Source organism: Leptinotarsa decemlineata, unplaced genomic scaffold (genome assembly GCF_025532065.1).
Source record: "Leptinotarsa decemlineata unplaced genomic scaffold, Ldec_3_MD MMD2_tig00078422_RagTag_RagTag, whole genome shotgun sequence".
In the NCBI taxonomy this organism is placed as follows: Eukaryota; Metazoa; Arthropoda; class Insecta; order Coleoptera; family Chrysomelidae; genus Leptinotarsa; species Leptinotarsa decemlineata.
In genome coordinates, this window is record NW_027412747.1 from 17,278,830 (window position 1) to 17,337,999 (window position 59,170).

Genomic DNA, 59,170 nt, shown 5'->3' on the forward strand with positions numbered 1-59,170 from the left:
TTCTCCCAACTGAGCCACGGTTTTAATTGTACTTTTGTCTCGGGTGTAAAGTGATGGACCCATGTTTCATCCATGGTTATGAAACGACGCAAGAAATCTGCTTTGTTGCTGTGAAACTTCGCTTTAGTCTAGTTCACATGTACTTTTTTTGTAAAATTTTTCAGCCCTGTCCAAAAATTACGACCAAGGTGTCATTCGATTCGTATTTTTGCCTAGAAAGTTTAAGGAAAGGTCCGAAAACGCGCCGATAAAAATTACAAAAGTTATAAACAATTAAGTAAAAAAAAATGGGGCTTTAGTTTTTTCTTAATATCTCGGAAAATTTTCTAAATTTTGGAAATTTGAAAAAAGATTTGAAAAGATCAATGAATTCTCGTAAAAAAATTCCGATTCCCGAAACTGTATCTCGATTATTTATAATTTTTACAGAGCCCTGAAAATAGAGCCAAAAGCGGGTAGTCTGGCTTCCGCGCGCCTTTCGTCACTCTGACATAAAAACAAAAAAAACTATTTAAACATATTAAATGTAAATATTAAGGAATGAAAAAATTCATGTTATATTGGGATACATCAATAAACAATAATCCGCAGTCAAAAAATTTTTATCCCAATTTTAGCGTTAATTATAAATTTGTTAATTAATAACTTCTTCTGAATTGAAAGTTAATATAAAAATCCCTATAATTATTAATCTAAAACCCTGGCATTTTTTCCTTTGGTGAAGTTATCCTTAATAGGCAAAAAAATAGATTACCGTTGCCAAAATAAAAAAATTGATATTTTCTATTTTTTTAATAACAATTGAAAATTATAATTTTATAAAAAATACATTACAATTCAAACTCATTAGTAGAATCCAAGTTCAGCATTTATATTGGTTCGGCTGAGGGCTTCCAAAGAAAGTTCGCTATTGATGGCTGCAAAACAAATAGTAAACAACACAGCGTCTTCATACTTGAAACATGCTTTATATATTGTGTACTTTCTAATATAGTGATATTTTTCAAAGAACTACCGCCATCTCTAGGTCAGGCTGGGTACTTCTGGAACCACCCTTGTATGCAGAATAGGCCTTTTCATCACAATTTTTGTGCGCATGCGTCAGTATCAGCTATCTTTTTCGTACTGTTTTTTGTAAACAACCATATTAAAAAGCCCGCAACTCATGTTTTAAAAATTAAAATATAAATTGAAGTTTATTAATTGTAAAAAAACTGAAAAAAAAATGAATAAAAGTAGTCAGTCAAAATAATCATAAAAATATTTTTATCCGAAATGAAACAACAAAACGGTGTTGTTATGGAGTAAGTAATAGTGATATACGATACAAATCATTCAAAACCAACACATACTATTTTATAAATTTTCCAAAGCCTCGAATATCGCAAAAAAAATAATCAAATCATCAAGCAAATTACATATTAAAGCATGTGCAAAATGTGAGAAATGTGAATTATTTATGAAAAAATGTGGAAGGAGTGACCGAGGCTTTAAATCTATTGATGATGTTACCAAGGATACTTGCTCACTACATTTCATTGGAGAAAGAGGTCCAGCTGAACAAAACCCTGATCCTTTAAGCTATCAGGAATTTCAACATACTTACATTATTCCTTATTGCATTTTTGACTGTAAATTTCATATATATAATGTTGTATTAAATATTTCCCTCTGATAAAAATTACTAAACATATTCAATTCAGAATTTACATATTTGTCTAATTAATAATGTCATATGTACAGCTTCAAAATATTAATGGGTTGATTTATTTATTAGTTCCATAAGTAATACTCTTGTCAACTGAAATATATTTTCAATTACATCAAATAAATTGACATTATTAATAAGAATAAAACTGTAAATACTAGTTTTTAGATAGTAAACAAATGCTGATACCTAACCTCTCAATCAGCTCACTTTTTTTCCTTTTTGCGGACGCCCATGATGTTTTAACCACCTTTTTAATTGTTCACAATTATGAGCCTTAATTGAATTATAAGCAAGTGAAGCACCATCAATGGTTTTTTCCAATAATTTATTTGTTCGTAGAGATAATATTCCTTGCCCAGCCATTGTTGATTAAAACAGTAGGAATGTTTTGAATTACCGCCATTTCAATATGACAACTACGCTTGCGCTCGTCTTATTATGAAAAGACCTAATGTCAGATCCACCAATCTGTTATAGTAATGGTATTGAAAAACCGGGGTTATCTTCCTACTATCTTTCATATATATATTGAGGATATGTTTTGAATTCATTCTGTTTGTATACCTAGTCGTGCAATAAATAAAGAAATGATGATATTTGGGGGAAAAGTTTTCTATTTTTTTATGTAATGAGAATCAATTTTGTGTGGCCATTCAACAAAGAAATTAACTTGAAAGGTACTATCAATTTGAATCGGACTATTATTTTCATTTTCTTATTTTCGACTCAGTGACGATAATAAATCAAAATAAAGCTGTGAAGTTCATGTCGATGTAACGGGAAAGCATTCATTATGATCAAAGGATTTGCGCTCCCAAGCCTTCTCTAATTAGCCTCCAGTTGTTCTAGATAATATTTACAAAACACTCTCCATTAATTCGGAGCACTAGTAACACTGTATATTGAGATATAATGGTTGTAAAATATATAACAATCTACCACTGGAAATAAGGAAAATTAAAAGCTCAACAATCTCTCAAGCAGCATTGAAAACTTCACATATGATTGCGTAGCAGACTTTTTTGATGAAACATTTTAAATAGGACTCAATTCCAACACTGAAGTCATCTTGTGTTAGTGTAATTACCTTGATCTGATGTTGCAGTTGATATGATGTACCTTCATTCATTATTTTCTGACTAATTCATGTTTTGTTATATGTCTCGTTTCAAATTATTTACGTTTATCTTCTGACTGATATATGTTCTGCTATATGTCTATTTTTTAAACTATTAACATAAGATACGTTTTGTCAATAAGAATGTTTGTTCTTCAGACAGTCAATATTTATCTCTCTCTCTCTGTCTCTCTCTCTCTCTCTCTCTCTCTATCTCTCTCTCTCTAATAATGAATGCAACTTTTTACTAAATTCGACAAACAGTAATCTATTCTGGAACATAATCAGTCCCAATAGAGTTTTCATAACATCATTTAGTAGTCACTGTGAATAAGCACAAGTGTCTATAATGATGATATACATATTTCAAAATTTTTCCAGAGGGCTTCTCTGAAACTCCTCTCCAAAATTTAAAATAATGGAGTCGATTCTGGGATTACCAATTTATAAAAGTTCTCTGATATAGTTTAGTTTGTTGTGATTTTCACTATGAAAGGTTTACAAATCCACGACACGTGTTTCGCCATACAACAATGTTCTCAAGCAGGACTGTTAATTAGTTACTATCTACGCTACAGTCGTATAATAAATTACAGGCTATTTTTGACTACATGAAAAGAACCTGTACGATATTTGATTCACTAGTGAAAACAGGTATGAACAGGTACGAATAAATCAATGAAATAATTATTATATATATATATATATATATATATATATATATATATATATATATATCTATATATATATATATATATATATATATATATATATATATATATATATATATATATATATATATATATATATATATATAGCAATTGTTCTAGGGGCACTGAGTTTGGTCATCTGATTAGGAAAAATTCAACTAAGGAGAAGAATTCAAATCAGTTTGATCGTTGACCAATTAGGAACTTTTGTATACATACTTCTCACACTCTCTACAATCAACCTCATGATGTCCCTCAATTTTTTCATTCGGGAAACTGTTTCTATATTCTTTCATGAATACTTTAGATGACCTTTCAGCTTGACCTATTTGAAACATCGGACATGAATGGCAAGAAAATTTATGAACTCCCAATTTATCTGATACCAAACTCATGTTTTTGTTATTTTTAATATGCATGTTCATGTTATTATTGGTTTGAATGAAAATACAAGTATGGTGTGAGATATAATAGAACAGCATTTTATAAACTGTCGTGTGATTCATGTCCGATGTTTCACATAGGTCGAACTGCAAGAACATTTAAAACACGCATGATAGAACATAGAAACAGTTACCATTGTGGAAAAATAAATTCAGCGTATGCTGCACACCTACTCACAAAGGGATATGATTCATTCATGAATACAGATCTATCCGTATCCAGAAACTTAACCTTCTGGGAAATATGGAAATCAATTAATTCAAAATTCCCCAATATCCAATAAACGATCAAATTAATCTGAATAGCTTTCGTCTGTTGAATTTGTTCTTACAACCAGATGATCACAATTAGTCGCCTTTGAAAAACTACTATTTAACAGTTCATAATTTATTAACCTGTATATATCCGAATTTCCCTGTTTCTGGCATGATGACATATTTTTTGAAATACAGTTCTATATTTTCGGAAAATACATTAGAATAACAACGTATATCATATTTCCGCAAAAAATTGAAGTTCAGTTTGTAATGAATACACGTTAACTCATAAGTTTAAAATTCGCGCCGCTTGTGACGTCACGTTCGAGTAAACTACATGTAAACACAGGAAGCTCTTCCATAAGTTTGGTGATGATTATTAATAAATATGCATTCAAGAGTGTACACCACGGAAGAGATTCAACAGGAATATCGCCCAGTACTCAGCTTTATTTTTGTAAAGATCACTTTGACTTGAGTATTCACCCATATTTGTATATCACGAGTATAAACCAGTATTGCTTTGGTCGAGGTTTGAATTCAAAAGTAAACAAACTTTTTTTAAGGTTAGATTTCATTTCTAGTATCTTTCATTCTTGTTTTAGTGTGCACAGCTTGAGAAAACCGCTATGCCGATATCTTCAGTAACTTCTCTAATAATGACTTGACGATTCTCTATAACGATTTTTTCACTTTCTCACCATTTGCTCTTGGTGGAATCAAATATGACAAGTCCTTGAACACCGCTCGTGACAGTATCCATAAAAGAGTGACAAATCTCCAACTTTTCTTCGATGTTCCAGATTATCGAAGTTGCAAGTAATGTTCGTGTCTCCAATCACGCGGATGGCTCTTTTCTGGATGGAATCCAGCACCTTCAAAGTATGCTTAGGGGCGGAGCTCCATATATGAGAACAATACTCCAAAAGAAGTTTGATCTGAGCTTTATAAAAAATCAAAAGTTGCTGAGGTGTGTACAGTGTTCTGGTTCGAAACAGTGTTCCAAGCTTTTGAGAAGCGGCCTTTGCAATTCCAGCGACATGATTGTAACAAGACATATTGGTGTCCATTTTAACCCCCAACAAACTTATCAAAGCAGAAAGCGGAATTGTCTGTCTAGACATTATTATATCCGATTCGAGGTCATTTATCTTTTTGGAGAAAACCGATGCCTGGGTTTTCGTGGCATGGAATGGAACCTGGTTACTTTCACCAAAATTCGAAATCACCTCTAGATCCTCATTGAGATATGCAACCTCCTGCTGCCGGTAAAGATGTGCATTCGCAGCCGATGTCCTGGAAGTCAAAAGGAATGACGAGACAAGTGTGCTGTCGTCAGCAGAGCAATATATTGATATCTTGTTTTTTCCAATAAGTCGTTGATATACAACGCTGGAACACCAGCTTTGATGGAAAAAGTATTCCAGAGGTATCCATTGACGGCCACTTGCAGGGAACGTTTTTTCAGGAAGCTAGATAGCCATACATAAAAATGATCCAACAAGCCATAGCAACGAAGTTTGGCCAGCAAACCCTCATGCCACACACGGTCAAAGACCGTGCAAATTAATTTGTCAACAATAGATTAAAAAGCGGACAAATTAATTTGCAGATAGTGGTTCCACTAGTCAATTACCGAAAAATCAATTAGGATAATCATCATTTAACAAACAAAGTCCACATCGGACCAAAACACTTTAGGTATATAAACAGCTAACCCTTGTATTTAGATTCAGTGTCAATTTGCTTCTCCTGAAGATGCTAACCTTGTTAGCGAAACGCGCGTCGAGTGCAAAATATCAGTTTGGTGTTAGGGTAATTGATCTCTAGAAAAAGTTTTCAAAAATCGGTTTGCAAAGCTACTCACTACCTCACCTAACCCCACGAACACACGGCACTGATAAAAAAATATTGTGAAACGGACAAAAAATTAGTTTTCAACTTTTACTCCAAAGATTCCAATCTCATCGTTTAAACCGATTTTTGTGAAAATCTTAGTGTTTTTGGGTACTTTCATCAATATGACTTTCAGGAGACCTTTTCAAACAAATGATAACATTACGTATGAGGAATCTGTGTCAATCGACAGGGATCCGGAATTTGAAAATAAGGACTTACATGTTCGAGTAATTTTAAATATTCATGAATGCTTGAAGAAGGAAAACTGTCACACTTCACAGAATGCTATTGTGAATAGAATATGCGAGTTAACGAAACCATCTCGTTCGACAGTTCTTCGAGTCATTAAAATAGGGGATGTCATTGACCATGCAATAAAACGAAAACAAAGGAATAAAAAATTCGCAAACGTTGATGGTGCTACAAAAGATGTGATTCGGCGAACAGTTTATGGTATATACCAAAAAAATTAAGTACCAACCTTGGAAATGATTTGGTATAAATTACTCGACTATTCCGATTACAATTATAAATCTTTAGAAACTACCTTAAATTTCGAAGTTTTTCATAATCACCCATGGTGGAAAAATTCAGTTGAAATAACTTTTTCATGGGGTGATCAATTGCTATGATTGTAAGAATAAGTAACTGAAAAACTACCATTGAAAAATAATATGCCGACGCCTATGTCGAGGCGGGAATTCCTTCTCTGTGCTGTTCCAATTGGTATTGGAAATACTATAACAATGTTTACAATTAAATTGTGTGAATGACCACTATTGATGATTCATAATTTTGATAGCTTTACCCAAAAACCCATTATTAGTTTTTTTAATCAGTATATTCCCAAAACAATATATTTAATGTCATTCGAACGCAAATAATTTACTATCCTCTAAAGTAATTTATACAAATTATTAACAAGGTAGAAGAATTCAGATCGTACCCGAACGTTTATACCACTATGGATATGTTTATTTATAACTTGTGTATGTACCGAGCAATAAAGGTGGGTTCACATATCAAACTATCTCTGTAGTAAAGTGACAGGAAAGAATTCACCGCACCATTATTGACAACGAAATATTTGTGTCATCGACGAAGTATTCAAGTATAGATAAGATGAAAAACTGTATTTGCGTTACTCGCATAAATTGTAACAATAAGGATGTTCTGTATTAGATATTGCGATACTAAAGGTCGTTGGTTTTGGTATTGACTTTCAAGGTATGACTACAAAAAAAACCAGTTGAAAATTACAACACGAAATTGTTTTTGATCCACTGTTAGTGGATCTGTGTGTTAGTCTGTGTGTTAGTCCCGAGACTTTTCAGCTCATGTAGTATAATGTCAATATTTCTAAAGTTTCCATCTCTAAATGAATGTCACAGACTTTATCATTATTAATACTCTGCTTGCGAAGATAAAAAAACTGTAAATCCACGCATTTTTTTTACCAGACTGTCGGATTCGTTGCTTTTTTAAAATGGTCCTGATAGATCCGAACCTTGAAAGAGTCATATAAGTCAGAATAACGAGATTTCATAGTCTCACAAGTGAGGTTTCAGTAGGACATGGCTGTACATGCCGATAGCAAGTGCTTTAGGGTCTCGGACGCCTCGCGGCAGACCCTGCCCCTTGTGTCAAGAACCTCTATAACAATCATACGACTGCGGTAGATTAAGGTGTTACAGACATCATCCTGGCAGGCCATGATGTTACACTCAGTTTCCGACTTTAGCCCACTCGACTTTTAGGAAAGCAAAGGAGCTGCTATGATAAGTCAAGATCTTCAATAGAAAAACAGTGAATAATTCGGTCAAAAGCTTTCTGAAATTGGGTATAATTTTGCCGCGATTAAATGATAACACTTCACGAGCGTTTGTCGAAAGGATTTTTCTGAAAATTGCCAGCTTCCTCATAGACTGACGAAAATATTATTGAATGCAACTTCTGTGTTTCAAGCGGTATACTGGTTTACTAATAAATTCATTCGAGCGGCTTGTTTTTTAAACAATAATCTTTGTTACGCAACTAATTCCTACCACTATCTAGTTTCCAGTTTCTCGACACCTACGACTCATTGAAGAAATTTAAAGAACACAAGGTTAAACGCTGATACGATCTTACAGAATCACAGAGGGCTGAGCAGTAGGCGAACTTAATTCTTAAATTTAATTATCATTTCACTTTGTAAATTGGATGAATGAAGCTATAAATAGATTCGTGACAGCCGTGTTTACCGATCGAAGAATATAGCTTTTATTGGAAGTGCAATAAGCATTGCTATATAAGGAATTTTTTTATCTTTCAATTTGTAATCATTTAATTATCATAACACAAGCCTTCAGTTGTTCAATTAGGACCGAAATTTTGTAGAATATTGTTTTATTTATTTCTAAATATGTCAGAAGTGTAATTTACAGTGTTCTCTTGGAACTGAGCAAAGTGAGAACAAAGTCAGCGATGAGACTTGGGGTTCAGATAGATTACGACCCCGTCGTCGAACACGTAACTTCGAGATAATTTGTTTTTGAAAATGGCTTCGAAGCAGGAGTCGAAATGTCGAACAGAAAAAAATACAGAAAGAGAGAGAGAAATTTTGTAAGGTGCTTTTGTTAGCTGATCCTACTATATTTTATTTCGGAAACAGTAAGACCTAAAAGGTTGGTCAAATCAGGCAAACGTTTCCTATTTTGGAGAACTAGAGTAATCTCTTTTCAGGTCGAGAATATCAGTGGTTGTTTTCGCAATATTCGCGAAACTGGAATTGTGGAATTTCGTTTTTTGGCTCTACCGCCTGCACTATTTTTATGTTCCATAAAAATTGGCTTTTGAACAGTTCATCCATTCTTATACAAAACTCATAGAATACATGGGCGTTTATCTCTACTTGCAAATTTTCAAAAGATGTGTGGAGTGGATATATTTTTGAGGTCCAAGATATGGTTTCTACCTTTTTGGGACTATATCTTGTTGATGTTTTTTCGGAGACAAATTTAGGAAAATATAAGTATTGTATTACATAGCTGAATTTATTACAGTGGCTACAGAAATCTATGAAAAAAAGTAGAGGCCCTTATTGAAAAAAAATAAGTTAATGATGAAATATAATGAACGAAACGTCGCATTGCAAATTGCAGAGTATAACAAATATGAAACAGAATTGAAACTTCCTCAGCATTTTTTTATATAATTCAACCTGTGTTGCTGAGTTGTCCAAAATATTAAAGAAATGGACCAGAAAGACGATCAAGCAGTAAAAAACGGTACCCGAAATACTAAGAATTGAATTGAAGGGGTTATATATATATATATATTTTTTTTGTATCAGATGGAGTAGTAGAAAGCCAAAAACTTTCTTTCCCAAAAAAATGAATCACTCCTAAAAAATATAACCCCTTCAATTCAAATAAGATTCCTCTTGGCTGGGATTAAATCAAATAGGTGAATGAATGTCATTACGATGTCATCGATGACATAAGCAGATCACGCTTATTCCGTGACATTCAAAATCGTAATTCATGAATGAAGTGTGTGTATTTTCTATAATGTTATCCAATTTGGTACTGAAGAGCCTTAGGGCAAGTGTCTTAAGGCGAAACATCGGTGTATACCAGTGAGGGCGACAGTGTTCTATGTGAGTACAATTTATAACTATTCATTCAAAGTAGAACTCATGTGAATGATATCTGATTCTTATTCCACAACAAATGTTTGAAATACAAACTGAGTAGAGAAAAGTATCTTCTGTATTATTCAGTGTTCAAATAGAAGTTTCGAAAAAATTATTTTCTTTCGTGTAATTCAATGTTTATATGAAAGTAGCTGTTTCAGGAGGACTTTCTTTCAGTTTGTGTCTGAAAGTTACTTCTTTGCATGATCTACACATTCATGTATAGAGTTTCAAATTGATTACTTCCTTCCTTTCTTTGGAAGATTCTCTCATCCTTTTTTTTTTAGAAAGCCAAAAACTTTCTTTCCCAAAAAAATACTAAGAATTGTATTTTGAGTACTTTTCTAAAAGTATTTGGTCACATTAACCCTGCAGTAGACGCATCGGCGTGCTACGGTGCTACGAGCTAGCCCACGATGTATGTACTACAAAAGTTTCAACGCAGTGTATTAGAGAACAATGATTTTAGAGCAGATGTCGGTCTTGCAGACCCGACGCGTTCCTTTGTGTAAGTGTTTTTTTATACATCTGAAATGATTTCATCCATATTTTTGTAATCAAGGTTCAATTTTATTTAAAAAAATCTATATTTCTTACAGAATAATGGGCGAAAAAGAAATTGAAAGCTTGACTCGGTTGTTCGAAGAAGTTTCATCTGATCTGTTTGCTTTGTTCACCATTGTCAAAATCTAGGAGAAATGTTATAATGGATAATTGGTTCACTTGTGTTGAAGTGGCCAATAAATAACTAAAAAATCATCAACTGACAATTGTGGGAACACTTAAACAAAATAAGAGGCAAATTCCCAATGATTTTTTTACTAAACGACCAGAAAAGTTTTAAAAAGTTTTACAGAAGATAATTTCTTTCTACAATTCGACCAAAGGCGGAGTTGATACAGTTGACCAACTTTCTGCAAAATATAATGTTTCGAGAAATACACGTAGGTGGCCCATGGTAGTTATACATGAGCTCCTCAATGTTGCTGGTATAAACGCCATGGTTATATACAGAAGTAATTCAAATGGAAACAATTCAGATATCTGCCAAGAAAAATTCGACAGCTTGCAGCTAGAATTAGTGCTACTGTGTTGGTTGAGCGTGTCGAGATCGAACAGAATAAACGTGAAAGATGTGCCTTCTGTAAAGATCGGAAAACAAGATATACATGCCGATTTTGTAAAAAATATATGTGCCTAGAACATTCTGTATCTTATTTATCGGAATAAATATTATACATGGTGTTTAGTGCAACGATACCAAAAAATGCATAATTTTTATTTTTATTCCATTTTATTTTTTGTTTTAAAAATGGGGCATTATTTCCCGTTCTTTTCATAACTATTCGTCCATTTAAATGATTCATGTAACACCTTATCAGAAATAAAAATTTCTTTAGAAAATTTTACCTAGTATTATTGTGAAAAAAGCGACGGACGCTTGATATACAAAAAAAATATGGCACAAAGCGCCAACGCTTTTTTCACAATAATACTAGTATTTTTAGTTTGTCATTATTTCAAGCTCATTTAAAAAACATATTTTCAACTTTTTAGTTCGATGTTCTTTAAAAGCGTGTTTTTTAGTTTTTAAACTATATTCATTATTAATTTTTCAGTTTCGTATGCTATAAAAGCGTGTTTTTTGGTCTTTTTGAAGAAGTATATTTATTTTATCTGAACTTTGGGATCAATCAGCCGTATATTGTTTAGAAAAATGACCATTAATATTTTCCGTTTCCGGAGAGGGAGCCTGAAAACCAGCTACCAAGCCCAAGGGAGCAGACGCGCAAAGGAGGGTTACAAATAAGGCAGCAGGCGCGCGTGTTGATGAAAAAAAAAGTGTTTTTCAAATGAAGAAATACATGTAAAGTGAGTTCGAATTATATCGAGGAGGTTACGTACAGCGCCATCTACCCGCGAATAGAGCAAGCATAATAATGTCGATAATTCTGTCAAATACAGATCCCGAGCTTGAGAGTAACAAACAAACAAACAAACAAACATACATACATGCAGGTGAAGCTAATAAAAGCGTGATAAAATTGGTCTTGGCTGCTGAAACTACTGATAAATATATCGAATCAATCGCCTTTTGCCTGATGGTCTGGTCCAATTCTCCAGGAGGTTGATAATTGATTCTATTAATTCTTATTCCGTACTGAAAGGAATAAAAGTTCTTTTTTCTTACTCACATTCATGGTTGTGTCCAGATCTAGGAAAATACGCAACACAAGCTTTGCTTAGCCGTTTCCCAAGAACTGACCACCACCACTTAATTTATTGTTATTTATATACTGTATTTTTTAATTATTATATAGAACCGTAACTTTTTTTTAATTAATACATGTATGTTTGTTCGTTTTTAACTATCAAGCTCGTGATCTGTATTTGACAGGATTATCGACGTTATTGCTTGATTTATTCACGGTCAGATGGCGCTGTATGTAACCACCTTGATATATCGACATTAGTAGTTTAAAAAGACTAAAAAACACGCTTTTATAGAATACGAAACTAAAAAATGAAAAAAAAATTTAAATAAGCTTAAAACAATAACGAACAAAAAATACTGGTATTATTGTGAGAAAAGCGTGGGTGCTTTGGGCCATATTGTTTTTATACCAAGAATCCGTCGCTTTTTTTACAATAATACTAGTATTTTTCGTTTGTTACTGTTTTAAGCTTATCTAAAAAAATATTTTCCACTTTTTAGTTCGATGTTCCTTAAAAGCGCGTTTTTTAGTTTTTTAAAGTATATTTATTTTCAATTTATTGTAATTATGATGTAATATCCATAATTATAGAAAAATATACGTATCTGAATTGAATAAATTGATTGAATCAGATTTCAAGTTGAGCCGTTTAGGCAACCTAATCTAGGTAAGTAAGTATGTAATCCGATGAAAGTGTGTTTATTAATGAGGGACGGATCAAATAATTCCTCATTATATTATAATGATTATTCAGATGATTCGACCTGTTGTTGGACAACTGTGACACAAAAGCCAATTACGGACAATAATTGAAAATTTAAATTTTATTCGTCAGTAATCCATCAACTTAGTATAATTTGACATTCAGTCTATCAGGTAGAAAAGGCCATTATGGTACTGAATACATAATAAATACGGACACTTCACTTATTATCAGTTTGTTAATAGACTTAGATACTTCCCTATCCTGCGATGGTGTACCTCAAATAGATGGTATCCTGGAAATTCCCTCCTTCTATTGCCACCTCAGTTATTTGCTTGTCTAAACCTAATTATATTTAATGATTATATCGACTTTCATCGACACAATTAAGACTTCGATTATTTGGTTTCCACTCAAATATGCCCTGTTGAAACTGAATAGATTGATATGAACAAAATAGCCTTTACCTACAATATTATAACTAATAGGTATGTATTCACTTGAATAAAACTTCAAAAATGAATCTATGCTATAAAATCGACATAACATTACAATGAAGAATGTTCCTCAATTTGGTTTATTACAGCAAATGCAAGTTTGAACACAATAAAGTTGAGTTTAATTCATGAGTTTTTCAAATTCACTTCGAAAAGTATTCAAATTGATGTTTCAAATGTTGGGTTTTAATTTTTAAAAGGATTTGTTTCCAATTCACATATTGTCAGCAGCGCCTATATCAAGTTGAAATAATTTATACGTACCTAGATATTCTACTTTAAAAAAGGAAAATCTTTATAAATCAACAATTAAGGCAAAATATAAATTATAGTTCAATACCACCTCCACAAGCCGCATAAACAACAGTTGTTTTGTTATTTATTTTTATAGAGGAAGATAGGTTAGGTGCACAAATTGTCATATGTCCCAGAATGTCTCGGAACTCGAAACATAAGTAAACAGAACAGCATGCCTCTGAAATATGGCATCTTTGTTTGTCTCATACAGGTATAACAGATTCATTGTCCTTTATTAGCTATAACCGATGTTGCCAAATGGTGAAATAGAAACGAATCCCTTTAAATGTTGAATGCATTATTTCATTCCTCTTTTTTAAGTATTTAAATAATTTTTTAAAGATAAAGGTTGAAATGATAAGTTTAAAATGCGCTGTTTTAGAGCTCTTTTATGAAAACTACTTGATTTTCGTCAGGAGGAACATTCCCCATTGTAACATTACAATACGTGAGTAATCCACGGTATATTTGATTTTAGGAGCTACTACTGGCTTTTTAAATTTTATATTCTGTTTTCTCAATGAAATATCAACCAAACTGAAAAAAAATATGCGAAAAATTGAAATACCTTCTAAACGAGGTGTTGGGCAATACCCCCATTCTGTTTGAATATTTTTGATACCATCTAGACATTTTGTAATAAATTGGCTCTAAATCAGATCAATTCAGCAATCATATTAGCTTTTTGTTTCAATATTTCGTTAACTTTATGTTTCATAGTATTTCTACCCAAAAATACCTCTGCCCATCGTTTCTGGTTTTATGAACATTTTCAGGGTTTCAGCATATATATAACGAAAGTATTCTTTTGAAGTGGTCGTCTCATATAACTAGAGTTCTGCTCAGAATGATCACAGCAAAGCAAAAACCGGAAACATTAATTTTTTTCTGTGGCAGATACCAGAAATAGTGTGCCTAGGGTATATTTAGTTCGACTTGATATTCGTTCCTTTGAAAGTAACATTGTACAATTCCTGTCCAACGTATAAAAAACAAAGTATTTGCAATGAAATTGAAGTACCTGCAACTCAAATCTGATATATAAAAATGGATGGTTGTTGGTTGGTAAGTGATAAACTTCTACATCACTCAACCGATCGTGATGAAACTTGACATGTATAAGTAATTTTTCATAGAGAAGGTTTTTAGGCTGTACATTTTTCTGTAACTCGCCACTAGATGGCGCTGTAGAACAGACTTTTGAAAGCACTGTTCTATAACGCTGCGCACGCCTAAGTTTGTTGATTCTGATTCTGTCAAAACATTGGAACAGCAGCGATACAACAACATAGTACTAGTATCTATTTAATATCATTTGGTCGAATTTACAAAAAACTGACAATCCAAATATTGATTCATCTTTTATTGGCTGGGTGTCAGCTTTCTGTATTGATAATGCCAGACTCAGACGATATGTCTACCAGCATCCATGTAGCCTCATTTTGAATATTCCCCAGCAATCGACATACTCTTTTATCTTCCAAGTTACTTCAACGTGGTCATACTAGCTCCAGCCTCTACCAAAAGAGTTGCAAATGTTCAACACAGTGACCTTTGAATTTCTCAGACCCAAATGTAATGTAATCATGAACAGTAAATCAACCTTATTCATGAATCATAAAAAATAATTTTCCTGGACAACCCGATAGCATATAACTGTTCATTTTATTTTAGTCCACAATGGTTGAATTAAATCACTTTTTATCGGTTTTTGTCTCTTCTACGTTAACCTCAAAAATTGCTAGGATAACTAGTTCTAGACGTCTTCATCAATCAAATACATCTGATTTTAGAGCACCTTTGATCACCATGAAAGTTTCTTTGAAGTTCATCTGTGTATATGGCTGAAGACTTTGTTCACAGATTCAACTTCAGTAAGTTCCCATCTCTTTCAATATTTAGGTTTGTGATTGGATAGATGCTGGAAAAAGTACTGCTTTAAGGTAAAAATTTTGTTTTGTCTAAGTTGCTTCGGAAACTTCAAAATTGGGACGATGAAACAATATGCGTGTATATTCAATTTGACCATCCAATATATTATATATAGTAAGTCGACAAATTGATGAAAACAGAACGCTGTAGCTACGGCTCCAAATAACACAAACTTTCAATGAAGAATTGCTGTTCATTTCAAAATTCTCTTATATTTCTCTGAAGAATATATTTTATAGCTATTTTATAATAGCTATAAACTCGTCGTTCACCACTGGTTTCTTTCTTTCTAAGTATAGTTTGAAATCAACAAAAGTGATACCGCTTTACAATGGAAGTGCCATTGATGACCCCAGCAATGGGGAATGTTCCTCCTGACGAAAATCAAGTAGTTTTCATAAAAGAGCTCCAAAACAACGCATTTTAAATTTATCATTTCAACCTTTTTTTTAATTATTTAAATACGTAAAAAAGAGGAATGAAATAATGCATTCAACATTTAAAGGGATTCTTTTCTTTTTCACCATTTGGCAACATCGGTTATAGCTAATAAACGACAGTGAATCTGTTACCTGTATGAGACAAACAAAGATGACATATTTCAGAGGCGTGCTGTTCTGTTTACTTATGTTCCGAGTTCCGAGATATTCTGTGACATATGACATTTCCACAAACTACACCTAAACGATTTGATCTCCACAAACTTTATTGAAAAAATATATCACAACATGTTTCGTGATTAATCACTTGAAAAAGCTAATGTTTAGCGAAACATGTTGTGATATATTTTTTCAATAAAGTTTATGGACATCAGATCGTTTAGGTGTAGTTTGTGGAATTACTATGGATCTTCATCAAGTAACGGCCGAATCAATCAGAAAATATGACGTTTTGTGCACCTACCCTATCTTCCTCTATATAAATAAATAACAAAACAACTGTTGTTTATGTGGCTTGTGGAGGTGGTATTGAACTATAATTTATATTTTGCCTTAATTGTTGATTTATAAAGATAATTTTCCTTTTTTAAAGTAGAATATCTAGATACGTATAATAAATTATTTCAACTTGATAAAGGCGCTGTTGCCAATATGTGAATTAGGAACAAATCCCTTAAAAAATTAAAACCCAACATTTGAAACATCAATTTGAATACTTTTCGAAGTCAATTTGAAGAACTCATGAATTAAACTCAACTTTATTCTGTTCAAACTTGCATTTGCTGTAATAACCCAAATTGAGGAACATTCCCCATATCTCAATTTTGACAACGTTAACTAAAATCATTGAAAAACTTGTCAAAAGTAGGATAGTGGGTTTCTTGGAAAAACATAAAATTCTAGTTCCCTCATAGTTTGTCTTTCTACACAAAAAAACACGAATGACGCCATCATTCATTTCCCCGAAAACCTCTACATGACCCTAAATGATAAAGAATTGGCGGCAGCAGTATTTCTGAACCTTTCTAAGGCATTTGATTGCGTGGAACATGAAATCCTGCTGCAAAAACGTTTCCATTATGGAATCCCGGGAACAGCCTTAGAATGGGTCAGATCTTATATTACTGATGGTAGAAGTCAAAAAATAACATTGAGCAACAACACTTCTGATAGTGAAAAAATTCTACGCAAAGTACCTCAGGGGTCAGTCCTAGGCCCCATTTCATTCTTGTTATAATTAACGAAATGGCAAAACTTGATATATCTGGAGCATTTACCTTGTTTGTGGATGACACTACGATACTTTGGCGTAATAAATATACTGACACTTTGACTCGGTCTGTCCACTCAGATTTAGAAAAAATAAAAGAATGGTATGAGTCGAGTACGCTAGCGCTGTATGTTTCTAAAACAAATCTGATAAAACATTCAAGTGGGACTTAGAACAAGTAATACTAGGTGAACACATGATTGAAACTGTGTAACTAAATTTCTTGGTATATTCATTGGCAGTAATTTAAAATATGATACGCAAATTACTGCTTTAAAAAAGAAATTATCTTTTGGTTGCTTTGCTATAAATGTCATATCTCGTGAACTCAGATTCTCAGCAGCAATAAATGCATACTATTCACTTATAGAGAGTCATCTCCGGTAAGGAATTCCTTTCTGAGGCTCAGGCAGACAGATTTCGATGCAGAGTATATTCGTTATCCAAAAAAGGGCTTTGAAAATATTATTCAAATTGAAGATGCGTGACTCGTGTAGGCTACTTTTCTGCAGGAATAAAATATTAACAATATTTGAAATATTCATTCTAGAGACTGTCTACTCACTTCACAAACATGGAGAAAAGTTTGAAAGCCATACAGAAAGATCTACGCGTAGCGATAAAAAACTTGCCCTTCCACTGCCCACATCATTTTTGATCAGGCAGTCTCAAATCTATAGAAGTGGACACATATATAATCATCTACCAAAACATATTACATCAATTAATGAACTTAAAAAATTTAGAAAATCAGTAAAGAACCTTGTTTTGGGAAAGTGCTTCTACAATTTGGAAGAGTAGGTATTTTGCATATAAATTCTAGTCTTTCGGTATACCACGATGTATAGTACGATTTATGTCAAGTAATTTTAAAATTGCGTTGTTTTATTGATAACATATTTGTACATTTTTTCTTATCTTGGATATTTTTTGATTGTTTTTTTTGGTCTGTTATTTTTAATCTTCACTGTATTTTTGTGAATACTATATAGTCTTAACAAAACATTTCATGTTTTTTTAACATTTTATGTATTTATAAACATGACACCCTTTGTCGACAAAAAAGTATTATATCTCAAAGTCTAAGAAATTGTCGACGACCCACATTTGTATAGCTATCTCTTTTCGATATACAACAAAAGCGGACGCCAATTAAACACTTATAGAAGAAATCGACTTGGTGTACATTTGTCATTTATATACAGTTGGATAAATAGTTACTGCAGCATAACATAAACTATCTGAAAACCTTATTATTAAATGATAATGCAGTAGTGCAACTTCGATCATTATAAAAGTTTCATTCGGTGACTAATCAATAAACTATAAAACATCTCTGACGAAACTCCATACCCAATATTCGCTTAACTTATGATGTTCTTCATCACTGAATATTTAGAGGATGGGGAACCCAGGGAAAATATTTCACCAAGATCACCAAGGTATTCTTTTCTTTTACCCTGCCAGGAATCGCTAGTTGAAAGTTGAAACCTCGTTAATCGTTAGGAATATAATGAACAGGAAAATGATACTGATGGTGTATGATGCTTCGGCTAATTCCATAATACGTAACTGTACTGTACACAAGACATCGCTAGTGATTCAAATTTCATTGATAAGAATCATGATGAAAAAAAAAGATGAACTGGATCATTCGGAGATAAAAAAACTTACATTTCTCAGAGTTTATTGTGGCTAATTCTTCTATTGAATTTGTACAGCATGCTTTCAATATAGTTCAGTTAAAATCATGAATGTTCCACGGTGGACCTAAACTTTACACACCTGAATCATTGAAAGGCACTCAGATTCAAAAGAGAGTTGAAGAATTCGTTGAAATTGATTATGATATGCTTCTACTGATACTTGCATAAGTAATAACCATTCCGTATCTCTTCCTTTCTTCATCCTGCAAAATTAGTATTCTGGATTAGAATTACTATTTTGTTTGCTGGCTATAATACAAGGATTATACAAGCTCTATATATATATTTTTTTCTTCTGTCAATATGTATTTGTTTTATACCTGCATTGAATAAATGTACTTACTTACTTACTTACGAAAAAACAGATTAACCATGTTAACTAATTTTAACAGACTTCTTTCAAAGACTTCTGAAGGAGATTTAATGGTACTTTTCCACCTTTTTATTTCTTAAGTTTGACCTTCAGTAAAATTCATTTCTCAAAAAAATAAATACAGTATTTCGATAGCAACGATTTTATGCTAACTGTAATGAAATGAAAATGTTGTTGAAATTCAATTGAATTTTAGATTTTTTCGATTCGAGTCGATTTGAAAAAATTGAATCAGATTTTCTAGAAATGTATTTAAGATCTGTAAAAGAAAGTAAATAATGCACCTCTTCGAGAGAAACAACTTTTGTATATAACAGCGTTTGAATTCTTGACAATACACTGTAATTTTCTTCGTTATTCAAGGACGTTTTTTGAATTTCATGTTATCTTAGTGAAGGGATGACACAAAATATTTTCTCTTTTAGATAATTTTCTGACCTGTGATGTATACGAACTACAATTCTCCTGTTCAAACTTTATTGGATAAATACATTTTCACGGTTACTTTATCCTCATCACCTTGTATGGGTATTGGTTAGCAAATTCTAATATCAACAAATGGATTCAAATTGCAAACACTACCAATGGTGGTAAAACGTTTAGTCAAATTACCAAATGCTACGAAGTATATTCTAATACACTATTATTAAACCCATTGTTTCATTCAAATTCTGACCTACCCCACTAGTGAATCTATCAACACAATTTGTTAGCTTGATTAATTGATTCAGCCAGACTTACGTTTGATAATTTTCCAGGAGCTGTATACTTGTTTATTTTTAAAATTCAGATGATTAAGAAAGACTTTTATTTCGACTCTAGATACATTTCTAATTTAATATGTCCCTATCTCCCCTACAGCCTACCTTATTCTCGAAAATTCTGCTATTTCAGTTATTATCCTGATTCCAACTTCGAAAAAATAAAGTTGCATCTGTTTGTTTATATTATCAATCGTCATTACTACCACATGAGTCCTTCGTTAATAAAAAATGCATTACCTATTCATATTGTTAATTTAAAGCAATGACCAATGACAATAACGCCCCACATTCAAATCGAGACGCAAAGAAACGTTTAAACCGAATCTAGGAACTTCAGTGCTGCCACCCGGGGGTGGGGGCTTCTATATATACCGCGAGAGCCGGCAGCCATTGCATTTCAGATCGACGCATCGACAGAATCGTTAGTGTTTTCTAGTTATAGTTATTTAATACATTTTCAAACTATCAAAATGAGGGAAATCGTTCACATCCAAGCCGGTCAATGCGGAAACCAGATTGGAGCCAAAGTGAGTATACAGTTGTTATTTTGTTATTACGATTTTCGTTTGTTTGGTCGCGAAAATTCACCGATTAATTTCGTTGCATGTAAAACAGCCATCTTGGCTTCTCTCGCGACGCGGCTTTTTTGTTTGTCGGGGAAGTATTTTATTTCGGTTATCATCTAGTAGTTTGTACATTTGTGTTTCTTTGGATTCATTTCTACTTGATAGTTTTTGATAAGTTAGTTTCTGGTAAATATTTCGGCTGGCACCTGGTAATCTAGCCGGCCGGCAGATGTATTGATTTTTCAGAAAACGTTGGCATACGTGCATGGGTTGGGCAGGGAGCGGAAGCAGCTGTAACGGTTTCTAGGGATCAATAGTTTCGCAACGGTTATTTTACTTTTAGAAATTATATTTGGGTGTACCTTTTCATAACTGTTGGGGAATGCTTTTTGAAATTGTCTATTGATTGTTTGGTGTACTTTGATATTAGCATTATTTTTAATGGTTTTCCGTTGATATGCCAGAGGCGTAGTCTGAATATCTGAAGAAAGGTTTCAAATTAGACATTTTTACGGTCTATTTATAGTTTTGTTGTTTGTTACAGATAACGGTATATTACTCAATAAAATTAAATGAATATTTTCGTTGAAATTTTATGGGGTAAATTTTCGTTATGTGGACACCCGGCGATTTTGAAAAAATTTTTGACTGTACTTACGTATTTTGATGCGTAGATTACGAATCCGAAAGAAAAAAGCGGCGCTCTCCCTTATTTAAAAAGTTACGGCCCTTCAAAGTTCAGAAAAGGGCAACTTTTCAGCCTTCTTTTTCACTAAAAAAACTGTTTAAAAACACAAGCATTTATTCACTAGGTCACCTTTACACCTTATTCCTCCTTCTTTAACACTTTTCACTTCAATAATCAACATTTTTCTTATGAAAAACTTTACTTCAGGAATATGGACTGCATCAGTCGTACCAACCATATCATTAACCTTAAAAACGTAAAATACAGTGATATGTAACCAAAAAGCAGCTCCGTACATTTTTTAATATTTTTATAAGAAAAATGTTGATTATTGAAGTGAAAAGTGTTAAAGAAGGAGGCATAAGGTGTAAAGGTGACCTAGTGAATAAATGCTTGTGTTTTTAAATAGTTTATTTAGTGAAAAAGAAGGCTGAAAAGTTGCCCTTTTCTGAACTTTGAAGGGCCATAACTTTTTAAATAAGGGAGAGCGCCGCTTTTTTCTTTCGGATTCGTAATCTACGCATCAAAATACGTAAGTACAGTCAAAAATTTTTTCAAAATCGCCGGGTGTCCAGATAACGAAAATTTACCTTTTATGGAAATTAACAATAAAATTTAGGCTTGTAAATTAATAAATATCTATACAGTTACTATTGAAACATGCGTTTGTGAAAAAGTGACTCCTCTTACTCAAAGATAAATTATAATTTGTACAATTCTAAAATTCTCGTAACTCGTATGTCGTGGTTACACAAAAATATAAAAAAAAATAAATTTCGAAAATGTTGCACGCTTTCAAAATTATACCCAATATGTATATTAAGTTGTCTTTTTTTATCTTTCTAAAACGTAATCAATATCCAACGAGATGAAAATCAGCCTATCTATTTAATCTTGACATCATCAAAACTACTTGAACTTAGTATCTTGCTTGTGAAAGGAGCTGAGATCACCCCCCATTTCCCCCTAGGCTCCGTCTTTGGTGCCATACCCTTTTACCTGTTATCATTTACTTTTAAATAACTTCTCGCCTCTTATAATGCCACTCATTACTCTCATTAGGATTAATGACGCTAAGCTATCGGCCATTTCAAATCTCGAGACTGAAATTGATGCTATCTCTAGCAGATGTAAGTTTTCTTCAGCTTCAGTTCACTGATTACAGCTTCTCGTTAGTTAGGTCAACAACCTCTTGTTTTAAAATTAAATAGGCGTTAGAAATAGCATTTTGCACAGATTCTCGGATGGTTAACATACTTCTCATCTAGGTCTTCGTTTCTAAATTAGAAAGGATTAGAAACGAGATTTGATGCTAGTCTGTGTCCGGTTTTATGAGATCACGATACCAGAAGTATGTACAGGGTGTTTTGATGAAATTGAAATCAAGAATATTGTACATTCAATAATAGATGTGATATTTTAATTACCTTTTAAATTTGTAATTTAAGTTAGACTAGTCTAGAAATCTTGTGTGCAATTTGTAGTTTCGTTAGAAATGTATGGTAAAAAAAATTATTAATGTTTCTGGCAAGTTCGATAAAGCCCTACTTGATTTGAATCATACTCGAATGTAACGTTCTATTGTAATAGTAAGCATTAAATTCTCAGAAATATTGCATTAAAACGAAAACACTTGATGTCGAAGTTGTGTTTCTATATATTTTATAATCATTTTTCCTCATCTGTTAAGTATAATTCCCGTACGTGCAGAGACAAAAAGGCAAAAATTCTTTGTTAGATTCTATAATCTTTTGTTGGTACCTTAAAATTTGCTTTGGAGGCCAATTTTTAGAAATCATGATTCAACAAAAACTATCACTTGAAATAATTTTGGTATCTACAGGGTGTTTGAATTCATAATAATCGAAGAAGAAAAATTATACTAAATATTATACTTAGTTTTAGTTTTGAAAAATCAAGATCTGAAAATATCAATTAAAAAAAAACAGTAAGCATCGAAAAGAAGAAATACTAAACATAGCATGGAATTTTTGATTAGACTAGGCAGATATTTTATTTTTCAATTCTTTCATAATTTTTCAATAAACATTTCAAATTGAATCGCAAGAATAAATGACTTCCCAAAAAAGTAGGTTAATGATAAAACTGAAAAGTAATATCAATGTGAAAATGACTGCAGTATGCCAAGTTTTCGTTTGAAATATATAAATTTTCAATTTTATATCAATTAGGTATCACAAATTGAGCAAAATTACCTTTCTATGTACCTACACATTTTCTTTAGTTGGAAAAAATCATGGTTTTTAAAAACGAGTAGTTTAATATAGAAAACGGCCGCACCCTTGACGTTTTTTTTTAGTAAATAGATGACTCTAGGTTGTAATTTTAATTCAATTTTAATTTTTTTGTATAAGAAAATTAACAAATGAATTGGGAATATTTTTTCAACCTCCAGTAGTTCATTTGAAAGAAGTTTGCATCCAGTTTTCTATGTGAGAATTCATTTTTTGAACTATACAAAAAGTGATCTCAACAATAGTTCAACTGATTTATTAACAGTACATTTGAACATTGGTACTTCAGTAAGATCAAATTTAGTGACGTCACAACATGGCTTCCTGTTGTCAGTGATGTCAGAACAAAGTATGTATACCTAGTGAAGTTTAGAACATTTTCAATACAAAGTGTGATTTTGTGAATTGTTACAATTATTCAGATTATTATAAAGGTAGGTGAAAAATGATTTTGAATACTGCTCAATTCTCTTCAAGGTGGTTGAGCTGGTATGTTTAAAAATTAGTAAAATTTTGTATTTTGTGAGCATTGATAGCTTTTTCGACAACAAGGCTGAAGAAATGATTATTCACTGTTAGATTTCCTTATAACATTCTGGGAAATTTAATACATAATATAGTTATTTCTACAGTTCTTTATAAATTTAAGAAATTAATTTTCATTCATACAGTAGAAGGGGTAGGGGGAAATAAACTGTCATTGCCATGTTGTGAAGTCATCTGACATTGGTCAAGCCGGTTTGTGTAGAGTCTGTCAAAAGTATGGACGTGTTTGGCATAGGTGATAAAATCATCGATATGAATTTAGAAATGATTGACCAAGAGCCATTTCAGAAATTTTTTACTAAAAAAATGAATAGGCCAGACTTTTGACTAACTCTGTAAGAGTGTTTGTGGTTGAAGCTTATTCAAATTTGTGCTTGTTTTCGCTCTCTTTCACATAAAATCATCAATATCTAAAACCGACCGCTCAGTTATTTGGAATTTGATAATGAATATACAAGAAATAGTTTTTATATTACCCCGGAGAAATGTTTGTATAGCTAAAGTCAGTTTACGGAGGGTCCAAAAATTATACCATGGATTACTACAGAGTCGTTCAAGTTTTGAATACTTGAATTTATTGAGAAGGGACTATTTTGAGTAGAAGTAATATACCTATAACTTGAATCGTAAAAAGAATCACTCAAATATTTAGAATTTGAAAAAATGTAAAGATTTTTTGTATGACAAAAATTTGTTTAGGAAAGGTCCAAGAAAAATACAAGAAATTCCATTGACTTTCGAGAAAGAGGAATACAGTACATATATATCTCCTTTTCAATGAGTTTTTCCCAAAGACGTTCTCTCTCTATTTCTATACTAGCGAGATCTCTTTGAACTACTGGCAAATAGTATCAGGAACTGAGTATAAAATTGAATAGGAATGACATTTCAACAGTTACTTACAAATGATGAATACGCTATGGTCTAAGGTCAAAAAATCTTTGTCAAATCAACGATAACATTCCTATAAATATGTGTATTTTTATTCGGTTACAGAATTTTGTAAACAACCTATTTTTGGAAGAGAATAATGATTGTATTTTTTATATCTTCCATAAAGTGTCCAATCTGTTCAAACGAAAGTTTTCTTTTTTTTTTCTTGCTCGCTATTTTATTGAATCAAAGTATTTAAAACCCGCATGAAAAAATGATGACGATATCGATGATTTTTCAATTTTTTTTCGACCAGATAAATTCGAAAGGGAAATAGGGAATTTCACGATAGTTATTTTTGTTTCTCTTTCCGTGAAAGGGACTAAGATTAGGAACCATCCCAATCAATTCGTGACTTTCAACACTGAATCAAATAAATTTTTATCACGCCAGCAATAAACTCGTTTGCCATAGATGGACTCGCATATTACGTCAGGCAAGTTCTCTGGTATGTCTATATATAGTCATGACCTGAGAGACAAATTGCAATTAACATAACCAGACTATGGACTTCCAATTTTGTCCTTGCAAAGTTGCGTCACTACCTGTTAGCAGCAATTCAAATATTGTATTGAATAAGTGAGAGATGACAATGCATTGCTTGATGTAATCTATTTTCAAATAATAATGGGCTCTCATCAGATGATCTTTTTTCTCACCTGGGCCTAAATTCAGTTACAAATGTAATGGCTTGGTTTGCTTAGCTTTATGCCTAAATTGTTGGGGAATGATGTACACGTTAGAAAATTTGTAGTTTGTTCTCAAATGCTCATTTTTTATTTGTTAAATTCTCCCAAGAGTATATTTATTAACACTAACTCAATTGAAAATCTTGCAAGAAGTTTGAGCTTTTGTTTATGGTTTCTAATGATGTTTATAGCTGCAACATTGAGTTTGATTACTGTTCGGTAGACAAAATATTTCATATCAAATATTGGATTTTTGGATTCCTTTTTCATATTATTCAAAAGAATATCAATATTCTCATATAGCTTTTTCAACCTACCTAGCTTTTTTACATTAGTATCTTTGAAGTAATAAAGTTTCTCTATATTTTCTTTTCTTTAAAATCTTGAAATATTTTTATGGTTATGGTACATTTAAAAAAAGTATCATACCAAATAATTAACACTCCTACTTAGTATCAATCGGGAACTGTTCACAATTTTTTCCAAATAATTTTCAGATTTTCAAAACTAACAAAATATAAAGTTCATATCACAAACTATTATTATTGAAAATTAATTCAATTTTCAGAATCTCTATACTAGATAGGTAGTGAGGGTTTATTGTTACTCAGACATTTTGAAAATGTCCAATAAATTCATCTTTTTAAACAAAGCCATCCAAGCTAATCTCTCTCTATCATCTATTTTTATTTATATATCACTTCAGATGTATGTGTGAGAAATTACTATCTCCAAATATTGAGAATTCTGAATTGATTTCTTGAAGGTGCATATATCCTATGAAATTCTATTCAGTTAATCAGTTATTTGATTATTTACTGTTATTTATTACTATTTACTGTTATTTATTACTATTTCCTGCATTTTAAGCTATCCCAACTGCTAGATATCGATTTAACATAATTTATGTGGGGTTGTATAACTCGATGATTCATTGGGGGTTGAAGGCTAAACGATGAATCATGTAATGGTGGGGTAGATAATGAAATTCCTCACAACAAAATCAATTCTGGGAACAAGTAGGTGATTCAACAATTTTCTATAAAGTATAGTGAATTGTAAAATGATCAAATATTTGGAAGAAGCGATTACCAAATGTAGCTGAAAACTAAACATATCTACTTGTTGTGGATACGAGGAAAGATTCCATCTGAAACAACTAACTTCCTTACAAATATTATGCAGAAGAACTTTTTCCCATAAATAATTTTTCAACGTGCACATTTCCTAAACCTTTTTTTTGTCATACAATTTGATATCTAGTAACTTATAACCCAAATGAAAATAAATTCATTAGCGTTATTGGTTTGTTTCAAATGTGTATTTGTTAAATATTTCATGCACTACTCACAAAAGTAATCCATCAAGATAATAATATGTTTGTCAGTTTCAAGGTTGATTTTCTTTATCAACTTCTATCTGTATTCCATCTTCAGTTTAGATTATTTTTATAATTATTGTATTTATGACAAATGAGAAATGAAACTTTCTATGGTTTTTGCCACTTTTATTTGAGACTAATGTTGCTGAAATTTCGTTACAAAGTGATAAAAAACATAGATCATTTTTCATGATCGTCTTCCATCACGTAGTAACTAACAGCTACATCCATCAATTCAATTGTATTCACTTACATTTATTTCAAATCTATAACACTAAAAATTTTAGATTGATAAAATTTTCAAATATCCGGCTTTTTTTAACTTCAAATCATTTTTGTGCTATCATAGCACAATAGTTTGAAAATATTAGGTTGTTTCAAGAGTTTTGTCCGTTGTTATGAGTCTACTTTAAACCGCAATATCTCAGTGAAAATGCAGTCATTTTAATTGATAGGCGACAGGTCTGGGAAGTATGGTGGGTGAAGCACAACCTCGAAGCTCAGTTCGTTTAGTTTTCGGACGGTGATTTGTGAAACGTGCGAACGAGCGTTGTCGTGGAGCAGGATTTGACCTCTTCTGTTGACCAGTGCAGGCCCGACGCAATTTTCGGTACATTTCGTCACAATAGGACTGCTGTGACTGTTTGGCCTGGGGAAGTGCCTAGGTGGCTGACCGGTGTCCAGTCACTGTCCTGAACGTAACGACATCATATAGTAATGAGCTGAAAAGATGCAAAAAATAAAAATTTGGAAAAAACCAGCATCAGTGTATAAGAGTACAAAATTCCCAATCGATCAGTATATACCCCACAACACATTAGAATAAATATTTATTGAGATATGGAGCTACAAAAACAGATGATATTAAAACGGACAAAACTTTTGAAACAACCCAATAACTGACATTTGGATGAGGATTACTACTCTAAATGTGCATAAGTTTCAAATCGTTATGAGTCACAAGTTTTAGAGAATCCTAGTAACATACAATTTCACGGATGGTGCATAGATATACTTTGATAGTGGATGAAGAAATTGGATTTTCAGATAAAAATATTTTCTGGAGATTATTTTGAAAATATCAAGTTTTAGGTCAAAGAGAGTTTTGTCTTGCAAAAACATTTGAATCAAGTCCTCACTTGAAACCTGGTTAAGAGAAAATCACACCGTATTCATTCTCATCATCATAATTTATTGGACGAAAAATCTATTGAAGTTTGGGACCAATATTTCATTATATCCTACCAATTTAACATTTCTACTTCAAAACCATGTTTTGGACAGACAAGATTGAATACAGCAGTGCAAATTTTTTTTTTTTTTTAGAACTTGAATGGTCTGTTTTAGATAACAATGGTTTGAAGTAGGAACATTATCGCTGGCTATGATAATAAAATACAAAGAAAGTTTCCAGTTGGTATTGGATTTGATTTGCATATTCATCCAAAACCCTTCTTGGAATCATTAAATTAACACCAAGTTTTTCTTTCCAGTTCTGGGAAATCATCTCTGACGAACACGGTATTGACCCCACCGGAGCATACCACGGAGATTCTGACCTCCAGCTTGAAAGAATAAACGTATACTACAATGAAGCCTCTGGAGGCAAATACGTGCCCAGGGCCATTCTGGTCGACTTGGAACCTGGTACCATGGACTCTGTCAGGTCAGGACCTTTCGGACAAATCTTCAGACCAGACAACTTTGTGTTCGGTCAGTCCGGTGCTGGAAACAACTGGGCTAAAGGTCATTACACCGAGGGAGCTGAATTAGTAGACTCAGTTCTAGATGTTGTGAGGAAAGAAGCAGAGTCTTGTGACTGTCTACAAGGATTCCAGCTCACACACTCCCTTGGAGGTGGTACCGGATCCGGAATGGGTACCCTCCTGATCTCAAAGATCCGTGAGGAATACCCCGATAGGATAATGAACACCTACTCCGTCGTACCCTCGCCAAAAGTATCAGACACTGTTGTAGAACCGTACAACGCTACCTTATCCGTACATCAACTTGTAGAAAACACAGACGAAACTTACTGTATTGATAACGAGGCTCTCTATGACATCTGCTTCAGGACTCTGAAATTGACCACCCCTACCTACGGAGATTTGAACCACTTGGTATCCCTTACCATGTCCGGAGTCACCACCTGCCTTAGGTTCCCTGGTCAGCTGAATGCTGATCTCCGTAAACTGGCTGTTAACATGGTTCCCTTCCCTCGTCTTCACTTCTTTATGCCTGGATTTGCCCCACTAACATCCCGTGGTAGCCAACAATACAGAGCTCTCACTGTTCCTGAACTGACCCAGCAAATGTTCGACGCCAAGAACATGATGGCTGCCTGTGATCCAAGGCACGGAAGGTACCTTACAGTTGCCGCAGTGTTCAGAGGAAGGATGTCCATGAAAGAAGTAGACGAACAAATGCTAAACATCCAGAACAAGAACAGCAGCTACTTCGTCGAATGGATCCCCAACAACGTGAAGACTGCCGTTTGTGACATTCCTCCCAGAGGTCTGAAAATGTCCGCCACCTTCATTGGCAACTCCACTGCCATCCAAGAGTTGTTCAAACGTATCTCCGAACAGTTCACAGCTATGTTCAGGCGTAAGGCTTTCTTGCATTGGTACACTGGGGAAGGTATGGACGAGATGGAATTCACTGAAGCAGAATCCAACATGAACGACTTGGTGTCTGAATACCAACAGTACCAAGAAGCGACTGCCGATGAAGATGCAGAATTCGATGAAGACCAGGAAGCCGAAGTCGATGAAAACTAAACATTTTTTACATCTGATCTGAAATCGCTTTAGAAATTTTTTGTACTTTGAGCATGTTTTTTGTACAGTCCACATTCCCTTTTGTAAATTCGAATACAACTTAACTTATTCAAGACTGACTTTTTGTTGCTATTATTTCCAGTGATTATCTAAATTAGTTAACTTGTTTTTGCATATTTTGTTCGAGAAATAGGCATTAAATCTGCTGCCATCACTTACATTACTCCTGAATTTTATTGATCCTCATCCCAAAAGTTAAATTCATAACTTTCATCGCACTATAGTAATTTCAATACAATTAATTCATGAAAAAATCCTAAGTTTACACTTTTCATTATTAAATATTCCAATTTGAAAGCCTTGTGTATGATCTTCAGTTTTTGATAACTCAAAGTTCAAAATATTTGAACATTTTTATATTTTATAATATAAACGTTACAATTAGAAAATATTCTGAAATATTAATTTAAATTGTTGAAATCGCACACTTTTTATTGGAACATTCAAATTGGAATGGTTTTTGAAAGATTTCATTCTTTGACAACTTCAAATATAACACCAGTTATTCCAATAAAATGTATTGTCATCTTCAGGAAAAAGCTACAAAACGTATTAATGATTTTAAGATTTACAAGACAAAGTTAGTACTTACTGTTGTTGAGGTTAGCCGTGTAAAAAAGATGTAAAACTTGTTAAAGCAAAACATGTTAACACAATAGTCACCAAGTTGAAATATCTTGCCTCAGTGAGGAATCAGGATATTTTAAGTCAATAACTTATCTTGTATTGACATGTTTTGCTTTCATAAGTTACACAACACATCTTTTTTAACAAGGTTCACCTCACAGCAGTAGGTTGTAGCTTTGTTTTGTAAATCATAAAGTTTACTATCATTAATAGTTTTTGTGGCTTTTCCCTGAAAATGATACATTTTATTGGAATAACTTTGTTATAAGAGTACACTTCTGTACTGCTGTTTACCCAATGATGTTTTCCAAGTTTTGTATACATACTAGGCTTGTTCTGGTTCTCTGCCTGGACTTTTCCTCACAGTCAGAAAACAGTCACCCAACTGAATACTGAGCATTTTGTCGCGTTAACCTTTTCAGTCCACAACTGACTCATTGATTTTGGACGATTCGAAACAGTACTGAGAACCAGAACAAATCTACTGATACTCTGGGTGACTGGGAAAACTTTAATCTCTCATGTTGGATAGTGGTTGCTTTATATTAAGGCGTAGTTAACCACAACTCAGTTTGATGTATAATTATGTAAACAAAAGCTTCATCTCAAATGACTTTCCTTGCATGGTCTTTCCTCTCTAATCCATTTCCAGGCGAATATTTCAATTTGGAAGGGATTATTTAATAAAATGAGCATATAATGTCCAGTTTTCATTTGAATAATGCTAGTGTTTGTTTGAAGGTGATTGACTAAGTTTCATGATGAATTTCATTACTTCGGACTTCCATTTTCTGATATATAAAATGATTTGAAATCCCTGAAAGAACTAAAAAAAAAAAATTGAAAATTGAAGAAGGAGAAGAAAAAAAATGAATAGCTGAAAATAATTAAATTGAGATAAAAAACCTGAAATTGAATAAACTACAAACAAAAATGTAACAAATTGAACAAAAAATGAAAAGTTAAGAGATTCCAAGCCAAGTTACTTCACGGCGTTTCGATTGTATCTGACTGGAAACCCATAATCAAGCGAAAAATGGCCAACTCCCGCCAAACGGTCATCTCCCACTAAACCAGTGAAGCAGAGACCTATAAATAGTCAGCTGTCGGAGGAATCAGTCCAATCATCACCCGAAGACGATTGTGGATACTAACAATCGAAACGTCGTGAAGTAACTTTGCTTGGAATCTCTCAACTTTTTATTTTTTGTTCCATTTTTATATGTATTTTATTTCACTATTATTTCATTTCAGGTTTATTTGCTTAATATAATTGTTATTTTCAGCTATTCATTTTTATTCTTCTTTAATTTTTAATTCTTTTTTAGTTCTTTCAGCGATTTCAAATCATTTTATATAATATCAGATAATGGAAGTCCGAAATAATGCTAGTGATACGACGTATATCCATTGCTGGACATTGAATTTACCCCAATAGGTAGATAGGCCCTGGCAGGTCCACAGTCGTGGCCACCTCGGTCACCAGATCTAAAACAAATAGGTTAGATTTCTTTTTGGTGAGATATTTCAAGTTCCTAGTGTATACACCCGTGACATGATGATCTAAGAAAGGCAATTACTGGATTCCTAATTGTGAGAATACTCTCGGGATATTTAAAACGATTCAATGACAAGACGAGAGTGTGTATTATGGCTGGCGGTAGCCATTTCAAACAGTTGTTATATTAGTTTGAATGGTATCAAAATAATTGTTAAGAAATAATGCAATACTTATCTTAACGTTTCGGAGGCCAAAATCTGCCTCCATCTCGAGAAATGGACAAAAAAATTCTAATATATTGGTAGTTATTTCTTTTTGATTATTTACTTCTTCATCTTCACTTCTTCGACAGATGTCAAAAGAGTTTTGAAATATGATATTATGTTGAATTGACTTTCGCTGAATACCTGTTATTACGATATTTATCATGAATGGTAAACTATACAAAATAAAAATGACTTCCATCGTGAATGTTTATCAATAGCGTCCAGATGCATTTCCACCAGAACTGTATTGAATTTTTCAGAAATCAAGCTCTATATTGAAGCAGTTTTTTACATTCGAGCTATTATCTCAAATATCTCTTAAACAGTGTGAAATATCGAAATTGAACAAGGGACAGGACTAAACAAAAACAAAAAATTATTACCATGTGAAAAGTTCAATATTTTTACAGTTGTTTCATAACATTGATAAAAAAGGAACTTGATGTCTAATAGAAATATACATGAGGCATATAATTGCATTCGAGAAAATATTTTTGAAGTTCCTCATCCTATTATATATATTAACATAAATGAAGCCTTTCACGAGTATTTTATAATTTTTTAGTTATCGCTGCACATGTGCCTTAATCTGTTCATTTGATTTAATAATGAAGGGATGCATTTTCTTGTTTTTTGCTTGAAGCCCTCTCATCTGCAGTGACGGCTCGTGCATTGGAGAACAGGGTAGGCTAAACTCATAAAGACTATATACACACAGAAAAGCCTGCCGGAGGCGCGAAAATTTTTTGGTGTACCGCATCTATTTAAAGCAAAATACGTAATATTTGCATAAATGCAAACAAAAATTGTGTATTGCCGAAAATTATACGTATAAAACTGACCATTAAAAAAAACAAAAAAAAGGAAAAAGGGTTGTCTTTGAGTTATTTGATATAAATGAACTCTTATATCAATAAATATTAATACTTTTCTCTTCTAATATAACAGTTTTGTTAAAAATTGCTAAAAATATTTTATAAGCACAAGTACTTGATTATGCTTATCTTTGACATATCTAAAAACGATTGAAAGTTTTGATGTACCGGTAATATCGGTAGTTTCATCAATTTCCCATGCAAAAAAAGAAACACTTTCAATCTCCTTGCTTATATTTTCCTTAATAATATATGCCACACTGTCTATAAGTTCATTTTGGATGGTTTTTGAGGTGCCCAAAAGAACGCTACCGTTTAAAAAAGTGCCAAATTGGGAATCATATTTGCCCCATAACATTAAAAGTTCCCTGTAATTGCCGCGATTAATCGAATCTTCGGTTTCATCGTGTCCGCGAGAAGCTAATTCTGGGGAACCCAAATAAATCGTAATATCGATAAGTCTTTTTAAATTCGACCGATTTTTCCTAACCTGATAATTAAAAGAAATTATGGCCTCTTTTTGAGCTGTATCTTGAGCTGTTTCTATATTTTGTTTGCTAAACAATTTTAATTTACAAGACGAAAATATATGCTCCTTAAATTTTAAATGTCTTTCTGTAGAACGAGGTGAATTTTTTAAATCGGAGTATCCTATTTTAGACCACGTTTGGTATTCGGTTTGTATGGAAAATAAAACACAGGTCCAACAAAAAAGTTTTTCTCGTTCAATGGAGCCGTTTAACCAATCGCATTTATCGTACCAACTAATATTAAATCCTCGATTTTGTCGATTATCTGACGATTCAATTGAAATCAAATTTGGTTGAGGCCTTCTCCCAGAGTTTTAATAATGTAAAATTTATTATCATAAGATGAAGACTTAAAATTTGTCAGCAACCAATCGACTATATCGTCAGATTTTTTAATTTCGTCCAAATTATCCATAATAAATGGAAAAAAAAAACTTACCGAAAAGTGAAAACCTGAAAACACCTTGAAATTGAAAGAAAACACTTTAAAAATATTACCAAAAAGCACTGCTGTAATACAATACTGCCTGTTTTATACACAAATAACAAATATTATCAAGAAACACTAAAACGATTTACCGATTACAGTCCCGGTCCGTCAAGGCATCCCGTCCGAATAATTAAATAAAAACCAAATGCAGCCGTACACTAACGGAGACCAACTGGAGGCTAGCCTCCTCTAAAGCCGGTCGCAAGTTGAGACGCAGGTCGTGAGGTGACGCATGGTGAGTCACGGTGAGAAAAAACTGCGGGTTGGTGGACCCCCGCAAGTTGAAACGCAGTTTGAGCCTACAGTTCTTAGGTGACGTGTCTCTTGCCTTTCGATTTTCAAATGGATTTGGTTTATGAACTTTCAATTGATATCAGCTCCGAATCTGAGTCAGAAAATGATGAGGAGGTTGAATCGATTATTTTTGCTAGCTTCGTATCGCTTTCCTTTGCCACTTCCTCCCATATTGAACTTTTTCAATTTTATTCGCAAATAGTCCTCATGACTAGTGTCGTACAGAACGCGACGATTTTTAACTGCCTCTATTAATTTTTCCTCCATTTCACTTGACACGCCGTGACTCACTGAAGAAATCTGCGGAAGGAGGACTGCGTAACGCAGGGTCACGGACCGTGAAAACTGCGTCACGTCACCCTGCGTCGGAACTTGCGGGATTCCTATCATTTGTATGGTTCGCAGAAATACAACGTGACTCACCCTGCGTCACCTCACGGACCTGCGTCTCAACTTGTGGCCGGCCTAACGCTATAATTTCTGCAACTAAAAGTACAAATCGGGACGTATGTCGCGGGTTGGATCGGCCTCACGAAGCTTGTGTTTTTTAAAACGGTCGGAGGCTTGGCTCCCTTGCAACGTATGGCATTTATTATTTCGGGTTCATCGTTTATTCGTTCATGGGCGGTGCGTTTGAGGTTTGTTGATGCAGGATACAGTGTGGTACGTACTACGTAGTGAGCGATAGTGTTTTCTCGAGCATATTATGTATTTATATTAAAAATTAATGGTAAAGTAATGATACCCAAGCATTTTTAGAAAAAATAATCATAATTATTTGTCAATATCTTTTAATTTATTGCGGTGAATAGCCTCAAATTTTATGGGGAGGCTAAGCCTCCCTTGCCTCCTCTGACGAGCCGCCGCTGCTCATCTGATATCGATGTCATGAGGGTGCATAATTTATTCATTTTTGACAATCATGCTTTTGAAACTTTACAAAATGAATCTCAATTGGGCACAGTATTCACGGACTTTGTCGAGGTATTTTCTTAAATTAATTAAATATTAGTTGAGAAATAGATATTTCATTATTAAACATAATGGAAAGTTGATACAATTTAGTTTGCAAGATTTGATTACAGACGTTTATAGCTTCAGGACTGGTAAATTGTAAGAGATGTATTTTCAGGAGATATAATTTTTTTAAAAATAAATGTTTTGGCTTTCTACTTTTCCATCTTCATACACAAAAAAGTGGGAATATTCCAATTAACTCTTTATATCATGCAAAGAAGTAACTTTTAGACACAGACTAGAAAAAAAAGCCCTCTTGAAACAACTGATTTCAGGTAAACATTGAATTACATTGGTAGGTTTTGGTCGAGTTTTGGTTTTGGTCCTTAAAATATTCGACTACCTGATTGTTTCACACAGTTTACCCAATTTCAGTAAGGCAATACCTCAGAAATGATTTCTTTACGTCTATTTATCTTATAAGATACGTACCTTCAAGGAAAAAGGACAAGACAGCTGCGTATTTCTAAATTGCCTTCGACTATGCAGCTGCTGCCGGTAATGTTGACACCCAAAAGTATTTCTAAAATTCAATAAGACTACAATTTACTATTTTCAAATATAGAAGAAAATATTACACCGAGGCTTTTGAAAAATTTACGACTTTGTTACATAAATCACAACTTTAGAATTCTGTTACACGTATGTATGCTAAGATACAATTATCATCCGCAATATTCTGGTACATGTTACTCATACTTCTCATTTTTTGAAAGTTTGAATTTGGAATTGAATTATCTGTTATGACTTAGTTGAAACGCGATAGTTAATCAAATAAATAATATTTTAAAAAACTAAAAAAAACACGCTTTAATAGCAACACAAACTAAAAAATAAAAAATAATTCGAAACTAATTTAAGATTGTGTTCAACATCGATAATGATTCCTATGGCTTGATGTAACTAATGACTTTTAATAAGTCTGAAATCAGAATAAATTTATTTACAAAAAAATTAAATTTGTTGTAAAAAAGCGTGGGGCGCTGAATATCCATTGTTATAAATACTTGCTTAGGGGCTGTTTGTCAGTTTAGAGCCATAATAAAAATATAATTTGAATTTCCTCCGAAAGCTTGTAACTGTGTCAGTTTTTGATATTTTTGTGATGTTCATTTAGAGGTATTATACCTTGTTGAATTCAAAAGTTAATAAAGAATCTAATTTGTTTCAGTTCTGGGAAATCATATCCGATGAACATGGTGTCGACCCTTCTGGAGCCTACCACGGAGATTCCGATCTCCAGCTGGAGAGGATAAACGTATTCTACAACGAGGCCTCAGGAGGAAATTTCGTACCTAGAGCTATACTGGTCGACTTGGAACCCGGAACATTGGATGCCGTCAGGTCAGGTCCATTCGGACAAATTTTCAGACCGGACAACTTTGTGTTTGGCCAGTCCGGTGCTGGAAACAACTGGGCTAAAGGTCACTACACCGAGGGAGCTGAATTAGTAGACTCAGTTCTAGATGTTGTAAGGAAAGAAGCGGAGACTTGCGACTGTCTACAAGGATTCCAGCTCACACACTCCCTTGGAGGTGGTACCGGATCTGGAATGGGTACCCTCCTCATCTCAAAGATCCGTGAGGAGTACCCCGACAGGATAATGAACACCTACTCAGTCGTACCGTCGCCGAAAGTGTCAGAAACTGTCGTGGAACCCTACAACGCCACTCTATCCGTACATCAACTTGTAGAAAACACCGACGAAACGTATTGTATCGATAATGAGGCTCTTTATGACATCTGCTTCAGAACGTTGAAACTGACAAGCCCTACGTACGGTGACTTGAACCATCTGGTATCCCTCACCATGTCTGGAGTCACTACCTGTCTTAGGTTCCCTGGTCAGTTGAACGCTGATCTCCGCAAACTAGCTGTGAATATGGTTCCTTTCCCGCGTCTCCACTTCTTCATGCCAGGATTCGCCCCACTTACGTCAATGGGTAGTAAGCAGTATAGAGCCCTCACCGTACCAGAACTTACTCAACAAATGTTTGACGCCAAAAACATGATGGCCGCCTGCGATCCAAGACACGGAAGGTACCTCACGGTTGCAGCGATATTCCGTGGAAAAATGTCGATGAAGGAGGTTGATGAACAAATGATGAACATCCAGAACAAGAACAGCAGCTACTTCGTCGAGTGGATCCCGAACAACGTGATAACAGCTGTGTGCGATATCCCTCCACGTGGTTTGAAGATGTCCGCTACTTTCATCGGCAACACCACAGCAATCCAGGAGCTCTTCAAGCGACTTTCAGAACAGTTCACTGCTATGTTCAGGCGGAAGGCTTTCTTGCACTGGTACACCGGCGAAGGCATGGACGAGATGGAATTTACAGAGGCGGAGTCCAACATGAACGACTTGATATCGGAATATCAACAGTACCAAGAAGCGACAGTGGAGGAAGAAGGAGAATTTGACGACGAGGAGGAAGTGGAAGTCGAAAATAACTAGTTTGTTGGTTAATTGTTCAAAAATGATGTTGTACACTTTTTATTTCCAGTATTTTTGTATATAGACATTCCTCTTTTGTTAAAACGAATAACAACTACATATATAGTTGGGCTATTACGACCTTCTGTTGACTTCATTTTTATTGTTCTCGTTCGAAGTACTTTGACAGATTGTTTTTAAAAATGAACAATAAATACGCTGCCATTGTTTATATAAAGCCTTATTTTTCATTAAGTCCCATAACTATGCACATATCCTCTGATATACTTCTACAAAGTGACAAATTGGAAAAAATTAACAGTGATTTTTTTTGTGTCTACTTGACTGCTCTGCTTGGTCATCAGCCTCATGTCCTGAATAGGCAATGTTAATAACTTCCCCAGCCACCAGGGGTGGCTGCTTGGTCATTAGTCACGTGATCCTGGAAGATCAGAAAATTCACCAAAAATGATGTCTAACTCCAAAAATTGTAGTACCAACATTTATAGTTGAATTGAAGGGTCAAGTTTTTGTACAAAAAGGTGGTTCGTCTGAATATTAAGGAATGAAAAAATACTTGGCAGCTGAGTAAACAATAATGCTTTTGTGAATTGAAATTATTTCCAGATTCAACGTTTACATAAAATATCCAATAATTTTTATAATTGGGGTCTGGATTTTTCCTTCCTTGGATCCATTCTTTGAATCTTACTGTTCTATAGTCAGGCCATGAATGATAATATATGAAATACAGATACCTGAGAAATTTATCCTGTATATATCTTTCAAAAGTTTTGGACTAATTTTTATTATTTGTTTTCGAACATTTATCATCATACTCGCATGTAAGTTTTAACATTTCTAAATTCTGCCGAACAAAAGTCTTTGTTTGATGCCAGAAACTCTCCTAGTATCAACAAATCGATTCTAGTCCAGACAGAGACTAGGTCCTCTATAAGATTAAATATCTCGAAGAAATACTAGATCCCAGACTGACCTGATATCAAAATTTGGTCAGGATGAAATGAAATGCCAAGGTGTATTTCATCAGTTCAGATTTCCATTGTCTAATTTGTCTAATATGGATTGATTTGAAATCTGTAAAAAATTAAAAAGATTAACCGAAAAATAACAATTTAATTGAACAAAAAACTGAAATTACAAAGAAATAACACAAGCAACAACAACAAGAAATTAAAAGATTCCAGACCAAGTTATGTCACGACGTTTCGATTGTTAGTATCCACAGTCATCTTCGGGTGATAACTGGACTTATTCCTCCGAGATCTGACTATAGGTCATTCGAGTGCTTTCACCTATCTCCTCTTCCCTCTCTCCACTTCATTGGTTTTAGTGGGAGATGACCGTTTGGCGGGAGTTGGTCGTTTTTCGCTTGATTAGAGGTTTCCATATGTTACGTATCTCTACGCTAGCTTGGCTAAATGCGTTGTGGGACAACATACACGCGGCTTCTTTGAATTTTCTTCTAAACCAGTGTTCATCCTTGTGGATGATTTCAGCTTCAGCCCACTTGATGTTATGTTGATGAGTCCAAACATGCTCTGCCATTCCGGATTTGCTGGTTTCTCCTCGCTGTGTTTGTTTCTTGTGCTCAGCAATGCCAGGAGAAACCAGCAAATCCGGAATAGCAGAGCATGTTTGGACTCATCAACATAACATCTAATGAAGCGGTGAGAGGGAAGAGGGTATAGGTGAAAGCACTCGAATGACCTATAAATAGTCAGATCTCGGAGAAATAAGTCCAGTTATCACCCGAAGATTGTGGATACTAACAATCAAAACGTCGTGACATAACTTGGTTTTAAATCTTTTAATTTTCGTTTGCTTGTTGATAATATTTTTTAATTTTCAGCTTGTATTAATATTTCAATGTTTTTTTTGGTTGTTGCTTGTATGTTATTTCTTTGTAATTACAGTTTTTTGTTCAATAATATTGTTATTTTTCGGTTAATCTTTTTAATTTTTTAAAGATTTCAAATCAATTTATATTAAATTAGACAATGGAAGTCCGGACTGATGAAATACACCACGAAACATTGTCAACCACCTTCAAATGAAATGCTAAGGTACCTGGCACTGCAGCCGACTAGATGCACTTACGGAAATACATGGAGGTTGAGACCAGACTTGATAAATGAGTATGCACCATGGTCTAAACCCATGATAAAATATGCACGTTTGGATTGATGGCCACAAAATAAAAAGTGCCAGATTGCTTGTTTGGGAATAGCGGGTGCAATGAGAATCACCCCAACAGCATCATTGAAGACACTATTCAATTCACTTTCTTTGCATCTTGTAATAACGAGGAGCAATAGTGGGCTAATAAATCATGGAACCTTCTTTTGGGTGGCACATGCTCTGGAATGTCTCAAGTTATAGCAATAATCGTCTTCGTAATTCATATAGCCAATTTTATAGCTATTGACATATAAACTGTTGTCAATTGACAGTTTATGGATATATCTTGCATACTTTTACAAGGTATGAAAACATTCATGTTTCATTCATACAATGATTTATGGGTTTATTTAAAATTTAGTTGATTGAACAATTATACCCATTATGTAAATTTGACCTATTATGTCGTTTATTGTGGCAAGTATTTTTACTACCAACGGAAGTAGGTATATTATGAGGAAACAACCCGGCATATTTATATTTAAATCTTACATCACCAAAATTGTTATAAAAATAACGCCAAATGATACGTTATTAATAGTTGAGAGTAATGCAAGTTAACTGAGGACCTCCAGGAAATCTGATCGCAATGAATAGAGACAGACCATAGCGACGTGCGCATACTGACTTCATAGGCGTGTAGAACTCCATTAAAAGAGATCCTACTTATGATAATACGACAAATTTCTGTGGAATAGTCTAGTGATCCAAATATTTGAAAACATGTTGGGTAGCAGGTTCTAATAATTAAAAAAAACAATTGTTTTCTTGCCAACGTTTCGAATTTGATTAAATTCTTCTACAGGGCTCTGTAACAATGAATTTTCTAAAACAATTTTGATACAAACTTCAGAACCGTTGTAGTTTTTCAATGTTGTGAGAAGTAATAATGAAATTACTCACCGATAAGGAGTGTTCCATGTCAAAAGTATTACTAAATTTAAAAATCATCAGATCTGTTAGATATATATGAGAAATAAAAAACACTGTGGCAAACAAAATATTTAAGACCAACACAATACGTTGACATAAAAGTGGTACCTGTTTTCATTAATGTAAGAGGTAATTAGAGTAGAAAAAAAGTATTTCGGTATTTTATTGATTAAGTTGAAATGTGCAGTATTGGGGCCAATGACATCCCTTCTAGTGTTGACACTATCGTGTTTGAGGGTATGAATAATTTCGCTCATAATTTTTTTGAAAAATATGGCAGCACTCTCAGACACTTGCGTTATTATAGATGCCAACCAAATTTTAAAAGTAGACTGGTAGGTAAACTAAATTTTTCGAAGAGATTTTACTCTCATAGTAAAATAACAGTGAAATCAATATCATAAGAAACTTGGAAATCAAAAACTATTACCATTTCCGATCCGGCGTTCCAAAACATAAATTCCCAACTAATCGAAAATTTTATGGTGATTCCAAAGTCTTCAAAATCCATAGATTTATTTCACCATGAATGAACATGGCTTAAAATTGTGAATCTCTTTACATTTTCGAATGCGTTCCAAAGTCTATAAAATCAATAGATTATTTCACCATAATGAACATGTCTCAGAATTGTAAATCTCTATAGACTTTGAAATGCGTTCCAAAGTCTCTAAAATCAATAGATTTATTTTACCGTGAATGAACATGGCTTAAAATTGTAAATCTCTACTGACTTTCAAATGCGTTCCAAAGTCTCTAAAACCAATAGATTTATTTGACCATGAATGAACATGACTTGAAATTTTAAATCTCTATAGACTTCAGGATGCGTTCCAAAATTTCTAAAATCAATAGATTTATTTGACCATGAATGAACATGACTTAAAATTGTAAACCTCTATATATTTTGGATGCGTTCCATAGTCTTTAATATCAAATGATTCATTTCACTCTAGGGTTATGAATTTCTGTTCTCGACCAAACGTCTTCGTTACAAACACCGAAAAAAAGTTTGTTGATTCAGTAGCTAACATTTACATTGACCTTGGAATGTGCCTAAGTATATGTATATATTCAACCCTTCCATGTATTACTCTTTGTCATACACAATGACAAACATACATATGAAATTCGTACCCCATTTTCTTTTTTTTTGAAGTAGTTATCCTTTCGATTTTGTATGCCAAAATTTAAAATAACATGTGAAATCGATCTTGTATGCTATTATAGTCAATCGCATGATTCAATATGGAAATAATATTATATGATACCAAGTAATCTATTAGTTGATATTTCCAATTATAGTCATAACGGTTAGATCATCCTCATTTATCGTAGCAACAAAAATTATCACAAGGACATTTCTATCAATAGACTTCTATCTCACGTAGATACAGTCATGTACTTTAAGAAGATTAGGCTGTTTTTTATTGAAGAGAAGACAGACTGAATCATGCATTCTTTGCCAAAACAAACAGTTTTTCCGTGTACGCAGACGTGGTCCGGGAATTTTGAAGAGTGACAGTTTTAGAATCCAAAAACTCCAGAATGTATGCATAAGGCTGATTACGGGTACGAGAAAACGAGAACACATTTCTCATCTGTTCGGGGATGGGGGTTGGTTGAATATGGAATCCAGACGAACATTTCACTTTGCAACATTTTTTCAAAAACTCCTTGAAACAAAAAAACCCTTCTATCTTTTCGAAAAAAAAATATCCTTTAGAACTGACGTACACCATCTTAACTTGAGATTCAGGACACATTTAACAATACCACAGCATAAAACTTCTTCATTTCGCGGATCTTTCACTTACCATATTGCCTACTCATATAATAATTATTATAATGTTTATTCAGATTCAAATCAGAAAAATAAATAACTAAAGTAATACATTCAGTTGAATAAACATCATAGAAACCACAGAAGCATCAGATGTTGCTTGTGTGTGGTGAAAAGGATATCCAAAGGCAAAAAATGAATATATAATAAATATTAAAGTATGAGAATAAATTATATAAAAGTGATTTGCATATGAGAATAAACTACTTAATATATGAAATTGAAAACACATAAGATAATATAAAATCACAAATATAAGTATGAATATTGTTATATCCTTGACTAGGTTGGACTTTGAAATAAACGACTTTTACAGTTTTTACTTTATTTCTGTAACACCGACGTGACAACGTGTCATACAATAAACGGAAGCACCAGCCAACTCATCGACACAATGTGACAAGTGTCCACGCTTGCTTTCTGACAAGTGACAAGGTGCGTTCAGAGAACAGGTGTGTTACAAATGCACTGAATATCTAACATTTCCTCTCCTACTTTAAAGTTTACAAATTTAATCTTGTGGGAGGTTTTATAACTCTTCCTGATCGAGAAGTATTGGGAGCACTAGTAATAATAGCTTCTGTAGGTTTATCTTCTTTATACTCTAATTGATTTTGTGGTGGTTTGGAAGTTTCTACAGGAAAAGGTACTTCCAAGACTTCCCGTTGACAGGGTGTATTTGAATTTTGACTGTGCCCTGCTATATTGTAAGGGCTAGCAAGATTTGATGTATTCGAAGGAGTATGTGCGAAACTAGTATTATTGAAATTCTCATTTTCCGCAATTTCATGGGTCCTTCGAATATCATTTACATGAGTGAGTTTAATACTATCATCTATTTGCACTAGGTAAGTAGAGGGGCTCATGACCCTTACAATTTTTCCTTTTTGCCACAGTTTACTTTGTTTATTTTTAACAAATACAAGATCATTGGTATTATAGATTTTGAGCTTTTGGATATCAGACTTGAACTCAGTTGGTTTGTTAAAACAAGGTTTCAGTAAATCAAATCTTGTTCGCGGGCGGGTTTTGAATAAACATTCTGCAGGTGATATCCCAGTAGCACGTGAAGGAGTAATTCTGTGTATAAATAGAAAGTCTTCAAGACGGTTTAATATAGAGTTTTTACTCAATTCTTTTCCTTTTTCATTAAAAAAAGCTTTTTCCAGCCCTTTTTTTACTGTTTGCACCGATCTCTCAGCGATGCCATTACTTTGTGGATGGTAGGGTGGAGCTTTGACTAATTTAATACTGTTGCATTGGCAGAATGCATTAAATTCTGATGAATTAAATGGTGGACCATTATCCGATACTATCTCCACTGGTAAACCAAACACTGAAAAAATCTGTTTTAGCTTCAAGATTGTTTCTTTGGCATTCGTGCCCTCATTCATTAGTTTGACTTCCAACCATTTTGACCTATTGTCAACCAATATTAAAAATGTATGATTATATTTGTGGAAAAAGTCAATGTTTACTCGGTAAAAGTTATTAGGTGCACTTGGCCAGGGTAGCAACACACTATTATCTGAAAAGTTTTGGGTTGCTTGACATATATCACAACAACTGATATATTTTTCAATAGCGTCATTTATTTTGGGCCACCAGCAATAGGATCTCATGAGCATCTTAGTCTTGACTATGCCAATATGTTGCTCATGAAAAAGATTTAGTACATCATTATGGAGTTGTTTGGGTATAACAACTTTGTTCCCTACTAACAAACATCCCTTTTCTACAGTTAATTCTAATTTTCTCTTAAAAAATGGTTTTAAACTATCATCTTCAAGAGAATTTGGCCAACCGCTAAGAGTTAAATCCATTGCCTTAGATAATACAACGTCTTTTCTTGTTTCTGCTGCAATAACATTTGAATTTAAAGGAATGTTATTACACAAATTAAATGAAAATAGAGAATCTGATATCTCAGTTCCACTCTTCATGGGTAACCTGGACAAACCATCTGCATTTGGAATTTGACTTCCCTTTTTATGAATAATATCATACTGGTACCCTGATAAGGTTATTGCCCATCTGGTGATTCTTGCAGCAGCCGTTACAGGAATATTTTTATTTTTGCCAAATATAAACTGTAATGGTTGATGGTCACTAACAATTGTGAACTTACGTCCAAAAATATATTTGTGGAATTTTTTTACTCCAAACATAATTGCTAAACTTTCTTTTTCCAAGTTGGAGTATTTTTGCTCTGAGACCGATAATGTACTCGAAGCAAATAAAATAGGTTTATCGTCGCCATTTATTTTATGACTCAAAACAGCACCTACTCCATACCCGCTTGCATCACATGTCATAAAAATGGGTTTACTTGGGTCAAAATGCGTTAAGACATCATCTGACGTGATGAGTTTTTTGCTTTTTTGAAATGTTTCCTCACATACCTCAGACCAAATAAAATTGGAATTGGTTTTACATAGATCATACAATGGCTTAAGTTTAGTAGATAGCATGTGCACAAATTTTCCATAGAAGTTAACTAAACCTAAATAGGATTTCAATTGTGTTATATTTTTAGGTGATGGTGCTCCTTTTATACATTCAATTTTTTCACCACTCGGGTGGATACCTACTGAATCTATGGTGTACCCTAAAAACTCAACTGACCGTTCAAAAAATTTGCATTTACTTTGATTGACTTTAACGTTAAATTTTCTCAAGCGACTTAAAACATTCTGTACGTTTTGGTAACACTCTTGTATAGTCTGGCCATGTACCAAAATGTCATCAAGGTAACATTTTGTTTTTGTCAGGCCTGACAAAATAGCATCCATGATACACTGAAATATTCCTGGTGCTGAACTTATTCCATATGTCAAGCAATTGTACCTATATAACCCAATATGGGTATTTATTGTGAAAAGATCCTTAGAGGGTTCACTTATTTGGAGTTGTTGATAAGCTCCTTTCAAGTCTAATACTGTAAAATACTTGCTACCACTAAGGCTAGCAAAAATATCAGAAGGCAATGGTAACACACAATGATCAGCATCTACTGCTTGGTTAACTGTCTTTTTAAAATCTACACATATGCGGATTTCACCTGAACTTTTCTTGGGGACTACAACTATAGGACTTGCCCAATTACTATGTGATACTTTCACTAAAACCCCTGAGTTTACCATATCTTTAAGTTCTTTTTCTACTTTTGGTTTGAGGACAAAAGGCATTTCATATGCCCTGTGAAATATAGGTTTAGCTCCCTCTTTCACTTTGAACTCTGCTTTAAAATGTTTGATAAATGAATTTTTCTTATACTCAAACAAGTCTGAGAAGTTTCTTTTTATATTGGAAATGAGTTCAAGTCTGACATCATTACATACATCATTTACAATATTAGGAACTATACTAGAAACTGAATTCAAAGAACTATCATTACAAACAATAACACTACTATCTAAAACATTTTCCTTCCATTTGATATTTAATACATTTAACCAGTTACGCCCTAATAAGGGTGTGAAATATGAATTAGATTCTAAGACAACTAATGGCAAGGTATACATTTTATTTAAATAACCAACATTAACATCTATCTGACCTAAAATGTTCACTTTTTGTCCTGTAAGAACTCGTAATTTGTAATCAACAGACTCTAATACTAAATTAGGGAATAATTTTCGAAAATCATGATCATGAATTACAGAGCGTACTGCACCTGAATCTACTTCCATAACTACATGTTGGTTATCTATACGAAGCTTTACTTTCAACATTTGACTAAGACTTTTTTTTAAAGACTTAATGGTACACTCACCCACACTTTCACCTAACAAACCCAATTCGAAGCTGTCATCGGACTCTTCACTTTCTTGATAATGATTTACCTCTTCTAAATCATTAATTTTTCCTTTGCACATAGCAGATTTTGCTGTATGGCCTACCTGCTCACAAGCAAAACATTTCCAGGTTACTGCAGGACATTTACTATTGTCATAGTGTGTGCGGTTACATCTTCTACATTTTTGTTTGTTGTTGTACAGTGGTCCATTTGCTTGACGATTTCGTTGATGTGTTGGGTTTAAACTTACTTTGGACTTAACAAACATGGATTTTTTTTGGTGTGACTTGTTGAATACCTTATTAATCTGTTCACTTTCAGGGCCCATGACTTTTAACTGTCCTTCTGCTAATTCCATTCCAGTGGCAGTGGTATATGCTTTTTCCAGTGTGAGGTTTTCTTCGGTTAAAAGCCTCCTTTTGATATTTTCTGACTTAAGGCCACAAACTAGTCTGTCTCTGAGCGAATCGTTTAGAAATTCACCAAACTCACAGAATTTAGCAAGATTTTTAAGCAACAAAACCTTTTATGTCTTCTTGCTGTTCTTGATGAGCACTGTGGAACTTATACCTTTCAGCTATAACCAACCTTTTAGGACTATAATGTTTTTTTAACTCTGCTACTAATTCATCATATGACTTTTGACTAGGTAAGGTTGGTGCTAACAAATCCCTGAGAACTCCATAGGCTTCACCTCCTATTAATGTTAATAATAGTGCAACTTTTTTCTCTGCATTGGCGATTTCATTACAATTAAATAGTTGCTCCAACCTTTCTAGGTATGAAGATATTTCACCTTCCCTTGCATTGAACTGTTCTATGTTGCCGATTAAGGACATTTCGGTTTCAACTAGACTTTTACACTTTTATATATGTGTATAGATTCGATCTCCGGCTCGTCGCCAATTAATGTTATATCCTTGACTAGGTTGGACTTTGAAATAAACGACTTTTACAGTTTTTACTTTATTTCTGTAACAGCGACGTGACAACGTGTCATACAATAAACGGAAGCACCAGCCAACTCATCGACACAATGTGACAAGTGTCCACGCTTGCTTTCTGACAAGTGACAAGGTGCGTTCAGAGAACAGGTGTGTTACAAATGCACTGAATATCTAACAAATATAAAAAGTTGTCAGTTTTGACATAAAATATTATTTAAATATAAAATCATACAAACATAAAACTAAATTGACAATTAAGTATAAAATCACAATTGAAAAATACGCGTACTAGGAATAATATATAAAAACATCGATATGGATGTTGTTGTAAATGGATGTGATATATATGAACAAAACGATAGTGCCCATATATACACATATATACATACCCACATATATGAACACATGTGTATTACAGAATTGTAAGTGGACAATATAGCAAAGGTACGTATGGTTTTTCCCATCCGCTCAAATAGACGTAGAAGGGTAGAAGTTCAAGTCTCTGACTTTGAAGAATATGCTCTATCAACTCTTTTTTGAAGCGATTGATATTTGAGATAGATTTTATATTTTCAGGAATTCGGTGTAGCATTTAGGCGCAAAGTAAGTAAATGATCTTTGAGTAACAACCCTGACCATTAGGGGTGTAGTATACTGATCTTTTTGGCGGGTGTGATACTGATGTCAAGGAAGCGAAGCCGTATGTCTATTTGTATGATATTTAATGCTAGAGCATAAAAAATACAACTGTCGTATGTCTAACAGACGAGTTTCGATGTATAATCTATCAGAAGGATACCTACCATTTTTAGAGAATATTAATTTAAGAAAACTCCTTTGCATAATTTCAATTTGAGAAATATGACTTTTCAATACTCCTCCCCAAACTACTATTCCATAGCGGATATGACTTTCCACAAGCGACTAGTATAAAATTTTGAGATATTTTAGAGGTAGGAGTTCTTTAAGTTTCCTAAATTTGAATATGATCAGATACTCATTGAATATAAACCTCTGTCATTAGGAATCTTCAAACGAAAGATAAAAAAATATCTTCTTACAGTAAATAGATCCAACTAACCGAATTATGTCGAAATCAATCAACCATTCTCCAAGCTCAACAAAATATATATATTTGTATTTCAATTTCGTTGTATATACTTGTTGCACTATTCTAGATAGCATACTGTTTTTTTTTTGTTTTTCTCTCTTTTCTTTTATTCTTATGGTTGGATGGAAGAGCAATCTCTGCGATGATTCATTATATGCAGATATTGAATCTGGTCATTTGATTGGTTGTAAATGTATGGAACCATCAATAAAAGCCATTATTATTATTCTTATTATTAATCACCAGAAATGCAATACTCTTCTTGATGCACCTTTCATCAAACAAGCGGCCGTCATAAGGAGATGGAGTGGACTACTTCATCTAAAGACGCCAACATGTTTGGAGAAACGCGTGTCGAGAAGAATATCGAAGTTGTGGTGTACTTTATTGATAACTATTCAAATGATGAACAATTTACGATGAAATTTTGGATGGCCGTGAGCCAAAACCTGCTGACCCCAGTGGAGAAGTCAGAATTTTGATGAAAGTTCTAAAATTGAATTCGCGAGATGATCAAGTGACGTTTTTTCAAAATTTTAACCCCTTATAACATTCTTAATGATGAACACTTTTCGACGTCTTCAGTGTCTTAATTGAATGTTGGGTAATTAGGGTAATTTCAAAGGAGGAATTCCTGTTTCAGCCGAAAGTGATGAATAGGGCTGGTTCTAAAAGCTCCCACTGCCAGTCTCAATGCTGTACCCTGTATTGAGTCCAGTTTTTTCAATTTGGATTTCCGTGCTGAGCTATATATCATGCAGCCATAGTCTATTTTCGAAAGGATAATAGATTTATATATTTTAAGGAGCACCCTATCACTTCCCTAACGAATATGAGTTAGATTTTTTTACATTTAAGGGTCAGGTCGCTTATATGTGGAGCCCATGTTATTATTATTATTTTATCTGATCAATACCGCTTGCCGAGAAGCGTGGTGTGATGACTGCTCCCTAGGACGTCCCGAATAATTTTTAAGTTTTTAGTAAATTATCTACATCCTTATTTTTTTTTCATTGTATTTTTTTACTTATTTTATTTTCGAATTGTTAGTTTCTAATTCCTATTTCTTATCCACCTCACCTCAATGTCACACAATTCTCGACACGTTTTAACCATTCACCTTAACTAACCTAACCTAACTAATGATGCACTGTTTGGAACCTTTGGTGTAATAATGAATATTACTGGAGTTTTGGGAAAAAACTACCAAATGTATAGTTCTCGAGGTATTATTTTCAACCACCCTAACGCCACACAGTCCTCGACACAATACAAAATGTTGATGTGGGTGGGAGATTCATGTTTGTATCCCGATTCTGAGTTGACAAAAGTTCATCGTATAAATTATATTGGATTTGGATTTTTTTATAGTGAACTACTATAGTATAGTCAAGCCCTGTCGTTTGAGACCCGTATTGAGATAGTTATGAAATAATCCGGCAATTCGTATCTGCGGCCATCTTGGATTTACAATGAAGAGAATGTATTAAATTGTCTTGTCATCAAAACTAAATTTGTGTATCATACAGAGTGTTAATTAAGTAGGTACCATAAATTTAACAGACGATTCTTCAGGTAATTTTAAGACGAAATGTTCATATAAAAATGAGTCCGCAAATCATTCGTTCTCAAGATACAGGGTGTTAAAATAAAAATAAAAAAAGTTATTCGTAAATATGGTATTTATAACATTAAGGAGCTAATTTAGTCCGAACGTGATTCACTTTACTGAGTTCAGTGGCGTCTGCAGCGAAATTTGAACGAATATTTTTGACTTAAAAATGTACTCCACTGACTTTTGAACACTTTTTTATTATTTCTTTGGATTGAGTAATTAGAAATACAACTTTTTTGACTTTTTTGTCTCTTGAATTTTTTTCGTATCTTGCTTAGTTTTTAAGAAAAACAAGTCGACCTAATTGCATATCCCTGGACCTCACAAGGAATAATATGGGGAATTAAATGTTTCTTTTGGAAATTATTATTTTTACAATTTTTCATAACTAATTATGTAACAATAATAACAAATATTCAATAACATTAACATCTAGACTAACATCTAGACTAACAACACTAAATTAAGTGTTGGAAATGGCCTCCTTCGGCTTCAATACAACCGTCTAGCTGCCGCATCAGTGAATTTCGATCTCTTCTGAAAATACCATAAATAATAATCAAGGGTTGCCTTAGAAAACGATAACAGCATTTTACAAACAACTTGACAGTTGTCAACTTTATAAGTTTTCAATTTATAAGTGTCATAAAAAGTTTGTTTAGTGGTTATTTTTCGAACCATTTTTGTAAAACATGGTTCAATTTACTAACAGTGAAATGGCAGATATGCATTTCTGTTATGGAATGGCTCACGGAAATTCGAATGCTGCAAGACGAAATTACCATGAAAAATTTCCTCAGCGTGTAGTGCCTAATAGAAGAACTTTTGTATGTCTCCATGCACGACTTTCTGAAACAGGCAGCTTTAAAAAATCGACTGTTGTCATTGGAGGGGCCTGCAACGAACAGTTCGAATTGAAGAAGCTGTTTTAAATGAGATTGAAGTAAATCCTCATATCAGTACTCGGAAACGAGCTGAAGAACTGAATATAACCCATGTCACAGTGTGTCAGTTTTTAAGAGCCCATCAGCTATATCCCTATCACATGCAACGTGCGCAAGCTCTATTGCCCAGAGATTTGCCTGTAAGACTAGCTTTTTCTAATTGGTTACGCGGTAAAATAAGAAGAAATCCAGGTTTCCTAAGTCGAATATTGTTTACAGATGAAGCTTGTTTTTTCTCGCAATTCAATTATTAACTTCCACAACAATCACATTTGGGCCGAAAACAATCCACACGCCTTGATAGAAAATAATTTTCAAGAACAGTTTTCTTTTAATATTTGGGTGGGAATTGTCGGTGACCATCTCATTGGGCCTCACTTCCTTCCACCTAGACTTAATGGAGAAGAATACCGAAGATTTTTAGAATTTGGTTTACCTGGACTTTCAGAAGAAATTCCAGTCATGGAAAGATTCCGTATGTGGTACATGCACGATTGTGCTCCACCACACTTTAGTGTAGTGGCACGGCAATTTTTGGATGAAAATTACCATAATCGCTGGATTGGGAGAGCAGGCCCACACCCATGGCCACCTCGCTCGCCCGAAATGAATCCCTTAGATTATTTTCTCTGGGGATACCTTAAAGCATTGGTATACAAAATATACAAAACTGCTATTCAAAGTGAAGAGGATTTACGGAATAACATCATTAATTCATGTGACATAATAAAAAATACGCCAGGTATTTTCAGAAGAGGGCGAAATTCAATGATGCGGTAGCTAGACGGTTGTATTAAAGCCGAAGGAGGCCACTTCCAACACTTAATTTAGTGCAATTCGTTAGTCCGGATGTTAATGTTATTTAATATTTGTTGTTATTGTTACATAATTAGTAATGAAAAATTGTAAAAATGATAAATTCTAAAATAAACATTTAATTCCCCATATTATTCTTTGTGAAGTCCAGGGATATTCAATTAGGTCGACTTTTTTTTCTTAAAAACTAAGCAAGATACGAAAAAAATTCAAGAGACAAAAAAGTTGTATTTGTAATTGCATAATCCAAAGAAATAATAAAAATTTCACAAAAGTCAGTGGCGTACATTTTTAAGTCAAAAATATTCGTTCAAATCCCGCTCGTGACGCCACTGGACTTAAGAAATTGAATCATGTTCGGGCTAGATTAGCTCCTCAATGTTATAAATACCATTGCTAAATTACAACAAAATTAGGTAAAGGATATTTAAGATCTTTACGAATAACTTTTTTTTCATTTTAATTTTAACACCCTGTATCTTGAGAATGAAGGATTTGCGGACCCATATTTATATGAACATTTCGTCTTAAAATTACCTAAAAAATCGTCTGTTAAATGTATGGTACATACTTAATTAACACCCTGTATATCAGATCAATCTGTCAAGAGGATCAAATAATAACTTTGACTCAAGGGTATAAATAAACAAATAAACAGGACAAGCTCAATAAAACCGTTCAATTAATAAAAATGGTTTTGATTATTCTCAATCCATTCCCAGTCCTAGAACCATTCGATACTGAACTGTATGTACACATGTATGTACGTGAATATTAGCCATGAGGGATTCTATGCACTTGAGGGTGGATTATCGTTGTTTCAATTACAATTATCGATTACAGAAACATATTCTCAGTCAGCTAAGTTGGCAAGAAGGCATTCACCTCCACCGTCTTGAATATTTTCAGCGAGTCTTCGAAGAATCCAACAAAATGCCATGAAGGTTCATCGATTTATATGCCTGGCTGAACTTTTCGCGTTGCGTCACTTCCGTTGGGTTGGTGTGCCAATAAACGAATGTTAAGAAGCCATGTGCTATTACCGAGGTATCTGTACCATTATCGTTTGATGACCTGCAAGCAAAATTGGCTGGGTGGAACTATATGGGTATGACCGTTATAGAAGTGTTCGATTTTCATTAAGTGGTTATAATCCCCTTTTGCAGTAATGAAAAGAGGAGGCACTACTACTAAATTCCAGAATGAATCTGAGTACAGAGACTTATTGTCAGTGCTGTAAAATTCAACCTAAAAAAACCCAATTCGGGGAGGGGAAAAGTTGAATATTTCAATTTTGCAGGATAATTCCAGTGCATGTGCAAAATCGCGGTAATACGATGGTAGTTCCGGAAGTACCCAGCCCAACAAAGAAAACACAAAAATTATGGGAAAAAAATGTATTTATTTTTCAACATAATTTCCTTGCAGCTCTATACACTTTTCCAAGCGACATTCAATGAGTTCGATACCGTTTTCATAATAAGAACTGTCTTACTCCTCAAAATAGCCATTAACTGCCGACATCACTTCTTCATCATCAGAAAATCTTCGACCACTGAGCCATTTTTTCAAGTTTAGGAACAGAAAATAATCCGAGGGGACTGAATCTTTCGAATAGGGTGCATCAGGTAGCAATTCAAACTTCAATTCGTTAATTTTGGTCATTGCGATAATATATTTTAAGAGAGGTTATGTACTTTTGGTTGTCTGAAGTTTGGACTACAATCCTAATTACTCATACTGGTTATGAAATACGAGACTCTCAAGATTCATTAGTGAGATTTTCTATATTATTGGTGAAGGGTAAGAGAAAGAAACACTCAAATATCAGGAAGAAGTACGCAAGCCCAACGTATGCAGAAATAAGTCTGAACCCTTTGCTGAATGGTTCTATTTCCTTCCAATTCACACATCCTGAACATCACCACTACACGGATGGCATGACGAAGAGTGACAATTTTACTACAAGCAGCGTTAACAGTCCAAAATGGGAAGATACATTTTCAATAAAAGTTTTTTCTCTTCACATGTTGTTGTTGATGGTGCTTGTACCTATGTATATCCGTTTTCAATGTTTTCATTCAAAACCGCTGATTTTTTCACTCCATCATAAGTCGTAATTAGTATTAAAAAATCAAACCTAGGGGCCAGTATAACGAAATAAAATGTTGGTGTTGTCTACTTATACATGGTAAATCTCCAAGAACTGGATTGTGGGAAAACCATAATTAGGAAAAATCTGAAAATATGACAATATACTGTCGTCGCGTGGGCAACTTGGCTAAAAAATATTTTCAAGGTGGTGGCACTTTCGGTTTTACCAGAAGTAGGTATCAAAACTTCGTTATTTAAAATGGAACACCCTAAATATTATTACATTTTTGGATTCTACATCAGAATCTTAATACTTTTTGTGAAAAATGTCCTATATCCACCTCTAACCGTTTTTGACATATTCAAGTTTTTATGTTTGCAGACCCAACAAAATTGTCTCCATTTTCACAAATTCGCGTTCGCTATTGATGGCTGCCAGACAGATAACAAACAACGCAGCGTCTTCAAACTTGAAGCATATGCTTTATGGATTGTGTACTTTCTAAGTGATATATTTTGCAAACTACAGCCATCTCTACGTCAGACCGGGTACTTCTGAAACCACCCTCGTAAATTATGTCGAAGTTGTGGTTGTTTTCCAACAAATGGCATGCATAAGTTGAATTGGTTTTCTTTAATTCAAAACTTCTCTTGTGTTCGGAGATTCTGGTTTTGAAATTTTTAGATGTTCTTCCTATATAAGCCACGAGTCGCGAGTCAGTAATTTGCGAGTATACTTATTGAATGGTGTGTTTGACAATCTTTGTCGAGAATGTGATGAATGAACAAATATTCCCTCACATTAAAGATTATATACTAACACTTTCAAAACATTGACATATACACGAAAGGTATCAGAAAAAAAACAGACTGATAATACTTTAGGTAGACAGCAAATCGTGAGACCTCTTTTTCGAATATTTTTTGGATTACTGAAATTCCCACCAGTTCACATTCATATATGTACTTTATATTACTTTTCCAATGATATGACTGCAAGAAAAGGTGATGATATCTCTCCCTATGAAGATGGCATCAATGGGACTCAATCCTCAAATATCAAAGATAAACGAGGCTTCCCAAAGCGATCAGTTGCGAAACCAAGGCCTGCAGCTTTGCTTCGAGGCAACCAGATGAACTTGTGATCAACACCAAATAGTGCTGTTTCGACCCGCTAAGGTCCCATCAGTGGTGCTAGGCTGAAATATTTAACTGTCGTAAAAAAGACAAGACATCACCTTTACTTTCGGACTTATTTTTTAGACAATTGCGTTGTTTGGTCTAGCACCACTGATGAGGCCTTGGTGAGTTGGAACAGTGCTGTATAGTGTTGGATCACAAGTTCATATACGGGGTCTGTTCAAAAAATGAGGTGAATTCTCATTTTTCTCAAAAAATATTCATTTTTGAATAAATTTCTATTTTGTTCCCTTCAAAGTAGGCTTCTTCAGATATATTACACCTGTGCCAGCGTTTTTTCCATTCCTTGAATCAGTTCTGATATGTACTATTTGATATGTCCTTGACCTCTCTCAGCAATTCGGTTTATATCTCCTTAATCGCCGCAAAACGTTGTCCTTGGGAACAGGATAGTCGCAGGGGTACAAATCTGGTGATTACGGTGGCTGTGGCATGAGGCTCTAACGTTCAGATAGAGTAACTAGGGGCTAGAGGATGACAGCACGACCAGCTGTCGAAAGCGCTCGCAGATAACACAACACAACAAAAAAATATTTTTTGAATGTTTCCTACACTAAATTAGTCAATTTCTACTAATTTTGGGGTGATAAAAACGAAAATAACAATGAAAAATTTTTATTAGCTCTGGTTTTTGAGATACACAGTACTTAATCTTAAAGAGTAGTTATACTATACGTGAAAAGTGAAAGTACATAAAACAAGATTGTTATGTTTCTTTTAGAATATTTTAAGTACAAAATTAATAAAAAAAACATTATTCTTAGTGTTTTGACAAATAAAAGAAGTTTGTACCACCAAATTTCAATTAAGTCCATCCGATTCATTGTAAGATCGCTGTCGTTTAGCTTGTCTTTTATAAAACACTTCTGGAGCATCCCTACACACAGACCAGCAGTAGTCTGCAAGCATTGCTTCATTCCAACGGCCCTGATATCTCTGTTCCATTAAGGCAATGTCTTGATGGAATCTTTCTCCATGTTCGTCACTCTCAGCTCCACAGTTTTGTGGGAAGAAATTAAGATGAGAGTGAAGAAAATGAATTTTTAAGGACATGTTGCATCCAAGTTGGTGGTAAGCTTGAAGAAGCTCTTTAACCAATGCTGTGAAGTTATCATCTCTTTTGTTACCTAAAAACCCATGTACAACCCCCTTAAAGGCTTCCCAGGCTCTTTTTTCATTTCCTGTTAAAATCATGTCATTTACGATTTCACGGATTTGAGGCCCAATAAAGATGCCTTCCTTGACTTTAGCATCACTCAACCTGGGAAACTTTGCTCTCAAGTACTTAAAAGCTTGTCCTTCCTGGTCCATGGCCTTCACAAAGTTTTTCATTAGTCCCAACTTAATATGTAATGGGGGAAGGAGAACATCCTTAGGATCTACAAGAGGCTCGTAAACTACATTTTTCTCATTAGGGTTTAGGTCTCGTGTAGGCCAGTTCATTTTTTTATAGTGAGATTTTCTATCCCGACTGTCCCACAGACACAAAAAACAACAGTACTTGGTGAACCCTAATTGCATTCCTAGGAGTATAGCAATGACTTTCAGATCACCACAGATGTGCCACTTGTGTTGTTCATATTTGATTGACTGGAGAAGTGTTTTCATATTTATATACGTACCCTTCATGTGAACTGCATGACCTATAGGAATAGAGGGGGTAGCTGATTTCCATTATGCAGAAGTACAGCTTTTAAGCTTAGTTTTGAAGAGTCTATAAACAGTCTCCATTCAGATGGAGTGTGATCCAAATTCAAGCAGTCCATCAAACCATTAACATCAGAACAAACTACGAGGTTTTTTTTTTCTAAAAAAAAGGAAGCAAATCTTTTTGACGCTGTCTGTACTGAGATATTTTCACATCATGTTTTAGAAGATTCCACTGTTGTAGTCTTGACCCTAACAGCAAGGCCTCATCAACAAAAGGGATGACTCACTAAACATCCCAAGGATTTGGAAATCAATAATTAAAAACAACCACCAAAGACAACCACAAATTGATAATGAACCATCGCAGGTAGGAGAACCGCCAGAAGACATTCACAACCCTCAGGTAGAAAAACAGGTAGGAGAACTACCAAAAGCCATCAACAACCGTCAGGTAGGAAAACAGGTAACAAATCCATACAACTTACGCAAGCGAAACCATATAAAAACACCACAAGAAGAACCTAACATCAGTTACACCTCTCGAAGCAAAGCAGTAACTCGTCTTGATAATGCCATCTGAGATGATGGCGAAACGTCGACTATCGAATAGTACCCAACGGATGAACACCCGGAAGAACAACACATCATATATATATATATATATATATATATATATATATATATAGACGTCATAGAAGATGACGTCGTCATCTTGCTTGTATTTTTCTGCACAATTCAGTGTTCCTGCCCAGCATCACTGATGGAACCAATGGCGATTCGAAACAGTGCTGCCTGGTTTTCGATCACAAGTTCATCCAATATGACGTCAAACAATTTGATATTTGATTTCACTGCTTTGGGTATTGATATCAAAAAAATAGAAAAAGGAAATGAATGAAACGAGTTAAGAAAACAACAAATTTGCAAGACATCCATTTATTAAAATAACTTATAAATGTGCTCACTCACTTTCTTAATAAAAAATATATTTTTTACATATAACAAAGTCGAAAAGTAAAATCTCCTAAAGATCAACAATTAAAAGTTTTCTAACAATCTAATAAATGGCTGTAAACAAAATTTACCAACACTGAATGTACATTAACCTCAGAGTTGCACACAGCTGAACTATCACTATAAGGTACCCACACTATGTTTTAAACAGTTTTTTCGCCTTTCCAATGATTTTGTACTGAATTCAATATGTATTTCAGCATATAGTCAAAGAGTATATGATCTTCAACAAGTTTTGTTTCAGCAATATTGAAAATGTAAAAAAAGGAATTATACTGACAGAGAAATTAGCATACTTTGATGTAAGAAAGAGGGTGCTAATGGACTTCATCACATGATCAAAAATGTTTTTAACCTTGAATTTAGATGTTACCTTATTTTATCGAGTATATTTCACAACTGCAATGATGTCTTAGTCTTGACAAGCAATATGAGTCAGAATTACTGAAAGAATTATAATGAGTAATATTTCAGAAGGCGTACATTTCAATTTGGTGAATCTGGAGTGTAATGGTAAACTAGAGCCCAAACACAACACACTCATGATTGCTGGACTCAACTGTCCTTAAAGGACAAGCCTAAGGGATATGACATCTCCCCTTACGAAAACGCCATCTATAGAACTTGTTCTTCGAATATCATAGATAAACGAGGCTCCCCAAGGCGGTCAGTTGCAAAGCCAAGCTTCGACATCGACCGCCAATGAGATTCGTTTTTTGTATTTCACTGCAGCTTTCAATGCAAGGCATCTAGCTGAAAGCCAGAGCCCAAACACCACTGATGAGACCTATGGCGGGTCGAAACGGCGCTGTCTGGTGTTGAATAATAAATGCGTTGTGTTTGAGCTCAAGTTAATAACTGATTGCCTTGCAGTGAAACCTGTAGGACGAATTTTGTCGGCGATCGATGTGGAAGCTTGGCTTTGCAATTGACCGCCATGGGGAGCTTCGTTTATCTTTGATATTCGATCTCATAGATGGCGTCCTCGTAAGGGGATTTGTCATTACCTTTACTCACTGGAGTTTAGTGATTTTCTGTCGAGAGCCGGGAGGTTA

General features: G+C 33.9%; 1 protein-coding gene and 1 long non-coding RNA gene across 3 annotated transcripts; one reads left to right on the top strand and one right to left on the bottom strand.

Annotated features, from left to right (window-relative positions):
• Positions 1-18,839: 18,839 nt before the first annotated feature.
• On the bottom strand, positions 18,840-20,254 carry LOC141487323 (uncharacterized). Its single transcript, XR_012468329.1, has 2 exons — positions 20,115-20,254; positions 18,840-19,078 (listed from the first exon to the last, which is right to left on the bottom strand). It is a non-coding gene; the product is annotated as an uncharacterized lncRNA (long non-coding RNA).
• Positions 20,255-20,379: 125 nt separating this feature from the next.
• Positions 20,380-38,185, top strand: LOC111502579 (tubulin beta-1 chain). Of its 2 annotated transcripts, none has more exons than XM_023170988.2 (2): positions 20,380-20,539; positions 28,564-30,073. In XM_023170988.2, exons 1-2 carry the CDS (start codon positions 20,483-20,485, stop codon positions 29,848-29,850), a joined length of 1,344 nt encoding a protein of 447 aa, XP_023026756.1. In that variant the 5' UTR covers positions 20,380-20,482; the 3' UTR covers positions 29,851-30,073. The 2 variants fall into 2 exon arrangements, with proteins under 2 accessions (XP_023026756.1, XP_074042358.1); XM_074186257.1 differs by lacking the exon at positions 28,564-30,073 and adding an exon at positions 36,682-38,185 and having other exon boundaries at positions 20,384-20,539.
• Positions 38,186-59,170: the final 20,985 nt, after the last annotated feature.

Bases quoted from the DNA above. Each gene is read 5' to 3' on its own strand.
- LOC111502579 (XM_023170988.2), top strand. From the start codon at position 20,483: ATGAGGGAAATCGTTCACATCCAAGCCGGTCAATGCGGAAACCAGATT. The intron at 20,540-28,563 runs GTGAGTATACAG...TTTTCTTTCCAG, and splicing joins GAAACCAGATTGGAGCCAAA to TTCTGGGAAATCATCTCTGA.